Below are 59,702 nucleotides of genomic sequence, written 5' to 3'. Positions count from 1 at the left end.
TCCATATTAATGCTGATCGTTTGGACAGGTCATCTGTTTGTGGTGGTCAGGTGTCCACATCCTGATAGTTTATGCTAGGATTTTCCTGCTTGGTGTATACCTGAACACACTAGCCCAGCTAGACACTTTTTTTGTGTGTGTGTAGTTTTCTTGTCAGTTCACTTCTCCTGCATAACATACTCTCCAACTGGTGTTGATGGGAACCAGCATTACAGAACAAGCCATACTAGGATAGTTTTAGCCACTCATATATAATGCCCTCGAACGCCCGACAGTCAGTTTGGTGTATCAGGGTCCTCACCCGAAACAGTCACGTCTGGTTGCACAGAAGCCCGAGAAGGCCACATGTTTGCCCAAGACTAACCCCACACCAATTTAAAGCACATGTAACTGTCTGAGGTTGAGCCATTTAGAACTTCACTGTGGAATACTGGCTAAACACACAACCCCCACTACAAACAAGCAAACACTACCCTCTAACCCTGATACTGAGTGTTAGTGTGTGGCAGGTAACAGGTCGCCATGGACAGGCTTAAGCAGTTACACGCTGCAGAATCCCCGCGGCTTTAAACAGATTCCAGACGGGATCACCTTCTCAACAGACAGCGAGGAACCAAATGTGAAAACGGTGTAAGAAATGTATCTTAAAGTGAATGTGTGTGTGTGTGTGTGTGTGTGTGTGTGTGTCTTGGAGATGATTGTACAAAATAGTGGATGCAATTCATAACATGCCCCAATTTGTAATGGTAATGAACTGTTTGTGTTTTATTCGAGACCGGACTGTGTTGCGGTGAAGACTTTTTTTTTAGAGAAAAAAAATGAATGTAGTCCGAACCCCGTGAGCAATACAGAACAAAGGGGCTTTTGTTTTTTTCTTCTTCTTCTTCTTCTGCCCAGGGCTGTGTATGTTGTTTTTTTTCCCCTCCTTTCAAATTGTTCATAATCTTTAAATCACCAATATGTGGGTCTAATTTTTCCTTTGAACATGCACTGTTTACCACTGTTGTTTTCTCTCTATAAGAATGTACAAATGTCTTGATGGTTGACTTTTTATTCTGTAAAAAAAAAAAAGAAAAGGAAAAAAAAAAAGAAATGGTTTGATCTTCTGTGATCTGTGATTTTGAGGGACATGTGTCATTTCTAACAATTAAAGTGCTTGTTTTCCAGCAGACAGTTAGTCATGAGTGTGTTTTAAAGTCTAGACGGATTCATAATCTTTTTTTTTTACTCATCTGGTTGCCATACATCATGCGCTCTCAGGGCTTAAAACTTTTCCTCCTGCACTCCCCCCCATCACCCCCCCAAACACACACACAGACACACACATACTCTCAGACTTAATGCTGAGTTTAAGATCACGCCCCCGTCCATCTACCACCCCCACATCTCTCATAACTCACCGAGACAAGCCAAACGTGAGTCACCATCAGTCTCATTCTTGCTGGGGGTCCTGACCCAACCCCCTCGTCCTCCCTCCTGCAATCTCGTACACACACTTGGTCATTTACACAAGGACAGACCACACACACATCTAACCAATTTACACAAACCCCCTATCTAACCTATTCAGCTGTGACCACACACCTACTTTTTCTTTGTCTATCAGACAAACACATGTATATACACCCTGTCTTTGTCCAAACCCGACCTCACATGCACACACTGACCCCACACACTTGTCTCGCCTGTTCATTCCACCACCCTGCGCACACGTGTGTGTCATCTTAAACCGTCACTGTCCTTCTCCGAGACTGCCAGACATTCCAACAGATGAATGCATCCTTGTCCCCTTCCTGTGCTGCCATTTCACCGGAATGCCATCAGATACCCCGCTCAGGGACCAGCACTGTCCAAAAAACCCATCTACCGACGAACGAGCGCCGACCTCGTCTTCCCCTGACACAGAGTAAACACAATTAAACAGATGAGACCAGCTGCCAGTGCGAGAGCAGCTCCAGAACATCTAGTTCACTCGTGCAGTCGTCCTGTGATGGACTTTATTGAGTGTATAATGTATGGAATTGATGAAAAGTAAAAATTATTATAGTAGAACCTGTATCCATTAAGTAGGAAACTGTCCCAAGTAGAAGCAAGTTATCAAGATTTATAACACATAAAATAGATGTAGAAGTATTCATTGAAGGAGATGTTCCAAATAACTCTCAAATGCATGACTAGGCATGTTATTTTATTTATGACTTCTATATATACCACACTGCTGTTAGATTCTCGATCCTGATTGGTCAGAGAGTGTTTGATGAATCTTCTAACAGCAGATCTGATACCTGTAGGGCAAATAACAGGTTTGTACTGTATGAGTACTCTACTTTGAGTTACTGCTTCGATGGTGGATATGTCACACAAACTGAGTGTGTAACTGGTTTTATCATGATGTTTTATCCTTCTGTGAGGAGAGTCTCCAGTGACAACGCTGTGGAACAGACAGCTGAAAATCTTCAATGCAAAGCTTTCCGGCACGGCAGAATCGTCAGAACTGAGGACTTTTTTTTAGTTTCTCTGAAATATGAAAAGTTTTCTTTTGACTAGATGTACGGCTTAACACAATAGCCAATGCTTCAGCTTCCTTCTACCCATGCTTAAGAGAATACATACTAAACATTGAATCTTTTGATTTATAGGAAGGCTTAAATGTTTGTTAAAAAATACTCTTTGGTTAGAAATTGCATCATGTGATTTACACACAATGTACGCTTTATAGCCAAAGGTTTGTGGACACCTGCCCAATTACACCTGAGGATCCCATTTCAGATTGAATTCCCCGTTGTTGTTATAATAACCTCCACTGTTCCGGGAAGGCTTTATGCTGGATTTGGGGGGCATGGCTGTGGGGATTTGTGATCATTCAGCCACAAGAGTATGTGGTATTGAGGTCAGACTCGACGTCGGGTGATGAGACCTGGCACGCAGTCAGCATTCGAATTTATCCCAAAGGTGTTGAGGTCAGGGTTCAGTGCAGGACACTAGAGTTCTTTCACACTAACTTTGGCAAATCATGTCTTTATAATCCTCACTTTGTGACCTCCGGCGTTGTCATGCTGGAACATGTTTGCGCCTCTTGGTTCCAGTGAAGGGAAATCTTTAATGCTACAGCATACAAGACATTCTGTAAATGAGTGTTAAGGTCTGGTGTCCACATATGATGTACATCATGCCAAAAAATTTGAGAGAAAAAACAGGCCTGATGCTCCATTCTACTTCTTAATTACCACCCTAGAAATTCCCATCTCTTTCTTTTTCTCTCTAGTGAGTTTCCACACCCACCACTTCCCCATGTCCTCCCTATTTAACAACTCCTACTCAACAGTCTTTAAGCCCACAGAACTCCAGCTCGAGTTTTCATAAGTTCTTCCACGTTTTTACAGTTTCACAGTGACTCCTCATGTCGTTTAGTTGAGGGTGTGGTGGTCTGAAGTTAAATAAAATCGACAAAACTAACTCGAGCGCCTCCATTACATCATGATGCTGTTGTGAACTAAAGGGATTTCATGAATCATCAGCGTCGAACCTGTTCTTTTATGAAAGTCAGCAAAGATAAAGTGAGTCAGTGAGCTGTGAGGAATTTGAGTCATAAACATCACCTCTGGACATGATTCTAAAGAGTGGATACTAAGAGATCTGTTAAATACAGATCCAAGCCACGTTGAGGTGAAACAGTGGAATGGTGAGAATCAGACAGGGTGAGGGATATAGCCTTTAGGCCTGTAGGTCTCACAGTGCTGCTAAAGCCACATGAAGAGAAGAGCTGCACCTGAACACAGAGAGAATGTGGGTTGACAAAAGGCTCGATTTATGGGTTAAAATTGCCTGTGTGTGTGCGGAGTTTATGACGTTTGTGAATTTCCCTCTGGGAATCATAACTCAACTGTTTCAAAGAGGACACCTCCATCACATGATGACAAAAGCACTGTGCTACTTTATGAACAAGTGAAAATAATAGATCGATATCTCATAGAGGGGAGGGGGGGGGATCTGGATTGAAGCCATAGCTGTAATCCTTTATAGGATGTGCTCTGCAGTTTCCTTTAAATAATGCCTATTTTACAGACCAGCATATGGGGCCAATTTGCGATCAGGCAGGAGTGCGCTGAAGATTTAGGGGATTTTTTTTTGGAGCAGGATCATGATTTAACACCAATATTAAGGTCTATTTTATTTCTTAAATGCGTTTTTGATTGACTGAAACAAAACACCTGGCATACCTTTATCCTCACATACTTGATCTCGCTCTCTCACACACGCACACACACACACGCACACACACACACAAAAGCCCAGAATTACAATGCTTCACATTTATTCAAACAAGTTTCCACAAAAACAGACCTTTTTTTTCCTAAGCACAAACACCACAGTGCACAGTCAGCATTTTACAAAATAAATAAAGTTACAATTCCATTTTGTGTAAAGGTCCTAAACAATGCATTATTATTGACCTTCAAGGCCTTTTCTGGTCTAGCTTTCCCAGAATAATATTACTGTGATTACTGTGAGGTCTCGCTGTTCTCACTCTGCTTTAAACTGAAACAGAATTAGTGCTGCGATGGGAAGCAGGCTGTGTTCAGCTGTGTGCATGGATTAAACAAACCTACTGATGGTCCAGTAACTCTGAGAGGTGTATCCATCTGCAGGGTGGAGTCACGCTGCTCGCTCCCGAGTCTGCATCTTCTGAGTTTTCGGGCACAACACACAAGACTTGGGCTTGTGACAAAATCTTGTGCTTGCTACAACAATTCATTTGCTATGCCTCGACTGGTGACTGCTTCTCACTAAGCAAAAACAGGCGTCTTTTTTTTCGAACAAACGCCTTACAAACAACGTTCAGCTGCATGCTTTTTTGTTTATCTTCCTGGGTTTGAATGGCACTTTTGTTATACCGCAGCTGGATAAAACACTAACTTGTACATTCTTCCACAGGGTGGTGTGTGGCTTTCTGCAGATAAGAGAGAAGGAGAGAGAGAGAGAGAGAGAGAGGGGTATGTGGCCTCGGTCTGTGGCATGTCCTGCTCTAGATGACATTTCATTCAGCCCTGGACCGAGCCCTTAAAGCCAATCAAGGGTTGGATTACAGCAGAGAGCTCAGTAACCCAGCAGCAACAAGCAAACCTCCTTCTAGCCAAATCTCTCTCTCTCTCTTTCTCTCTTACTCTCTCTCTCTCTCTCTCTCATAACCCTGATGCCACAAAAAGGGACCTTTGTGAATGTGACCCGGCCATGCTGTTTAATTAACCTCCTCTGCAGCCTCTCCCAGCAACACTCGCCTTGTTTTCTCAGGGGGTCATTAAAGAAAGGATTAATCCCTCGTTCCTGTGCACCTTGCATGCACATACACAAACATTTACTTTCAATCAGCGGAGGCAGAGATCGTTTCTTTCCTCGCCTCTATTATATTACAATAAAGCAGAATTGGCTGTTGTTGGACGGAAATTGGCTCTCTAAGAGTGGAAGAGGGCCGGGCAGCGGGGAAACGCCGTCGGGGAACATCCTGGCGACCACTAGCCCAGACGAGCATGAGCAGGAACAATAGCTCCTCCGACCTCCGCGCCCTCGCTCCTGCTCGCGGGAATATTAGGGAAAGAAAGCGAGTGCATGAGAAAGAGAGAGAGAGAGAGAGGCCTGAGTGTATCTGAAAGGACTAACATGCTTTTAACATTGTGTTAAGGTAGATAAACATGCGAGTACAATAGAAGTGGAGTGAGCGTGCCGAGGATGGGGAGTAGAGTAAATAAATGTCAGGGAGCTCTCCCGCATTCCGCCTCTGCTTCCTTTAGGAGGAACCTCCCCTTATGTCATTATTGGATTGTCACAACTGCTGAAACAAAAGGAGGGAACGGAAAGACATGATGCTCAGCCGAGGGTCATAATGAAAGCGAGCAAGAAAAACAGAGGATGGATGAAGGGTACACCCAAGACGAGTCCATCACGCCCAGAGAGCAGCACAGGAAAGAGTAGCGGCGCGACGAACTTCAACTCTCACAGACTGCAGTTCTCTGGAGTGAGACGGTGACATTAACTCCCTAATGCAAGGACACGTGAACAGTCATGAGAGGAGGAGGAGAGCTGGCCAAAAAGGATCAGAATAATCACAGGGCTGCCGTGCGAGTTGGTGAGAGAGACAGTGACCTCTACTGGCCCGGGCTGGGAAGGACAGCACACAGAAACCGCAAAGTGGTGTCACTAAAAACTGAGAAATGCATTATGGGTATTCTGTCGCTGCTCATTTAGACTAACCCATGGCAATGCAATGAATGTTCTCTAGTATACTTTCCGAATTTCCAGCATATGCATGAGTGATCTGAAGGACGTACCTATTCATGGAGATCAAACTGACCAACTATGTAAATTTATCTGAGCCAAATGGCATAAAAACCCAAATGGATGTCAGATTCTAGAATTTCTCATCAAGAGATATTTAGCAATTATGTAAACATACAAGTTGACCACAGCGGCTTAAATAATTCCCTTCAACATTCATAAAAGCAGCTCATGTTCAAGTCATGTTCGCACGTTAACATTCAGGCGCTGACATTTTAAATTAACACTTCAATTCCACCGAGCGTTAACACAGCGCTGTCTTTTATCTTCGCGTCTGACAGGCCGGCTGAGGGTGAGCAAGACAGAGTGTGTGACTTTTTAACTTGATACGCTCTCGTCTCATCTCTCATCCACTTCCCACAGCGATTATCTGACCTGGGCAAGTTCAAGCATGTCAGCTAGAGTGAGTGAGGGAAGAGTGCAACCAAATGCCTGACATTCCCAAAATGCCCTTCACCTGCCAAGGTTTCCCTGAAAGAGAATCCAGGAGTGACACATGCAGGATTAAAAAAAAGCAAAGTTCAAACTCAGTGTTCAAGGGAATGTTTTGTGACAGTCTTTCGAAGATGTGGATCAGTGGTCCGTGTGTGTGTGTGTGTGTGTGTGTGTGTGTGTGTGTGTGTGTGTGTGTGTGTGTGGTGCTCAGCAGTGGAGTGTGTGACGGCTTCAGGGGAAGCTATATAGAGTCAGATCCTCCAGGAGACAGGACTTCCCGTCCAGGCATGTCGCCCAACTCCGCTTCTCCTACTATGCCAAAGCCTCAGGTCATTCACAAAAAATCCATCCCTCACACACACACACACACTTTCCGCCAGGTAATTGGGGTGATTCAATCTGCAGTGTGTGTCCATGTGATGGAATGCGGTGTAATGTCTGGATGGGATTCTCAGTTGAAAAGGATGGACTCAGGGTCTCTGTTTGTCATCTGGGCCATGTGCCTCAAAATGTCCTTCTTAGTGATAATCCCCAACAAACGCCTACAAAGACAGAAGAGGAAGAAAAGACAGAAAGCATGAATAAGATCAATTTGATGATAAACTCAACTGAAGCCAGTAATCTGACAGCTCTATACACAACAGAAAACAGGAATGAAAGCTCAGACAGAAGGCATGAATTTGCAAGTGTGTGTGAGTGCATGTACATGTGTGTGTGTGTGTGTGTGTGTGTGTGCGCGTGTGCGCGTGTGTGTGCGTGCGTGTGCGTGTGTGTGTGCGTGGCATTAAGCAGTTAGTCAACCCTCAATCGCTCACAGATGTCATTTCCATTTGCTGGCAAGAAGTTTGGCTCCAGGGAGGGATAGAAAGATAAACAGACTGCTCATCTTTCATTTTTGCGTGTACACACATGCACACACACACACACACACACACACACGAACACACACTTGCACACACACAATTACGTGATAGCCTATAGCACAGATTGTATACCAGCAAAACCACTAAAGCCACTTAATTTCAGTCTTAAACAGAATTGCACAACAATTCATTAGATTTTACCTGAACATTAGTGAACACTTCCATGTTGCTGAGATTGGATAACGTTACCTAATCTTCTAACATTAGATATGGTTTTTAAGTTGACTTAATCTCGGGACTATGCTGCAGCCAGAGAGAATCCAGTGTACTGCATACTATCTAGAGTTGCTCCACTCTAATCTTCCAGCAGGCTTTTTGGGGCCAGACCACTGGCTGAATGTTAGGGCTTCCCCCCAGGATACATGTATGACCCAGGCCAATGCTAGTTAGAACTAGCTGAAATACAGTGTACAGAAAATGATCCCATCTGGATGATGAAACACTATACACACACACTGATTGCAGTATAATAGCGTTAGAAGGACAAAATACACAAAAGCACGTGAAACTCATTAATCACTTGCCAGCTATCGTTTCCTCTTAAGCTAAAACAATTTTACAAGTAGTTTATAATACAAATTTCATGACAAGGATAGATCAGAGGTCATACACTACCAACCTACCAAACTAATGTCTTTTCAGTCCTTTTCAGTTATTAAGACAAACTCCCATCAATTCTGAATCCTTTATCCACTTAATAATAATAATAATAATAATAATAATAATAATAATAATAATAATAATAATAATAATAATAATCTCTCTCTCTCTCTCTCACACAGACGTCCACTATTTGCTACTGTGATTGATAGGAGGATTGATGGTAGGCCATCCCTCCCAGCCAGAGAGCACGGCCATTTTTCTGTCTTGGTCTCCCAACCACGGATGTCTGTGGCATCTTTGGGATTCTAAATCCTCTATATTTATATTGAGGGCATATGGCAGATAATTTAGAGTGACTTATAGAAGTCTCTATCAGTGAATACATCGATACATCAACTCTACTGGGAAGGTAATATGGCAAAAAGTCAAAGAACTCCAGACAATAGGTTGAACGATTTTCTGTTATGCCAATCGAGAGCATTCTGACTCCTTTCATGGCTAAAGTTGTGCGTTGTAATGATGCCAGTCATATGTGTGGGAATACTGTGCTATAGAGCTAACACACACACACACACTCACCCGTTCTGTGTGACGAGGCACTGGCGTAGGCCGAGCTTGCGGAAGATGTCCACTGTGATGTCCATGGGTGTGTGGTCAGTGATGGCTAGTGGACTAAGGTCCATGATGCTGCGCAGACTGAGGGGAGGAGGGCCATCATGAGGCTGAGCAGGAGTGTGTTCCGTGAAGAGAACCTGTGATGCTCCCACGACGCCCTCCTGAATACGCCGTGCGTTATCTGGTAAAGAGGAGACAGAAACATGTGAGAGGAATGAAGAAGCAGATAAGTCTGAAGAAAACCCTAGAACAGTCCTGATGATAAAGCTTCTATAAAAATATACAATACATAAATAGAAAACTACATATTTGTATAGCACTATATCCACCAAGGAGAAAAAATAAGTATTAATTGTAATTCAACTACAACAACAATAAGCAAATATATGCATCACACCTATAGATATAATCAGGTCTCTCCGCAGCACAAAGCCCACCAGCCTCTGAGTCTCCTGGGACACGACTACAGGGAAACCACTGAACGATGTATCCGCTATCACGGCCTCCACCTGATCTACGCTCATGCCACTCTGCGTGAGGACAGAAAGTGGAAGATCAGAGCGCCGTGGACGCATAACATCCATGGCTAGGGTCTTGTGCTTGAACTCCTCCTTGGGCTCGAGGAAAGGGTAGCCGTTCAGCCGGATGTGTGCCTCGTAGATGCCCTCTCTGCCCAGCGCATCCGCCACCCACTTACTGGTCATAGTGGCTGCCATTAGGGGTACAATGTACTCCAGTCCTCCAGTCAGCTCAAACATGATGACCACTAGAGACACCGTCATCCGAGTTACACCACCTGTACAGGAGCATGGAGAGAGAGACAGAGACAAAGAGAAAGAAAGTGAAGATGAGCAGAGAAAGGGGGTGGTACAAAGGGAATATGATTAGTCACGGGGTAGAGGAGCTACGCATAAAATAATTCACATACAGGTCTAGAGTTCACGTCGAACAGAATGGGGGAAAAAAATGATCTCAGTCACTTTAACTGTGACATGGTTGTTGGTGCCAGATGGGCTGATTTGAGCACTTCAGAAACTGACCAACTCAAATATTCTCACAACAAATGAAACCTTGAACATGATGAGCTCCAACACAAGACGCCCATATCAGGTTCCACTCCTCTCAATCAAGAACAGAAATCTGAGGCTACTTGATCCATTTCATAGACTCCATTTGGATTATTTTTTAGGTTACTAATTCAAATTGAATTACTCAGTTGACTGTAGCACTGAAACTATACTGGGCTATATATAATTATATTATTAGAATTTGTGGCGCCTTAAAAAGATGGTAGCTTCTTAAAAAATCCTTCAGCCAGGGCCTGAAAGGGACAGAGAAAAGGACTGAAAATGAAAAGAAACAAAACGAGTAATGAACTAGTGCAAAAACCACTGAAAGCCCATGTGAAACAATTTAGCATGCAAGCTTTTTTTAACAAGCACGTCAGACTGGATGTAAAGTCCCACGTTGAAGTGTGTAATGCTTGTTCCTGCGCTGTCACGGAAGACCGGCACTCAATATGTAGTTCGGGCTGCGAATCAAAGAGATTACAGCTATACCATAACTACAACAGACCATTTTATAAATCCAAACAGCCAAGCAGGCATTTTCCTCATCAGATGGGCTTTCATACTTCAGTGACCTCCATTTAACGTCTGTCACGCAGGCAGGCCTCCAGCGCCGTGTTCGAGTTAAATGCGCCTGCCAGGTTGAAGGTTTTATGAGCTGTGAAATTTGTGCTGTGGACTTACTGGGTTACAACTGGGCAGCAACGAGCAAGAATAAGGATGAAACAAGCACTTGTAATTAAATGTATGAGCAGGCACATTCCCGTCAGTAGGAAGATGAAATGGGGTGATTCTGTGATGTGCTTTAAAGATGTGGGTTACCCAGACATGCTGCTGCCCCGAGCATGGCGTAGAGGCCTGGTGTTATGCATTTGGCACTGGATGGACAGCCTCTCAAAATGGACCAGTCGTGGTTGTAGAATACCAGCTGCTCCATTCCGATGCCTAGCAGTCTGCCTGCTATCGCTCCCACTGCCATGCTGGGAATAAACAGACCAGAGGGCACCTATGATAGAGAAGCACAAACCAGACTTTAGAGCTGGTAGAGATGAGGATATAATATCAGTATTGTGTTGAATTACATCACTTTTCAGAGTACCTTCAATGGTTTTAATGATATTAAAACTGTTTTGTATGATATTTTGGTCTGAAAATATTTTAGACAGTTATTTAAATAAATTCTTTCCTATTTGTGATAGTATTTATTTTAAGTCGTTTTTAAGTTTTGGATTTTCCTAATCCTCGATGTTGCTCTTGTGTTGTGAGACCACATTACCCCTTAGGGATTAATAAACTACACTACTCTCTGCTCTAATCTACTAGAAGTTTCTGCCTATTTTGTGATGAATAATTCATTGTTTGTAGACATGAAATAGGAGTAATACTGACCCCATCATTTCTCACATTTTTTATACAGTTGCTATTGTTTTGACATACAGTATCATGTGTGCAGTAATAAACACTCAGTAATATGTGTGTGGTGGTCTGTGGGGAAAAAAAGAAAAAAAAACCCACTGGATGTCATTCATTCTGATTTCTGGCGAAAACGGCAAAGGATTTTCCGACTTCAACATAATTTGATATTTCTATTAAAAGTGGAAAAAATTATTTCCACCAACTGATGTAGAAATGCTCTCTAGCCTTGCCAATGCTTTCTGCAGAGATTCTGTTCAGTAAAAACGGAGGCAGTTTATTAAACACGGCTGTGCAAACAGTCCGTCTGAAAAACATTGCTAGTTGCAGCAATACCTTCATGCCAAACGTAACCACAGTGATCAGTGTCTTAAAGACAAGTGCTAGCGCCAGCTGCCAGATGGCTGTGTAGACTCCAGGCCCGGCAGCTCTTTCAGCCAGGCCGCTGGTGAAGTTAGCACCGTGACTTAAGGTAGCGTTCAGTGCTCCATCCTTCACTTGCGAGGTGTAGTCGCACAGCTGGGATGAATCGAGCAGGCTGCAGTCGTTGAACAGCTCGGAGATGAGATGGCTGCCGCTCATGCGCGTGAAGTCATTTGGAAAAGCCAGCAGTGCTGTAGCCAGAGCCACCAGCACCACCTCTAACACGGGGTAGTGGCCCAGGCGTGTGTTCTTCCTCCATCTACACCAGGCCATGTTGGCACGGATGAAAAATGCCCCCCATAGACCACCGAAAATACCAAGCAACACAAAAGGAAAGAGCTCCAGAAGGTGCCATGGGGTGTGGAACTCTACGTGGAAGAGGACGAGTTGGCTGTTGCCAAAGGGATTGATGGAGCGTAGTGTGAAGGCGGCTACCAGAGCAGCGAAGAACGAACGCCACATCGTCTTTAAGGGGAAGTAGTAGCTGACCTGAAAGGGGGAAAGGAATACAGAAAACACTCAACTTTATATTCTAGCAGGAAACAGTCTGAACTTAAGAATGACACTCGATAAGTTCATTACACAGTCATGGTGTGAGGTATTCAACTCCAAAATTATTCACACCCTTCAAGAGAATGAGCTGGAATTATAATGTATAAAACAGAAAAGTCAGGTTCATCCTGAAGTCAACCCACATAATCTAGCACCTGTACTTCCTTAAGACTTGCTGGAAGAGGAATTGGGTGTAATTTCCACCAGCAAATGCATACATGGAAAAGAACCTAATAGCTATGAGCTGGTGGATCACTGAGACCCAGGCGCTGTTTCTGTGCCTGGTGGCCTAGCAGATTTTTTTGCATACTGATGAGATTTCTGAAATAATTCTCCCAGGTACCAGGTTACAGCGGTATAAATCTGTTCATCTCTGCCAGATGGTTATGAGTTGGCTGCAGATGAACCTTGCAACAAAATAATGACCCCCAAACAGGCGTAAAAAAAATGCTTCAGCACAAAAACGGCCGTCGAAACACAAAAGTTACTGTTGTGTAATGGTCAGCTCAGTCTCTGGATTCAAACCCTATTAAAGGTTGGAATGGAATCAGGAGTCAGGATAAAAGAAACGATCCACATCCGTAAACTTTAAGATGTTGTACATGGAGAAGTGCAAGTCCTTTGACAGGCTTGTTAAATATTACAGGAAGACACTAAGGGCATTTACTCTCTAAGGGAAAAACCTGTTTGGGAAAGAAGCAAAAAATATCTTCAAATTATTATAAATCAATATAAATGTTATTCAGCCTGTTTTCAGATGTTTCTACTCATTTCCACAAAATCACCCATTTTCTGTAGCGCTTATCCTGCACAGAATTGTGGAGAACTTGGACTCAGGGCACAAGGAGGGGAAACACCCTGCATAGGTTGCCAAATAATTACAGGGCATAATCACACACACACACACACACCCATTCACACACTACGGACAATTTAGAGATGCCAATCAACCTACAGAGCAGGTCACTGGAAAGGAAGAGGAAACCAGAGTACCTAGAGGAAACCCTCTAAGCACGGGATGAATACATAAACTCCACACATAGGGCGGAGGAAAGAATCGAACCCCAACCTCAGAGGTGTGAGGCAAAAGTGTGAGCCACTAAGCCACTGATTTCAGGCTTTAAATATTCGTTTTCTTTTGGCAGAAATTTTTGCTCCTTCTTAGGAATAAATGCTTAAAATTAGAAAAAAATATCTGACTAACATATTTAAGCTTTAGTAAAAAAAAAAAATAATAATCGTATGTAATCAAAATTCTTATATGTTTAAGCTCAAAATACACAAGGGGTGCCATTAATTATGGAGTTGACTCCACACATTATGGCTGTGATTGTGCGTGCATGCTGTGAAACAACATTTTACACATGCATTTATACATTGGGAAATATTCAATGCTTTAATTCAGACCTCTTCCAGACTGAAGAGCACTCCTCCTATAGGAGCTCCGAATGCCACAGACACGCCCACAGCGGAGGCTGCTGACAAAACCTGAGAGAATGCAGCAGAAACATTACAAACACACACGCAGACACAATGTACACATTTATTAGCACTCATATACACGTGAAAAAACAACAAATTACCCCTAATTTACGAGTCCATCTACGGGCTAATTAACACATACACATAGACATCCTGTTTCATTAAGAAACGTCCATTAAACACAATTATTATTATTACTTTCATTTCACATTCCAGTGTAAATGGAGCTAATTGAAGCAGTAGAGCATGGCTATCTGCCCGCTCGATAATCTGTCCAGCTCGGTTAACTTTTGCCGTGTTCTCTTACCACCGTGTCTGGAGCAAATCTCTTTATATTATATTACTGTTTCTTGGCATAAGACACAAAGGGTCCTGTCTTCCTCTTCATCCGTTCCTGAATCACTCCCCATCCACTTTCTCCTTATCTTGTTGTGCTTTACTTCAATCTCCCACCCTTTCTTCCTTATCTTTCCTATCACTCCTCTCCATTTCCCACTCCCTCCCGCCACCACCCCATGTCTCCTACCTCCCTCCTCTTGGCCTCGTTCTTGCGGTACTTGGTGAAAAGATGGCAGAAGATGTTTCCGCAGCAGCAGGCAACATGCACCAGCGGACCCTCTTTCCCCAGACTGAGGCCTGAAGACACGGCCAGCACTAGCGTGATCGTTTTTATCAAGAGAGTCCATTTTCCTAAGTAGCCCCGGATTATAAACCCACTTAGGATAGTCTTTATCTGAAAGAAAGAGAGAGGGAAGGGCTTAACACAGACACATTTCTATACTCTGATATAGAACGACTCGACACAGAACAGAGTAATGAATAAGTGTCTTGGGAAACACATGATCATCAGCAACCTCTAAATCATTAATCCACTCGGGATGATCCGTGGAAGGGAGGAACTTAACATTTTTGCATTCCCTGGATCATCATTTGTGTGACAGTGTCTTGCTCTTGGCAGGAACCGTGGGCTGAAAAGGCTTTTTGAGGTAATGGATCACTTTGGGCTTAACAATCTCAGCTAAAATGGAGGAGAGAAATCTAAAAGACGTACATTTATTTATTTTTTTTAACAAGACGCACCGTTATATTTTTTGACCTCCTGAAGGGATATGACAATCTTGGCTTTTAGAGAACAAATAGATTTTTTTTTTCTGTCTGTTTTTTCTGTTTTCTGTGTGTGTCTATAGTATGCAAATAATGAGAGTTTAACATCTGCAAACGGTTTGCTTGATTTCTGAAACAAAAGTGGCAGAGAATTGAAAGAAAGAAAAAAAAAACATGCACACATACGCAAACACCCATGAGAATTTTCTTTTCATGCTGCTGAAACAAGTCACTGCTGCTTTACAGCAACACACACACACACACACACTTACAGTGTATTTTAAGCATAATGACTGTAATTTAAAAAGCGCTAATGAACCACTAATTACAATGACAGATACTGAGAGAGAAAAGTACCTCAGTATCTCAGAGAGAAAAGTGGACACTTTTGCATGTCCAAGTGTCTGACATCAGTGGGTGAGACAGTCAGACACACAGGCGTCTCACCTCAGGGATTCCTGAGCCGCAGGCGTACGGGGCGAAGGCTCTGACGAGGACCACAGCCAGGTAGGCGAAAAGCAGAGCCCAGGTCACATACAGCAGATAGTTCACCACATAGGCACTCGCCCCCTAGTGCACACACACAGAACAGCACCATCTTTTACTTCTTTGTGTGTGTGTGTGTGTGTGTGTGTGTATGTGTGTGTGTGTGGACACACATTTTAAATCTTTGAGATAATGTAACTCAGAAAACGCATACAGTATCAAGAATAAATATACAAAGGGAAAAGAGAAAAAAAAAATCTGGTCCTGGCTGTTTTTAATAATACTGAAAAGATGATGTATTATATCCAGTGATTGGAAGCTTTACTGCAAAATCAGAAAAGATGTATAATAACCAGAACTGAAACCAGTGGCTGTTTTAGATTATATTCACGGTGTACTGCAGGCTCAGGGGCTGACATTTCAGACAAGCAAGTTAAAAATGAAGCATTACTTTCACATCTCCAGTTCAGTCGTTTCCTGTTCTGCGGTTTTGAACTTTACACCACTAGAGGGAGCAATGACCACCATACCACACGAACTAGATCTGAACACTGACTCAGTAACACAGCAAACTCTCTCTCTCTCTCTCTCTCTCTCTCTCTCTGTGTGTGTGTGTTTTCTAACTACATTCTAACTAAGTTTTTTCCCCTCTGCATTAAATGTGGGGGTTGCACCTGTGTGTAATACTATAGTTTATTGGTCTATCTGTATTTGTATATGTATAAGCTCACACCTCACTGACTCCCAGTGTGAGCTCGGCCCAGCTCTTCCAGTACGGACATTTGTCTCTTTCCTGGAAAGTTGTCTCTTTGGAGTTCCAGCAGCAGTGCTCGTGGTTGAACCAGAAGCCGTTCAGACACACTCCCTCTTTCAGGTCTGTTAGCCAGTGAGCTGTGATGTCTATGCCTCCAGCTAATGCTCCTGCAGTGATAGAGAGAGAGAGAGAGAGAGAGAGAGAGAATGAGCAAGGGAAGCATTAATTCCCAATCAGAGATCAGAGAGGTATTATAATAATCAGATAGGAGCAGGCCATATAGCAGGAATTTAAAAAAATTCAGAATATCAGAAGGTAATATTATACATCATGTGACACAAAAATTTTTTTTAATAATTTCCAACAATGACCTCCCAAAATACTACATAAACATAAATCTAAATCAAATACTAAGAGCCTCTACACTAAACCTAATACATTAACATATATAGCGATATATAACAAACTTCATTACAAACCAGATGTTTATACAAAAATCTCAACAGATTCACTGCAAAGTTTATTTTAACCCATTCTGGTTTTGCTAGCTCTAATGTGAATGTTGTTAGACCCTCTGTGTTTTTCTGCATGGTAGCTGAACATGGTCTTTATTCAGTGCGTGACAGACTCACAGTAAGTGGGTATTTACAGGGACTGCTATCATGAGCAATGAAAGCCACAAACCAGATTTTAGTTTAGACTAGATTTTAATCACAAGCACGTCTCATAATTCTGTGTTGTCTTGTCAATCCTTTTTCATCTAAAACTCAACGTCAAACAGTATCTGAAAATCTCTCCTGTCTGAGAAATGAGAAGTCTTCAACAGATGTCTCTACCAATCAACAGCACTTAGATTATTTTCTAGTCTTCTGTATTTGATTGGCATCTGATCTACATCTTTTCTGTACGTCTGTAGGACTGAGTGGACTGAAGCAGCTGTATTTCAGAATTCAATCAATTTCAATGCACCATAAATACAGAAATAACCAATTAACCACAAGAAAGTCATGACTTAACCAATGCAGAAAGAAATAGGAACCAGTAACAAGGAAGAACAGAGATACATAGGTTGGGGAGTGCGTGTGCGTGTGTGTGTGTATGCATGTGCGTGTGTGTGCGTGTGTTGTAAGGCATCACTAACCAGACGCGAGACCGATGAGGAGCATGAGGAGCCAGCCAGAGAAAGCGTCACTCAAACTCAAGAGGAGATCCAGTACAGACTGCCTCTTCTTCTTGTTGATCTGAGAGAGAGAGAGAGAGAGAGAGAGAGAGATGCAGAATGCTTGTTTAATCACCATTTGAAAACTGTGTAACTCTGGCCCAGGTTGTGTCCCGAACCCTCACCTCTCTGTGATGATCTCGATCCTTGGATTTCTCCCTCATCCAGTCGATGGTGTTGAAATCATCGTATGTTCCCACCGCATGCAACCCATCATCTAACAGATCCAGCAGCTTAACATTGCCATTCTGTCCACGTGTACTGTAGCCTGAACAGGACAAAAAAAATGAAGCAACAATGGCTTTTCAGTTGCACAATGCCATATTAGCGCATATGTAGAAAAATACATTTATATACTAAAAGAGGAACAACAGGTCAATTTATAACTGACTCAATAAAGGAACTGTCCATGACCAGATCGCCACAAATATGCGAGACAGACCAAAGCAATCTAATGCCAACAGGAACAGTGTGTGTAAGGGGAAATTCCAACACTCAGTAAAATTAGATGACTAACAAAGAGCCAGCAAAAAAATAACAAAAATTATATGAAATTTCCTCATCACTGGACGGGACTGGTGACAGCATCAACAGATGTGCTGTTGTCTAAAGCCCGGGTTTGAAAACTGACCAGGCTGCCAAGGTTACAATCTTATTTGTCACCATGTTAATCAAATAAAGAACATGTGGCCTTGCAGAATTAAACAAACATATACACACACACACAAGCTTATTGACTAAAGACTTAAGACGTGTTCAAATGCTTCAATCGAACAAGTAGAGCAGGCTCTGTGATGGACAGGATGAGTGGCTTTAAGGGTGTGAAAGCATTATGATGAATCATCTGCACCTCGTTATTTACATAATCTCCAGTACACATTCATTAAGACTGCTTTTCTGTGGAGTGTTTTAATACAGGTGCAACTATTAAAAAGCTGTTTCACGAAACATTAGCGTGTTTGTTTCTCCGATACACTGCTAGCTTCGTTAAAAATGCCACACCACACAGAACAGATGGAGAAACCTACATGCCTACATGACTCTCCTTATCAGGAAGGCCATATTTTGAAGGTAATGCAAATTGTAAACACTCTCTCCACTTCCTGCTGAAAAAAAAATGCTTTAGTAACAGAATCAATCTGCATATGGATACCTGATTGGCTCTTATATTTTGTGATGTAATAACAATGGCCTGAGTTCAGCATCAAATCAGCCTTTTCCAAAATTTTCAGCTCCACTGTTCATAAAGGAAACGGCAATACAATTTTTTAGGGTTCTTTGATTAGCCTGCAGAGACGAATTACCTTTAGTCAAAGAGTTATGAGGGTTTTTTTTAGAGAGAGAACATTTCTATGTTTAACACAGGAAACATTTCTCTAGCACTTTTCAAGAAATAAATATCTACAAAAATGGGTAGTGTAAGTGTTGAGCATAAAATTGTACACTATCTAACAGTAGAAGTTTAAAACCCAGTGTTTGCTTTGTGAACTGAAGCACTAAATCGTTGCGATGGATCCGTGTCCAACATGGATGTGGCTTTTCTTTTCTTTTTTCTTATTAATGTCATATGAACGCATCAGTAGGTCCTGACACAACATCTCATCACTCTGTAATTAGACACGATTGTAATTCTAGTAGTTCCAGCTCTGCACATATGCCCTCGGAGGAATGTGAAGCATTATACCACATCTATTCAGAACAGCTTCCTTGACAAGACTGTGCAGATATTCATAATGAGGATTGATTCTGGCCTCTGTAATCAAATTAATTGTGAAGTTCGTTCACAGCAAGCACATCTGTGGTGCAGTTTAGCGTAGTGCTGCATCAACTGAAAGCCTTTTACTGAAACATAACAGGGCTGTAAGTCAGTAGGATTTTCGTATAATGATATATTGACCTCGTCATACATTTTATTGATTTTATAAACGCTAAATCTTCGTCCTAAATGTTCGTACTAGAAAGCAGCAGGGCTGCACGAGAAAATCGTTCAGATCTTGATTCATAATTCGATTGAAGGACAGAATTTGCATTCAGGCAAACTTTTGCCTACAACAGAGCAGCATTGTTCCTCTTCATTCACTGAAACCAATGACTAAAGATGTTGTATCACATGACCCCATGCACATAACTGGAGCACAGTAAGTCTAGACAAGCCAGAGAGGAGAAACAAGGTCAGAAAAGTCATTTTGGAGACCATTCTTAACAAAATATCTCAAATGTCTGTCTGTAGTGAGAAGGAATTCATTTGAATAAAACTTCATCTACAAAATCATGTAAATTGCCAGTGTATTATCAGGTACTGAATCATGGCTGCATGACTCAAAGACGAGGAGTGGTTTAAGAGTGTCAGTGTCACGACATCAACCATTAACTTTCTACTTAACCTTGAGAGGAAACACTGCACAAGATTCCAGGTTCAGAAATCATTCACAAGCATTTGCTAGGAAAATGTGAAAGCCGTGTTATGCAACAGTATGCACATGTTGCAGCTTTCAAAACTGGTTTAAAAAATGTCTGAATTGCGATCTCAGTGCTGAGCCAATAAACAAAGCAGCTCTCTTTTACTGAACGTCTTCAACTCTACCAGGTGACCTCTCATATTAGATAAGCAAGCAAAAACACAGACTTCAGAGACAAGACTGAATTTTGAATTAATTCTATGCTATACAGTAAAGTCCAGTAAACTTCTCTGACTAGTCTCCCAGAACGTCTAATCTAAAATCTTCAGTTCCTGGGAGTAATGTTGTATATCACCTTACAGAGAATCTTGTAAATGTCAGATTGTACATTTTAGTGCAATATTAAAATCCAACTCTTTTCCTCCTTCACTTCACTAAATACTACTAGTTTTATAAATCTTTAATTAAGAAACAAAACTCTTAAGACTCTGATAAAGTTATTCTGATATACTGTAGCTTCACTGCTTTTGTGAATCTCAGCTAAACACTAAATAATACAAAGTTCAAGGGCTCTACTGCAAGGACACATATTTGGGGCATTTTGTTACACATTATAAGCCAAAAAAAATCTGTAACATGATTTCTTTCTTTCTTTCTTTCTGTCTGTCTGTCTGTCTGTCTGTCCTCCCTCCCTCCCTTAGGAATGACATAGTATTATCCAAGCCTTTATTTTGCCTTACACTTAAGAAGTGTTGAGTTACAACACAAGCAAAGACATTTATACAGGTCAGAAGTGAACTACGTCGTCCACAAAACATACTGTAGCAGACAGCTAGGTTGTGTAGACAAAAGGGTCACTAATCAGTTTAGTTACAATATGAGTGTGTGTGTGTTGCTGTCAATACACCAATAGAGCTCTGAGGACAAGGACAGAAATATTAAATGTAGGACGTCCCAAATATTTCCATACACTGACGACATTAACACTTTTTTGTTTTTTTGCCAGACGGCTTTAAAGAATGTGTTTGACAAAGGAAGCCGTCTTCAGCAGGAAACATCATACACACACTGTAACCAAAATTGAAAAAGCCCGGAAATGCTGTGGATCAAATGAGAAGTGGACAGCTACAGACGTCCACTGACGCTGACACAACCCAAGTAACGCTGGCATACACAGTCCCCCGTGTACAGAGATTTTTTTGAGCTTGGAAAAGAGCACTTACTATAAATGTGCTGACTCGCAGTCATTTGCTTCCTCTAAGGCTTGTGCAACACTTATTCCTCATTCCTGGAAGTACCCAAAAGCCACACAACCCGGGGAGCATGGGAAACGGCTCGCTTTGGTTAATAGTTTTCCTTATAAGACTACTACATCAAAAAAAAAAATCACACCAGTGACCTTTGACCTTGTCCAACTTATGATGCTGATGGGATCAGTTCACAGGGGAACAGGATTTGTGGGAGAGAGGAGTGTGTATGTGACTCCCTGCATGACCCATTGTTACTGCTGTGTTGCAACAAGAGTAAAATTCTGACTAGCTGTTTTTCCTGGAACTCTGAAGGAATAAAAACGAATTCCTGATCTCCGGAGTGGAAAAAAAACAAAAACTGGTGTTTAACCTCCTCAGTATTGTACTTCTCATTATCACATTAGATGTAACTTTCGTATTAGGCAACATATGAATGTCAGATTTCATTAAAGAAGGTGTGCATATAAAAAAAAATTGTTTTAAACCTGATTATTAAGTTCGGGGGCAAAAGAAAGATTTTTTAACAATCCTGTTCTAGTAATTCAATGTCAGTGCTGTCTCAGGGGTAAATGGTCAGAACTGGTGGGTCACAGACACCAGTTCATATCTTACAAAAATCATCAAACGGAAAATTTATGACTTTCCGGAAGGTAAAGATAACAGAGAGAGAGAGAGAGAGCGAGAGAGACAGAGAGAAGGGGGTGTGTGAGAGGGACAGAGAGAGGGGGGAGTGTGAGAGAAAGAGAGAGAGAGAGAGACAGACAGACAGACAGACAGACAGACAGAGAGAGAGAGACAGAGAGAGAGAGAGAGAGAGAGAGAAGGGGGGAGTGTGAGAGAGACAAAGAGAGAGAGAGAGAGAGAGAGAGAGAGAGAGGCAGAGACAGAGAAAGACAGACAGAGAAAGAGACAGACAGACAGAGAAAATGCCCTGTCCTGGAATTGGCATCATTTCTCCATTGTGAAATCGTTTAGCTAGAGAACTCATGATGTCTGGTAATGACTAACACAAACTGTTGTTAGGGTTTTAGGGGCAGGCGGCCGGGCTGCAGGGGGGATATATACACAAGTCTTCCAGGATGTCTGCTTTCCCTCTGTGTGTAACTTACATTTGTTGCTCTGGGTTTTTAACTCTCTGGCTCATGACAGATTAGATATAAATCACTTAGAAACCACAGATGAGGAAATAAAAATACACACTTATAAAGTGAATAGAGGACAAGGCTATTTTCCTGTGCTGTATTTAATTAGTGAACACAGTCAAATACACCAGCACCCTGAGAGATTATGGCGAGAGTCACACTGATGTGTACAATAAAGTTCTTTTATTATAGAAAACTACAATACTGAGGAAACAGCTACAGATAATTATACATTTTGGACTGTTTCTCGATAGTATTCGATGTCACACATGTTGCAGCTTTCAAAACTGGTTTAAAAAATGTCTGAATTGCGATCTCAGTGCTGAGCCAATAAACAAAGCAGCTCTCTTTTACTGAACGTCTTCAACTCTACCAGGTGACCTCTCATATTAGATAAGCAAGCAAAAACACAGACTTCAGAGACAAGACTGAATTTTGAATTAATTCTATGCTATACAGTAAAGTCCAGTAAACTTCTCTGACTAGTCTCCCAGAACGTCTAATCTAAAATCTTCAGTTCCTGGGAGTAATGTTGTATATCACCTTACAGAGAATCTTGTAAATGTCAGATTGTACATTTTAGTGCAATATTAAAATCCAACTCTTTTCCTCCTTCACTTCACTAAATACTACTAGTTTTATAAATCTTTAATTAAGAAACAAAACTCTTAAGACTCTGATAAAGTTATTCTGATATACTGTAGCTTCACTGCTTTTGTGAATCTCAGCTAAACACTAAATAATACAAAGTTCAAGGGCTCTACTGCAAGGACACATATTTGGGGCATTTTGTTACACATTATAAGCCAAAAAAAATCTGTAACATGATTTCTTTCTTTCTTTCTTTCTGTCTGTCTGTCTGTCTGTCTGTCCTCCCTCCCTCCCTTAGGAATGACATAGTATTATCCAAGCCTTTATTTTGCCTTACACTTAAGAAGTGTTGAGTTACAACACAAGCAAAGACATTTATACAGGTCAGAAGTGAACTACGTCGTCCACAAAACATACTGTAGCAGACAGCTAGGTTGTGTAGACAAAAGGGTCACTAATCAGTTTAGTTACAATATGAGTGTGTGTGTGTTGCTGTCAATACACCAATAGAGCTCTGAGGACAAGGACAGAAATATTAAATGTAGGACGTCCCAAATATTTCCATACACTGACGACATTAACACTTTTTTGTTTTTTTGCCAGACGGCTTTAAAGAATGTGTTTGACAAAGGAAGCCGTCTTCAGCAGGAAACATCATACACACACTGTAACCAAAATTGAAAAAGCCCGGAAATGCTGTGGATCAAACGAGAAGTGGACAGCTACAGACGTCCACTGACGCTGACACAACCCAAGTAACGCTGGCATACACAGTCCCCCGTGTACAGAGATTTTTTTGAGCTTGGAAAAGAGCACTTACTATAAATGTGCTGACTCGCAGTCATTTGCTTCCTCTAAGGCTTGTGCAACACTTATTCCTCATTCCTGGAAGTACCCAAAAGCCACACAACCCGGGGAGCATGGGAAACGGCTCGCTTTGGTTAGTAGTTTTCCTTATAAGACTACTACATCAAAAAAAAAAATCACACCAGTGACCTTTGACCTTGTCCAACTTATGATGCTGATGGGATCAGTTCACAGGGGAACAGGATTTGTGGGAGAGAGGAGTGTGTATGTGACTCCCTGCATGACCCGTTGTTACTGCTGTGTTGCAACAAGAGTAAAATTCTGACTAGCTGTTTTTCCTGGAACTCTGAAGGAATAAAAACGAATACCTGATCTCCGGAGTGGAAAAAAAAACAAAAACTGGTGTTTAACCTCCTCAGTATTGTACTTCTCATTATCACATTAGATGTAACTTTCGTATTAGGCAACATATGAATGTCAGATTTCATTAAAGAAGGTGTGCATATAAAAAAAAATTGTTTTAAACCTGATTATTAAGTTCGGGGGCAAAAGAAAGATTTTTTAACAATCCTGTTCTAGTAATTCAATGTCAGTGCTGTCTCAGGGGTAAATGGTCAGAACTGGTGGGTCACAGACACCAGTTCATATCTTACAAAAATCATCAAACGGAAAATTTATGACTTTCCGGAAGGTAAAGATAACAGAGAGAGAGAGAGAGAGCGAGAGAGACAGAGAGAAGGGGGTGTGTGAGAGGGACAGAGAGAGGGGGGAGTGTGAGAGAAAGAGAGAGAGAGAGAGAGAGAGAGAGAGAGACAGACAGACAGACAGACAGACAGAGAGAGAGAGACAGAGAGAGAGAGAGAGAGAGAGAAGGGGGGAGTGTGAGAGAGACAAAGAGAGAGAGAGAGAGAGAGAGAGAGAGAGGCAGAGACAGAGAAAGACAGACAGAGAAAGAGACAGACAGACAGAGAAAATGCCCTGTCCTGGAATTGGCATCATTTCTCCATTGTGAAATCGTTTAGCTAGAGAACTCATGATGTCTGGTAATGACTAACACAAACTGTTGTTAGGGTTTTAGGGGCAGGCGGCCGGGCTGCAGGGGGGATATATACACAAGTCTTCCAGGATGTCTGCTTTCCCTCTGTGTGTAACTTACATTTGTTGCTCTGGGTTTTTAACTCTCTGGCTCATGACAGATTAGATATAAATCACTTAGAAACCACAGATGAGGAAATAAAAATACACACTTATAAAGTGAATAGAGGACAAGGCTATTTTCCTGTGCTGTATTTAATTAGTGAACACAGTCAAATACACCAGCACCCTGAGAGATTATGGCGAGAGTCACACTGATGTGTACAATAAAGTTCTTTTATTATAGAAAACTACAATACTGAGGAAACAGCTACAGATAATTATACATTTTGGACTGTTTCTCGATAGTATTCGATGTCACACTTGCTCAGCTTATCCTACACCCAGATTCCTTACAAAAACAGACCAGGAGCATGGAGTAAAATAAGTCACATCAACTCAAGTTTGCACATTACGGTGCAAGGTTTTCATTCAGTTATCTGTTAATAATAAAAAAGCTCTTGGCTGCTAGCCTGAAAGCAAAGGCCACATAATTAGCATATTTTGCCAAACAGATCTCTGTTTCAATCAAATAAAAAATCATTTCTGTGAATGCTTTCCAGCTGCACTATCAGTTGTAATTTCAATAATTATTAATGCAATGTTTCTGTACCATATACTCATACAAAACTGTATTGTGGGACAGCGGTAGGTCAAGTGGTTAAGGGTCTGGGTTGTTGAATGGAAGATCTGGGTTCAAGCCCCAACACCACCAAGCTGCCACCGTTGGGCCATAGCAAGGCCCTGAATCCCCCTGCCCCCACCCCCTCCAGGAGCACTGCATCATGGCTGACCCTGTGCTCTGACCCCAACCCCCACGGATGGGATATATATGTGACAAATAAAGGTTAATTAATTTAATGAAAAACACCAGTGCACCTGCTCATACATGTCATTATCCAATCAGCCAATCATGTGGCAGCAGCACAGTGTATAAATATCATACAGATACAAATCAACAACCTCACATCAAACATAACAATGGATCTCAGTGAGTTTGAGAATAGTACAGTTGCTGGTTTTCTTAGCAGCCTGTAACACATTTTACCCTTAACAACATTAAAAGTGAGATCAAATCTAAATGAAGAGCTGGGTTTTGTGGTAATTGTTTTGTTTTTATGCCCTTCAACGCTCCCAGTGATCATCAGTGGTACAGTATGATAGCAAAAAAAAAACCCTCTACACAAACACTGATATCGTCTCTACTCTTCTGCTTCTGCTCCTGTAGCCCTCTGATCTCTGCACTAAACACTGCGATCTAATCTCACTGCAGGATGTACAGACACGTTACAAACTCCTCACCTTTACACTACAATGAAACTGCAGAACCACAAACCATCACAAACTTCCCCAATCCTCTTACTCACTTTCTTCTTCTTTATCAAGACACTGAAATAAAAAACATAATAGCTCAGATCATTTCTCCTGACTGGGCAAGGACGAGGTCACATTGCTGGAAGCACAGACAAGACATCTGCCTTAATGGCTCTTAATGCCTTTGAGACACATACACACACACACACTAATACATATCAACATGCACACACATCTCCACATCAACACACACCAACATCCACACCAGAACATTGCTCTAACCAAAACACACTCCTACACACACACACACTCCTTCACACTCACTCCTAGTCATTCACTCCTACACACACACACACACTCCTACGTACTCACACTCACTCCCACACACACAGTCCTACCCCCACTCATACACACACTTCTAGACACACACACCTCTAGACATTCACTCCTACACACACACACACTCCTTGACACACAGTCCTACACACACACACACACACACACACTTCTAGACACTCACTCCTACACACACACAAAAACAGGTTCTCATTTGAAATACTGTGAGTAGCAGAGGAGCAGGTTCAGAGTGTCAAAAGGAAGAGAAATGAGGAAGAAGAATTGTGTCTGTCCTCAGGCAGACAGACTAAACACCACTTCAGTGCAGAGGGTGAACTTCCTTGTCCTCTAATGCAATGTGTTTGACATCACTGAAACGTCAGCAGTATCTAAGAAGCAGCAGTGTGGAGAGAGAGAGAGCATGTTGTCTGTACTGGTGACGTGGACAAATGTCATGTTATAGATTTAACAGTGCATTTAGATAAAAACAGGCACCATCATTAAAATAGCATGGTATGTCCAGTCTTTTATTAGAACATGATGACAAAGAACACCAATCTGAGAGAATAATAATCTACAGGTCCATAGATGCTCATTTTACCATTACCATGTGTAAATACTGCTCATGAGCCTGACTGTAACTGCACAGGGGTTCACTGCTAGTCTGCTAGGCATTTTCCCACTGCAAATATACATAATGCACCAGTTACACGTGTGTTTAAAGTTTTTAAAGCCTAAAAACCATACCATAGATATGCAGTGACTGTGTCATAAAAGCAGATTAAAAAATAAAATAAAAAGAGTTCAATTTATCTGTACAGGAAACAAAGGGAAAAATATCTACAGAAAATAATATTCATTAAAATAATCTTTTAGGCTGGGATCTGATATGTACAATAATTCTGTGTAAAAGGGTCCAAAATGACTTTATTTCAAATATCAGAAATTCCCAAAAATGTTTTTTATATTTATGCAAGAAATCTGAATTGTTGGCATCACTATATTAATGTTAATTAACATAATTAATGTTAATATAATTAATATTAATGCATTATATTAATTACTGTAAAGTACAACTTTACAAGCAAAGTGAGTTAAAGCCATTTATTTACTTCATCTGCCTTTCTTTAACATGTGCCCATTTTGTCACCTCATGCTTTCATATCCTGATATATATGAGATTTTATCTGTCTTGCTGGGGGGAAAAATCACTGTATGTGCAGGATAAAGCAGAGGAATGACTAAAAGGAACTCAAAAATCTTCCCAATTTCCAGTATTCCACTGAATCATCATATACTGTTCCTGTCAATGCTCCAACAGCAACAATTAAGACAATATTCCTCTCCATTTATAGTCTGAATACAGCCAAGACCGTGTGAATCTTCAATACAGGTTCTGGGTTAAGAAGAACAGAGGATCTGTGCTGCATGCCTACCTGTGCTGTGGTCCCACTCGTCGTATGGCAGATCTTCGAGGAGATCCTGAGCAGTGGCACTGAGATCCACCAGATCGTCATCACTGCTTCCACTGTTGTAGTTGTCATTATAAAAGCCACTGTTCTCCATCTTCTGTCCTTATACAGCACAAACAAGCAAACAGGATCGTGATAAGTAATCACAGATACAGCGTGTAAACTCGAGGAGCCCGAGAAGCTGGAACCCTGGTAGATATACACATATGCCTGTACAATAATGAGTGGCAGATCTGAGGCAGAGGTTTATTTTATGCATTAAGGTAGAGAAACATGTATTTGAATAAAAAATATGTCAGAACAAACATTTTCCAACCACATGGACAGTCTTAAACCAAATGACTCACAAACCACAAGCCGACTCAGTGGGGGAAAAAAACGTTACGTTAAAGGAAAACTCCACTCTAAATGTCTTTATATTGCAAGGTGTGTGATGCGTTCAGTGATTTAATGTCAGTTGATGCTATATTTTCATTTTCCTACAAGAAATCCTGTAACAATGGTGTACATGATAATAACCAGGTTTCACTGTTAGCTACTAAAAAACAATCACTCGTTATTTTTCGGACAATAGCATTAATGAGAAATCCAACATAATTGTGGGAGAGGCAGGAATCAATGGACTGGAAGTACAGCACACAAAGCAGCTTTATAGCAGGGACCCGGCTCAGCTGGTTAGCGACCTACAAGATGACTAGCCAGATGGTGTTGATGGTGGTACTAGTATGAAGTATAAGAGTGTACAGATGAGGAGCTGGACAGTCTAAAGCAGGGGTCCCCAACCACCGGGTCAGGGACCAGTACCGGGCCGTGGATCATTTGGTACAGGGCCGCAGAGAAACAATAAACTTTAATAATTTTTTATATATTTAACTTAAACTTATATGTATTTTATTTCGAAATATTCCCACTTCCAACCCCGCCACACTCCGGCATCTGACTCAGTCGCAGGTTTGCAAGTCTGCAAGCTAACCCTCACTAAAATGACCCAAAAACAAATGTCACCCCCCTGCCCTTGGTAAAATGGTCCGGTGTCAAACCGGTCCATGGTACAAAAAAAGGTTGGGGACCCCTGGTCTAAATGACTAAAGCGCTGCTGCATCATTCTGGGAACCAAAATACAACTGTCCCGACTATGAACAGACTGTCAAACACCACTGTGGGTAATGTAGGGATCTGAGCAGACCAACATGCCAATTAAAAAAGCCGGTAAGTAAACAAGTCTGAATACTCAAGTCATTAAGGGAGGATTTAAACAAATTAAGGTTTTGGGAAAACTTCCAAACTAAGTTAGAACTTCAGGGATAGATTATTACACAGTTTGAATGAACTTTCCTTCCTCATACAATACCATCAGCGTTTAAAGACACAAATAAAAGTTTTCAAATGGCAGAAATAAGTTGTAGCTTTTATGTACTTACCTTCTGTTGTGTTTAGATCTCTAGTGCTTCAGCTGCCATTGAGACCCAACCTGTCTTGTGATGCGGATTTGTGATACAGTGCGTGTGTGTGTGTGTGTGTGTTGACGAGCCACTAAGCCTCTTCCCCTTAGACAGTTCCGCCTCTAACGTACTGAAGAGGTGTCACATCTTCATCTTCATCTTCATTCACTTTTAGGAGCAAGGTAAAGTGAGGCAGCACGTGCGCAGGTTGATCCTCAGGCTGAAGACTGACTAATTTCCAGAGCACAAAAACTTCCTTCCTGACAGCAGCCTGGCCGCGTCCAAACCGCCTACTCTCACAAAGTAGTGCACAACGGAGAGGATTGATGAATCATCTTTAAAACCCTACATAGTGCACTTCATTTAGAGAGAAAAGGGAGGCATTTGGGTTTCAGCTGCTCTTTCCGTCCAAAAACCTGCAGACTGACGTGCTTAAAAATTAAAAGGAGACGCACTAGATTACCGGAATCGAGCGCACTATTATATGAAGTTTGGGACACGTCCTGAGTTAAAGGACCGATTTGTTTTGTTGGATGCTGCTGCCACCCTGCTGTATTAGTGTCGTTTAATTCATTTCATTCCAGCTGTACGACTACTATAAAGGCATTTCTTGTTTCCTTTTACATTTAGTTTAGGTAAAAAAAAAAAAATTAATTGCGAAAATACACGTCAGAAATGGAAGTTTCATTCAAAGTGAAAATACATGTTAGGGCCAGAGTCGAGAGGCATGACTGTACAGAAGAGTGAAGAAAAGGAAGTCAAATACGATTTATTTACACCTCCTATTGTCACAGAAACATCATTCTTAAAAAAGTGTAATATTTGTTTCTCTGAGGATGATGTAAACATCACTGAAAGCAGTCCTGTCCATATTATAAGTTAATAAGTTAATATTATTTACTTCTTTTTCTGTTGCAGAAATCTTTCCCAGCTCTTCTCTTCTTCTTCTTCTTCTTCTTTTTTTTCTTGAAGTAAAAGTCTCTTTGACATGTGACCACGTAAACCACAAACACCAGTATGTTTACAGGAAAACAAGACATTTAACTTCTACATTAGGGCTGCTGAATTCTCGATTCTGATTGGTCAGTAGATGCTGCACACTTCAGGGTGTGCTCTTATAGAATAGTAAACATTTTATTCCTTACTTATAGCTTGTTGTTTGCGGAATGTGAGAAATTTGCCTTTGTTGATGATGATCATGAAGATGAAGGTCATGTTCTCTAAGCTTTGTGCACCGGTCAGGCATAGCATTATGAGCGGTGAGAGATGAAGTGACTAATACAGTACTGATGATCTCCTCATCATGGCACCTGTTAGTGGGTGGGATATATCAGGCAGCAAGTGAACATTTTGTCCTCAAAGTTGATATGTTAGAAGCAGGAAAAATGGGCAAGTGTAAGGATTTGAGTGAGTTTGATGAAGGGCCAAATTGTGATGGTTAGACGACTGGATCAGAGCATCTCCAAAACTGCAGCTCTTGTGGAGTGTTCTTCGTCTGCAGTGGTCAGTATCTATCAAAAATGCTCCAAGGAAGGAACAGTGGTGACCCGGTGACAGGGTCATGGGTGGCCAAGGCTCACTGATGTACGTGGGGAGTGAAGGCTGGCCCGTGTGATCCGATTCAACAGACGAGATACTGTTGCTCAAATTACTGAAGAAGTTAATGCTGGTTCTGATAGAAAGGTGTCAGAATACACAGTGCAGGACGGGTCAGGGCTGTTATGACAGCAAAAGGGGGACAAGTACAATATTAGGCAGGTGATCATAATGTTATGCCTGGTCGGTGTAATTGTGTGTTCAGTGAAAGACAGACTACAAACATGTTTTGTGTGGTATACTTTATTTAATTATTATTTTGAGGTGGATTTCTTTGACTAATGTTGGCCCATGCTGTATGATCTGTCAGCTATGACAACCAACAGAGGAATAACATTCAGAGTACGTTACAGAGGCACGGATCCAAACTGCCATAGCTTATAGTCATGTACTATACATACAGCCATCTCTTTACTGACTATTAATAATAATATAGTCAAACAGTTTAGTATTTTCCACACTCCAGTGAGAAAACAACTCTTAAATTGTCTATGTATTTAGTTAAGCATAAATTAAAAATCTTTTCATTAAAGTGGCTTGCTCACCAGTCTCTAGGCTGAAGACTAGTACAGACAGGAGAAAGTTGCATCATCTATAGGCTCTCATACACACTAACGTACACACAGACACGCTATCTAAGGCAGCTCTTCTTAGCGTGCTGTTAAACAGAGAAAGTGCCGGAACAATGACAATACAATACATGTGAGGTGGCACACTACATTTCAATGCTTTTTCATGAGGTTTATATGGATATTATGAACAGCACATGAGCTATAATGAGTGAATGCCAGTTTCTATGATGTGGCATGATGACAGAACAGCCTCTAATAAAATTAAAAACATAGTTAAAAGACTTCAGAAACACTACACACCAAATCATGCAGGAATATCTCAATGAGTCCAAGCAAGTAACAGTCATCCATGTGGCTGAATATGAGACGCTGACAGACAAACTCTATGCCACAGTGGGTCCAAATGAATTCTCCATAACTGGGTTGTTCTTTGGTTAATGAGAAGAAGACAAACTAGACGGACCCCAAAGATCCATTCAAACCTATTAAAACTATTAAATGCTTAGCTTTCTGTTCCCAGACTGATGCGCTACACAGAGTTTAGTCCTAAAAACTGGTACCAGTTACCATGAATAAAATGTTCCCTTCTCATGTTATTACACACCACACAGAAAAGCAGGATGTTAATTTCTGAAACTGAGGCCGGGGAATCAGATCTCACAGGATTTGTTACACAATCAGCAATGACAGGATCACATAGACACATCTCCACAACCACAATGCAGAAATTAACTAAATGTGTGAACAACTCCAGCCAAAAGAGCTTATGAAAGCTGAGTAGCTGCCTAGCGTGGGTCGTCTGGAGCGGCGATCTTCTCCAAACTCGGCTCCACACCCCAGATCTCACGGGCGTACTGAGAGATGGTCCTGTCACTGGAGAACTTGCCACAACCGGCAATGTTGCGAATCACCATCTTGGTCCATTCCTTAGTGTTCTGTTTGAAGAGTATTAATAATTAGTTAGGCTTTAAACTTATATTTAGATTTGTCCAGCCATACTCAAGTATAGACAGTGTGACAAACTCCCTTGACAGAAAATGTGCCACTAATTGAATATAAAATGTCAGTAGGTACTGGACATAAAAGAAAGTAAGTTCAGGTCAGGCTATGTCAGGCAAGTCAAAGACAGCAATCAGCAGTGTGAATATAAAGAACTGATAAGAGTCAGAGAAGGCACTGCTAAGCATTTACTTTGCAAAGCCAGTGTGTGTGTGTGTGTGTGTGTGTAATTAGCAGCAGATGTGCGTGATTAGAACTTCAGAGACTGTGAACGTGAAAGTAGCGTGTTGAGGCAGTCATGTTTGCAGGCCATGGTGTGCTCTGGGAATTTGAGTTGACCTGAGGTCATGTCCAAGCAGAACACAGCACTGACACTCTTATGTTTCTAGGATGACGACTATAGGGTCAAACCTGTGTGTGATTTGTTCAGTAAGCACAAAGTGACACTTTGACTGGCCTGTAAAGCTGTAAAGAAAACATTTGGGGGCAATTATTTGAATTGTGTGCAAGTGAACAACAATTGGCAGGAACTACTTCAAGACACCGGAGATGTTATTAAGGCAAAGGGAGCCATAATCAAGAAATGGGAAAGTCGTAAATAGTTTTTTTTGTTGTACAAGGAGCTTAGCTGGATAAAGAACAGAGAGAGCTATTATTTATCACAAAAGTACAATAAGTTCTAGTGCTCAAGTGTGTTACAAAAACATTAAAAAAAGACTCCATGTTTAGACCAAGTGCTATTGTTTAAAGTTGGAACGGAAAATGATGAAAACAGATTTGTTGGTCTCCTTGGAATAAGACAAACTTGTACGACTGTATGCTTGATTAAAATTTATATTAAATGAAACAAATAAAACTTTACATAGATTACATTCTCAATAAAGCTGATATTGTACTGGGATTTTAAGTGTACCCTTACGAGTACATCTTTTATATCTTTGGTTAGAGAAATTGAATCATCGTTCCTTACGGACCCCTGTTCTAACTTTTTATACATTGGGAAACAAAATACCTTCATGCACTACTTTTTTATGACAGTATAGAAACTCCAGAGTACTTCATTGCCATGTCCTTGTATTTAGAGAAATGACAATAGTTGTTCCACCTCTACTGAAACATGCACTGTGCACTGACCTTGTACAGAGCGCTAACTCTCTCCTGGCATTTCATGTAGTCCTCATAGTCAGCAAATACTTTAAATCTGCAAAGGAGAAACACAGAGAAACACAGACTACAGTGTTATGGATATTTAATTAAAAATGTTCAATGTGCCAAGAATAAGCAGAGGAAGACGGAAAACCGGAATGATAACAGAATAATGAACACAGCAGGTCATATGTATAAAAGACAGTATAATGTTACTGATCCCCAATCATAAACATGCGACGTTCTTATTCTAAGCCTCTACACATGCAAAAGAGTAAGAGTCTAGTTTCCTGCCAAGGAGGAATTAGTTCTGACCTGTCGTGATTCATTAGCATGTTGACGATGTCCTTGAAGAGGTCTGGCTGACTGGGACTGAAGAATCCTCCAGAAATTTGATCAATGGCTTGCTTGAGCTCTGGGATGCGGCTGTAATACTCAGCAGCATTGTACCTGGAAAGCACAAATATTTGGAGAGAAAACATTTTCTAAAACTGTGACTTTGAAATGGCCATTCATCTGCATTCAAACAAATCATTGGAATTCTGGTCTATTTACAAATATGACTTTAATCTATTTTAATATTAGTTTTTTCTATGAGTAAGTTTTGTTAAAACATATTTTTGATGTTTGGGACAAGACCAGGATGGGAACATCGCCATACAAGACACTACAGCATGAGCAGCAAACCGATCAATTTACATTTGAAATAATTGATGGTTTAAATACAGAAAAAATAATCACCTCTTAGCTCATTCTTGTAAAAACTGCTCCATTTTACCTAAGAAAAATGCATACATCCTTCAGTAAAGAGGCCACACCTCCTTCACTGAGATGGACAAGTACAGAGGCCACACCTCCTTCACTGAGATTGATAAGTACAGAGGCCACACCTCCTTCACTGAGATGGACAAGTACAGAGGCCACACCTCCTTCACTGAGATTGATAAGTACAGAGGCCACACCTCCTTCACTGAGATTGATAAATACAGAGGCCACACCTCCTTCACTGAGACTGATAAGTACAGAGGCCTCACCTCCTTCACTGAGATTGATAAGTACAGAGGCCACACCTCCTTCACTGAGACTGATAAGTACAGAGGCCACACCTCCTTCACTGAGATTGATAAGTAGAGCCCATGCCTCCTACACTGAGATTAATAAGTGGACACCACGCCTCCTTCACTGAGGTTAATAAGTGGACGCCACGCCTCCTTCACTGAGATTAATAAATACAGATGCCACGCCTCCTTACTGAGATTGATAAGTAGAGGCCACGCCTCCATCACTGAGATTGATAAGTAAAAGGGCCACACCTCCTTCACTAAGACTGATACATACAGAGGCCATGCCTCCTTCATTGATATTGATAAGTACAAAGGCCACGCCTCCTACACTGAGATTTATAAGTACAGAGACCACACCTCATTCACTGAGACTTTACTAATGCAGAAACTTTTGCATTAAACTTTTGTATTATAACTTAAATGGGTCTGACTTATTCATAGTGGGTTAGCATTTGCACCCAGATTCATAAAGCACAATTTTTTTTACCCTTTCTTATCCATGGCCTCGACATCCTCCACCCTCATGCCAAAGATGAAGAGATTTTCCTCTTTGGCTTCCTCTGCCATCTCCACATTAGCTCCATCCATAGTGCCGATGGTCAGAGCGCCGTTCAACATGAACTTCATATTTCCTGTTCCAGAAGCTTCTGTCCCTGCAGTGGAGATCTGCTCAGACAGGTCAGCTGCTGGGATTGCTACACAGAGCAAAGCAGAAAAAGAAAAATAACAGTCACAACAACAATATGCCTTACCAAAAAGCCAAACAAATCTACATATGATGACCACTGATCCCACAAAAACAGGAACAATCAGATAGGAAGCAAAGAATTATCTAGAATAGTACATTCATTTATGTGAGATATGCAATCATAAATATTCAGAGTTTATAGTAAAACACAGCACCTTTCTCAGCCAGTGTCACACGGTAGTTCTCCAGGAAGATGACTTTAAGGCGGTCTCCCACCACTGGGTCGTTATTTATTATCTCTCCAATCGATGTGATGAGCTTAATGATCATCTTAGCCATGTGGTAGCCTGGAGCAGCCTGGTATAAAAAATCCAATGACACAAACTCTCACTGATCAATTCGGAAAGAAAAAACTAATTTATCTACATCACAGCTGAGGACAATAACCGAAATAAGACATGATCACTCTCACCTTTCCGCCAATCATAATCGTCCTGGGAGTCCAGGCCTTGTTAGGTTCCTTCCTGATTCCTGAGTGGAGACACATTAGTCTTAATTAAGCTCTGAGACAACGATCAATTGAAATGTGTGTTGACTGAAGTGAAATGCAGCACTGAGCTAAAACAAATTAGTCTAAATTATAAAACCATTCCTGCTTCCCGCCTTGTTTAATGAACCCGACAACCCAGACTGCAGTGCTGTTTCAGAGGTGTCAGGTCAAACTAGGTGGAAAATATGTATGCATATGTCATACACAAACTCAGATATATCAACTTTAGGCATGAAAGAAGTCTCAATACATGACAGCAGATAAGGGAGAGAGATTAAGCTTTTTTGCTGAACAGATAAGGCATTTATTTTGTCTCTAGTACATTTCTGGCAATTAGCAGACACCAGAGTGACTTACATCTTTATCTAATTTTATACAAGTGAGCAATTGAAGGTTAAGGGCCTTGCTCAGGGGCCCAGAAGTGACAGCTTGGTGGACCTTAACCACTAAGCTAGCACATCCCCCCACACACAGCACATCCATCCATTCTCTATACCCGCTTTAATCCTACTTAGGGTCATGGGGATCTGCTGGAGCCTATCCCAGTGCACGTTGGGCGAAAGACAGGGGTACACCCTGGACAGGTCGCTAGTCCATCATAGACACAGTACAGCGGGAAGCTAATACATAATAGTCAGCATATTCAGATTCACATTTTGTGTTCAGATTCACATTTTGTGAATTCAAATGTGAATTCACAATTCACATTTATTCAGATTCAGATTTAGGTTGTGGGATTTGTATTCTTACCCAGGTGTTGTGATATAATAGACTAATGGGAGGTAGCTGGAGAAACTGATGTATTTTATACTGATATATGATATCTCTCAGATATCCTGGATGATTAGATTTAAACAATCCTAAATCCATCATGGTTGAATTTTACTCTGCATTTTTTATGTAGCTGACATTAACACTGACCTCAAGATTCCTAAAACAAACAGGCATAAATGTCACACATACAAAATCATTTGTATCATTCAAATCAGATGTTCATATTTGGGAAAGTTAATACACCGATCAGGCTTAACATTATGGCCCATGGAGGCCCCACCTCGCATGGCGGGCCCCATCTCGTTCCCACCTCACGACTTACAGGACTTAAAGGATCTGCTGCAAAATTGGTGCCAGACACCACAGCACACCTTCAGGGATCTAGTGGAGTCCATGCCTCGACAGGTCAGGGCTGTTTTGGCAGCAAAAGGGGGACCAACACAATATTAAGCAGGTGGTCATAATGTTGTGCCTGATCAGTGTATAAATATAAGTAAAAATATTTCAGATAAATAAATACTCAAATTTTAACTGGAAAATTCATGATGGACTGGAAACATCATAGTGATTTGTGTCTAAGTGTAAAGTGAACTGGGTTTTATTCTCATTTTTTCCCCCTATCAGACACTGGTGATGAGGAGAGTTGTATGAACTAGTGTAATTACGGTTGTAGAGTGTGATGATGTGCAGGCAGTTCAGCAGCTGCCTCTTGTACTCATGGATCCTCTTCACTTGAACATCAAACATGGAGTCCGGGTTGATTTTCACCTTATAATGCTCCTCTAGATGCACAGCAAATTTCATCTTATTCTCCTGCAAACATAGAAAACATGTAAAAGGATTAAAACAGTAGTATGTGAAGTAACCGTTCCTCTTAAAAGACGAACCAAAGAACGCTTTATAGTGCTAGATTTAACCGATCTTTCTAGTACAGTGCTCCGGTGTTCTTACCGTAGTGTTCCAATAACTCTGTTCCAATAAAACTACAGTGTGAGATGATTTTTTCTTACGCTAGGATAACCTTACACAGAATTCTAATGGTTGAAGATAACGACTTCAAATTTTAGATGCTTGCACTTGGGGAGTCTCATAGAGCAGAAATGGGTATGATATCACCATTTACTTCGAAAATATAAACATTTTACTGAAAGCTAATCGTTTAGAGCTTTTCTATGAATATATTGCTATTAGTTGGCTAAATAACAACAGGAAGACTTATGAGCTATTAAGCGCCACTGTGGAGTTTGACATGACAAAGAAATTCAATGCTGAACCTGAGCACAACAAAACAGTCGCAAATTCCATTTTCTGGCCTCCATGTAAAACCAGGACAGAGTTTTTTTGTAGTCAGCTTGGGTTTTTAATAACAATTTCTAATACAAAGATATGCATAATGATCTGAAAACAACAAAAATAATCAGGACTGAGAAACACTGATAAATCATTCAAGGTTATTTGTTGTGTAGTAGCACTGCAGAGACTATACTATAGGATCTACATCAGAATCAGCTCGGGTCATCTCTTCTTACCTGCTTGATCTTGGCAACATCTCGGATGAAGGATTCATCATCCACAAACTCCAGGAGTTTCTTCAGCTGATCCAGATCACGAATGTAGTCCTCACCGATCCGCTAATGTTTCATATACAAGATATTATAATATCTTATAATAAACAACACATAAACAAAAGCCATGCAGTATTATTACTCATTTCCTGTTTATGAATCCTACAAAGGTTTCACATATATGTGTTCAGCCTGGGAAATTCTTCATGCTTTCTGAAAACTGATGGTTTTCCTAAACTGAAATATGTTTCAGATGTTCTTCCTCCAAAACTGAGAGGGTAAGCAAACTGCCATTAAAGATTCTATCTTGAGTGTGACACAGGAGCGCTGAAGACATTTTGACAGCTGGTATCTGATTACAAACTGAATTGAAGCGATTAGGCTCAAGGTCTGTTTCTCTGCAGCACACAGCTAGCCAACAACTGTGTGGAGAAATCAGCTAGCTAGGTTTTGACATCTTTTAAGAAGATTAAATGTTCATTTTTCTGTTAGTCAACATGATGATGAGCAGGAAGATCTAGGTCAAGATTAAAAAGGAAAAGTGAAGTCTTTGAGTGATAAACTTTTGTTCTTAAAGTAGAGGTCTCTTTTTATAAAATACATTTTTTCATGGGAAGAATTTTGCCACAGTTATGTGTTTTGTTTTTTTTACCAGTTTGCCTTATGATCTATTAATAAAGCACCACACTGAAAGTAGGGCAGAGCTTTTCCACTTGTCATTATCTACAGTATCATCTATCACACATTCATTACATAGATCATTCATGTGCTTATTTTTGTCACATCTCACCTCAGCAATGACTTCCGCCAGGCCGGGATTGCACATGACCAGCCAGCGGCGAGGGGTGATGCCATTGGTCTTGTTCTGGAATTTCTGGGGGTCTATATCATAAAAGTCCTTAAACCTGGAGATAAAAGACTGTTTTCAGGAAGAGATGTGGTAACATCATAAATTCATTTAATGTCACTTTATATAACAAAATCCGACGGCCAAATGAAGGTATTTTATTCATTTCAGCTTCATGCTCTTTTGTACATTTCTGCATGCTCCCTAGTTAGTCATTTCCCCCAGCATGTAGCTTATTGCTGCTAAATCTGATCCGGGCTAAATCTGTAATGCTGGACTCTTACACTGTGTTTTTGATGATTTCGGAGTGGATTCGTGCCACGCCGTTTACAGCATGAGAGCCAACGATGCACAGATGAGCCATGTTGATCTTCTTCAGTCCTCCTTCTTCGATCAGAGACATGCGCCTCAAGCGGTCGTTATCGCCGGGGTACAGAGAGGAGATTCGCTAAGATGAGGACGAGAGGAAAAGAGGAATACCGATCAGGTAAACAGCATGACATGAATAAATTGATGGACAAGCTTGAGCATCATCCACAAGCAAATCCTAAACACCCATTTACATTTTGGATTAGAAAGATATTATTAGGAAAATGAACATCTGTCAGCCTCAACAGAAAGAAAGCATAGATACTTCCATCCATTTTCTATACCCCCTTTATTCCTAATTAGGGTCACGGGGTTCTGCTGGAGCCTATCCCAGCACACATTGGGTAAAAGACAGGGGTACACCCTGGAGAGGTTGCCAGTCCATCACAGGGCCACACATATATACAGACAACCATATACACTCACAAACACTCCTATGGGCAATTTAGAACTTACCAATCAACTTAATGTACATGTTTTTGGTCTGTGGGAGGAAACCAGAGTACCCTGAGCAAACCACACAGGCACGGGGAGAACATGCAAACTCCACACTTGAACCCAGGACCTTCTTGCTATGAGGCAACAGTGCTGACCACTAAGCCACCATGCTGCCCGCATAGATACTTTACATGATATTTCCTCCCTCTAGTTTCTTTTTTGTCAGTCAGGCCTCTTATCTCTTTAGCATTCTTTAAGAATTAACAACAATTTACCAAAAACTGTACTTCTAACATTCTAATAATGGCTTATAATTAATAACAAAACAACATTTTATACATTTATTGTCAGTAAATTGTTCTAACAGCTTCTAAAGTCTATGGAGGAAAGTTGTTTGCAAAAAGAAGGGAAATTTAATAAGACCCCTCACGGCATATGTTTCATATTTGATGCCATTTTCTCCATGCTTTCCTAATAAGGTTCACTGGCAAACAAACATATGCTATAAATTAACATGTTATCAACAAACACATGTTATACGGTGGATCTCACCCCACACTTCTGATATTGACAAGCGTGACTTGTTTTTATTTGGTCTTATGAATGCCATATGAATTGCAAACCAGGGCACAAAATCCACTTTTTCATACCTTTCATATATCAGGACTCTACCCAGCGAGGGATATAAAATGTAAAAGGAAATGCAATGCAGACCAAAATGCACCATGTGATGTGGTCAGGCACTAACTGTAGCCAGATTTTTCAAGTATAAATACACCCTTCACTGTGAACCACATGAGACCATCAGAAAGACTCCCAACACATTGTCATACTGCACATTGTCCACGCTGATCGCTCTTTATCTTCAGAAATTTAAGACAGCTGTACAAATGATTTGATGTAGCAACAATATTGTGCATAACACAACAGGAAACAATGAGCATCAAAGGCAGTTTTTCTAAAATATTTTGTGATAAATACTTTTGCAGAACTTTGTGGTTGATTGTTTTTTGGGTTTTCATGATGGTGTATGTTTAGGTGTGTTCTCTTAGGGGGCAGTGGTTAAGGCTCTGTTGATTGGAAGGTCAGGGTTCAAGCTCCAGCATTAATAACGCCGAGTTCACACTGCATGATTTTCAAAGTCGACAGATCACGGTTGTTTTCACACTGCACGATTATCTGGGGTATCATTCAGTCTCTGCTGTGTTCACCCTGCACGATGGATCAGCGACAGGAGCTTTCACACTGAAGACTTTCATGACTTCACAATAGGAAGAATCGCTGACATCTCTATCTGGTCCGCAAACTGATTTTGGGCATTTGTCAGCGACTCAAAATCAGGGCTAAACTGTGCAGTGTGAACTCAGCATGAGCTCCAATGTTGGGCAATTGAGCAAGGCCCTTAACCCTCCCTGCTCCAGGGGGGGGCTGTATCATAGCTGCCCCTGTGCTCTGACCCCCAACTTCCTCAGCTGGGATACGTGAAGAAAAGAAATCCACTGTGCTGTAATGGAGATAATAAAGCCTTCAGTTCTTCTTCTTCTAACAAACTATGGAGTTCAGGAACAAGTGTCCTTATACAGAGAACTCATGACACTTTAATTGCACACAGGTAAACTCCATACAGCTAATTTGACTATATAGATTTCAATATTAGGGGTATAGTTATGGCACACAGTTTGCTGCTTCACTAAAAATCTAATATTTGTGGGGTTTTTTAATAAAAAATGAAGTAAATCTTTAATGTCGTGAAAATTTAAAATGTAAGATTTTGAGCTATTTCTAGGTTCCTATTTAAATGTGAGCAAATGTATGATATTGACCATTTTAACTGCTTTGTGCAAAAGGTCACATTTTGAATAATCTCTTCTGCTGAAGCATGTGTTCAGATGACGGTTATGATGACAATAAAATGGATCAAGGTTTTTGGAGTTCATGAAAGCTTGAGTGTCAAGGGGACGAAATAAATGCTAAGAAACCATTCCAGACTGAAACAATACCAAATGCTGAAAAGTTCAAGGGGGGTAAATACTTTTGCATTAAGTATTAATAGGTTCTCTAACAAATAATTGCACATTCTAAAATTAATACACTATCTGCTTGTGAAACTCCCCTCAAAGTTTCTAGGGATTGGTCCATTTCTGTAGGCGCTGGTTCGCATCCTGAGCACAGCATACAAGAAGGTCTGTGTCTCAATTTACCTATAATACATCCAGATAATATCCCACAGATCACAGCGAGTGTGTCCCAATTAGAATTAGCCTAGTATGTTGATATCAATATCCCAAAGGTACTTGGATGGCCTACTATTTCTGGTAGAAAATGTAAATCCGTGCACACATTTTTCAGTGTCCTTGCGTGAAGGATGAAATTTTGTGATGATTTGCTTAACTGCATTCTAGACACATTTCAGACAGGTGTAAATAAAATGTGGGGACAAGGAAATGGTAAATTAAATGATGATATAGTATAAATAATGTAAACAGTAATAAATAAGGAAAAGCTGTAATGCAACCAGGAGTGTGTTAACTAGGCAACAACATTCTCTTCTGTTACATGACGTGTTAGTGTGTACTCTTTTGTCCCACACTCTCTTCATAAAAAAGAGTACTTTTAGTGCATAGTATAAGTAAGTGAATTGGGACACAGCACAGATTTCAACCAGACACTGGTGTAAATGCATGTGGAATAAAATCCAAATACAAGAATCATAAAACCACCAGGTGACAACAGGGACCAAACTTTCTAGCCATTCTGTTCATGTTTATATAGTGTAGTATAGAAACTATTTAATAAATTATGAGATCATTTCTCAGCTGACCTCCAGGTGGCGCCTGTTGATCTCATAGATGATGTCCAGGTGGCGAGGCAGGAGGTTCTGGAAGAGGTCTACAGGCCAGCGCTCCAGAGCCTCTGGCAGGACGGTGTGGTTAGTGTAGGCACAGGTACGCACGGTGATGTCCCATGCCTACAAGACGACAGAGAGGAAAGAAGAGGCATGAAAACATATGCAGGATAGGATCAAGAAAACATGACAAGAATCTGCTGTTATGGCAAAATAATCAACAGTCTAGTGGTGCATATTTCCTCTGATTTGTTAAGGCTGGCGTTTGAACAATACGTCATATTTTTTATCCATTTATAGTTACAATAAATGTTGTGGAATGTCCACGATACATGTTAATGATAATTTGATCATAAAGTTAAAATAAAATACACAAGACAGCTTGTTTAACACAGAAACCACAAAATCCTCTGCCTTGCTACTATCCTGACACTGGAGACTCCTTCCATACATGTTAAATAATCTTCTCTTTACAGACTCATCACGATTAATGTTGATGTTGATTTGTTATTTGTTGCTTTGTTAAATCTTTCTGTTATTAGGATGACATTATGTGGAACATCTGTCATACATGTCCATATGAATTAGTATAGAAATGATAATGTATTAGAAAAAAGCACATTTATGTAAACCTGTGATTATACAGGTTCTGAACAAACAGCTTCAATGGATAATGCCTGGAATAGTGACCTGGAAAAGAATGTTTACTATTATATGTGTACAACAAAATAGACTTTAGCCTACTATATCCCAGGACACTTTCTCCTCATCCAGAAGGATCCTCATTAGCTCGGGGATGGCGAGGGCTGGGTGTGTGTCGTTCAGCTGGATGGCCACCTGCATGCCGAAACACAGCAAGGACAATTCACAAAAATATACTGACTTTGAACTGGTTTGAATTAAGAGTGAATTAAATATATATATATATATATATATATATATATATTTTTTTTTTTTTTTCCATACCCTTATCAATATTAACAAATTTCCCTGATTTGTTATTAGATATTGATCTCTGGCTTGAATTATTAAAAAAAAAAGCTGCATGTCAATAGACCCTGTATGAACATGTTTGTTTACACTGGAAAATATTGGTTCAAGTTTAATACTCTGGAATTAGAAAATCTAAAGTAAAAATGTGAACTGAGAAATGTTTTATTGTGAAGGAAAAAAAATCTAATGTTATAGAAAAACAGTTATTATAACTTCATAGGTCACATGACAGTGCCAACAGGGTGGATGCAGTATGTCCAGATTGTACTGATACTACACACTTGTACTGATCAGTATGCACTGTATCAATGGGCGAGCGGTAGCTACTGAATCTAGTGCAGTGTGTAGTGTCACAGTACAACACACTTCATATGCATGATTACAGTACCTTATAGTCTTACAGTACCTTATAGTCTTACAGTATTTAATAATATGTTAGTCTATCAGTACCTTACAGCCTTACAGTATCTTATAGCCTTACAGTACCTTACAGCTTTTCAATACCTTATACTTTTACAGTACTTTACAGTCTTAGAATATTTTACAATATGTTACAGTCTTATAGTACCTCACAATCTTACAGTATGTTATAGTTTTTCAGTACCTTATACTCTTACAGTACTTTACAGTCTTACAGTGCCTTATAGTCTTACAGACTTACAGTCTCTTACATTCTTACAGTATCTTAGACTCTTACAATAAATTATAGCCTTAAAGTGTCTTATATTCTTACAGTACCTTACAGCCTTAATGTATTTTACAGTACCTTATATTCTTACAGTACCTTACAACCTTACAGTACCTTATATTCTTACACTACCTTACAGCCTTAATGTATTTTACAGTACCTTATATTCTTACAGTATCTTACAACCTTAATGTATTTTACAGTACCTTATATTCTTACAGTACCTTACAACCTTACAGTACCTTATATTCTTACACTACCTTACAGCCTTAATGTATTTTACAGTACCTTATATTCTTACAGTATCTTACAACCTTAATGTATTTTACAGTACCTTATATTCTTACAGTACCTTACAGCCTTAATGTATTTTACAGTACCTTATATTCTTACAGTACCTTACAACCTTACAGTACCTTATATTCTTACACTACCTTACAGCCTTAATGTATTTTACAGTACCTTATATTCTTACAGTATCTTACAACCTTAATGTATTTTACAGTACCTTATATTCTTACAGTACCTTACAGCCTTAATGTATTTTACAGTACCTTATATTCTTACAGTACCTTACAACCTTAATGTATTTTACAGTACCTTATATTCTTACACTACCTTACAACCTTAATGTATTTTACAGTACCTTATATTCTTACAGTACCTTACAGCCTTAATGTATTTTACAGTACCTTATATTCTTACAGTACCTTACAACCTTAATGTATTTTACAGTACCTTATATTCTTACAGTACCTTACAACCTTAATGTATTTTACAGTACCTTATATTCTTACAGTACCTTACAGCCTTAATGTATTTTACAGTACCTTATATTCTTACAGTACCTTACAACCTTACAGTACCTTAGAGCCTTAATGTATTTTTACAGTACCTTATATTCTTACAGTACCTTACAGCCTTACAGTACCTTACAGCACCTATCAGTACTTTATAGTCTTGCAGTACTTTGCAGCCTTATTATAACCTTCAGAAAAAAACAAACACTTGTCCCAGTAAATGTAATGAGACTTTTAAAACCCTCCATGTGCAGAATTCCAGTTCTCACCTTTTCAGGTAGCTTGGTCAGGTCGGTGCGCACCACCTCTGTCGAACCGAACTTAGAGGCCTTGAAGCGGCGGATGATGTCCTGAAGAGTAGCAGCCACCACAAAATACTCCTGCTTGAGACGGAGCTCCTTCCCTTCAAAGAACTGACATGCACACGCACACACACACACACACATACAGTTACACACACATACACAGATACAGCTCTGCCATTTTACTAGCAGTTTTCAGTTCAACTGCAATGAAAATAGAGTATTACAGCATAGTGTGGCTTTCTTCCTGTTAATCACCTGAATTGTTAACATAAAATTTGTACTCACATTGTCATTGGGGTAGAGCACACGGGAAATATTCTCAGCCAGATTCCTGTCCAGAACAGCCTGGATGTAGCCACCAACATTAACTGTTAAACACAGTGTGTGTTAGTGTGTTACAAACATGTTCAGATTGCATCGCCATTTTTCCCAACAGTAATTTAGGACTATTATATTTATATATATTATATAACTATTATACGTATGTTGTGTATAAAAAATAATCTAAGAGGCTCTACACATAAATAGAAATGTCTACTATTAATCTTGACATAGACAACAGTATATATGGTCAGTATACTGAATGAGGTATGATAAAGGACTCACAGTCCTTGAGGTTAAATTCGCAGGGGGCTTTGGCTGACCACAGTCTCATAGTGTTAACAACATTGTTTCTGTATCCAGGGACTGGAGTGTCATACGGCAGGGCCAGAACCACCTGTTCAAACAAACCGTCCATGCTTTAAAACCAACTTCTTTTAAGTCAAACACACAGCACATGTCATGAACACAAGACAATAAGTACATCACTTTAAAATACTTCATAATGAGTGAGTAAAGGTATCACAACCAAAGAATTTCTGGTAACACTTTCCACAAAGGTCATAACTATAATAAACTATGAACATATGAACACAAATAATGATATAATGCATTCATATTATATCATCAGGAAATTAAGCTTACAACTTGTGAAACAACTCATCTATAAATAAACATAATGCATTAATCAAACTAGAGCTCAATTTCTTCAGTATTGGTGATACGTAATGTGTCATAAATGCGGCTTATAATGCATCTGTTAACAACTCAGAAATCTGATATAAACATTGCTATAAATGTTTTTTTTTAGTATATGTATATATGTCTTGTGTGTATGATGCAATATTAATGCATGACAACATGCTCTGAATGTATTCATAGGTTGATATAGATAGTACATATGACCTTTATAGAGAGGTTCTTCATATAGGCAGACTGAGCGATCCTAACTGCTGCCATCATGTATATTCCTCAAATGCATCATTAACATCAATTAGTTCTTTGGAATTACTGACAACCATTTTGTATACCACTAAACCATCATCACTAAACATACAAGCTTAATGGAGACGTGACTATGTGACTGTATATAAAAGAGACGTGATTATGTAATAATAATATAGTAAGAAGAGGAAGAAGAATATTTTAAGTCTATGGGACAAGTTTCAACATCAAAATCTTGTTTTTACATTTTTCTGGCCCAGAAATAGGCCCCTCCCGCAAAAACTACTCCCAAGGCATCTATCTAGTTTTAATAGTGTGCAAAATGTAGGCTTGTAGATGTTTTCACTGCTTGTAGATGCTTGTAGGCTTGTTGATGTTTTTCATCCCAACAGTAGCAGGGATTTCTGAAAATTGCACACTGCTCCTTTAAATATTTGTGATGTTTCTAACAAGCTGGCTCAGTGTTAGCATGAGGCACTTTTTGCAAAGCATAAATATTTCATGATCAGGACACGACACCACAATGGTGTTGATGATGTCCATACCTGCGTGTCCACCCATTTGACCCCATCATCGTGGTGCTCCACTCGGCCGTAGAAGTGCACCGGGCGCATGTACTCTGGACGTGCTTTCTCCCAGGGGTTACCATAGCGCAGCCAATCATCTGCCTCCTCAACCTGTTAGACATCAGCCAATGGGTTATTGTTCACCCTCTCTTTATCTCTCTCTCTCTCTCTCTCACACACACACACACAGTGACTAACCTGCCAACCACTGACAATTTTCTGGTTGAAAATGCCAAACTCATAACGGATTCCATAACCATAAGCTGCCAAGCCCAGAGATGCCATCGAGTCGAGGAAGCAAGCTATGGAGAATATACAGAGGGAGAAGAATTTTAGCCTAGAATAATTGACAAAAATCTTACACACAGTTTGATGCCAAACTGAATAATATTGAATCCAACCTGCCAGACGGCCCAGGCCTCCGTTACCCAGGCCTGCGTCCTCCTCAATGTCCTGCAGCTCCTCCATATCCAGACCCAACTAGATAGAAGGGGACAGATTTAGAGAAGTTTCTAGGTGCTTTATTCCCTACTAGTTTTTATTGCATATCTCACCTGGTAGGTGGCCTCATCGCAGGCGCCCTCCAGGGCCAGATTCACCATGGTGTTCTGCAGGGTGCGGCCCATGTAGAACTCCAGAGAGAGGTAGTACACACGCTGCAGACAGCAGAGACAGACATTCAGTGAAAGTGATCAGGATACATGATCAGGCTACATTTGAGCTGCTGGTGTCAGCAAATGTGATACTTTAATGGTGTTCAAATTTTATTTTGGAATGAAATTCTGGGTTTTTATCAAAAGTTGGTCGGTTTTAACTTTAACAATGCCATTTGAGTAACTGCTGATAATGGTACCAGTGGGATTTAGGCCTTGTTTTATCAAGATTTTCTAGATATCATAAATCAATAAAATAATAATTACAATAAAATTAATTTGTGTTAGCCCAGCTTTTGCGTAGGTGCTAATCTGCGTTCATTAACACGTACACACAAGTCAGCTGGGTCTGTGTGCTTCACTACGATCGGTCAGTAAGGGTTCTCTTGGTCTGCGTCACCTCAGATTGCACTTACGGTCTGTCACCATCAGGAATGAAGTAGTGACAACAACTGTGTGTGTGTGTGTGTGTGTGACCTGGCATTTGTTCTTGTGTATAAATAACTACATTGGTGAGCCTATGAAAAGGTCTGACTGTCTTTGTGAAGAGGCCAGAAATTCATCCTGAAATGCTCTCTCTCTCTCTGTCTCTCTCTCTCTCTTTCAGGCATTCCCCAAAGACAACATAACAGCACAGAGACTTCAGGGTTTTTTTTTCCCTAAAGGTGAAACCTTTTCATTAAAATAATTTGATGTTTTAAGGAAATGTGAGACTGAAAGAGTCAATAAATCAGCTTGCTTCCTCTCCGCCTTTCAGTCCGCAGCCTAAATGCACAAACATCAATCCTAACATTCTACTTATGTAACAGGCTGCACACGGTTGCCAGATTGGGTTTATCACCTCCAACCCATTCATAAACAATTCCATATAAATAATATCATCAACCTCTTCCAAATGAATCCTGTGCTAACAAGGTTCTTTTTTTTTTTGCTTGTTTTTCTAAATAAAAAAATGCATCACAAAAGACTTAATATTTTTTAATCAAATTTAAAATTAATATGCTCTGTCGAGTAAGAAATAACAATCTGGTTCAAGCTAACAAGCTGATTCAAAGGAAATTAAGCCAGAAGGATAAAACCTGCATTAGATTATTTGGATTTTTTAGATATTATTAAACGACAATTATTAAATAAACCATCATAGAAACGCGCCTGCGCGCGCACACACACCACACACACACACACACACACAGGCAAGGACCTTCTACTGACACTATGACTAATGCAGATATTATTAATAAATGCTAGGTTTACATCTAAATAACCATAACTTTAACCTCAGTAAACATAAATGAATCTTTGACTCTTTAGGTTTTTATTTATTTTAGAAAGCTTTTTCATCTTAAAACAGACAAATGTCATGGCAAGGTCAAACCTGTTCCTATGTTTATTTGATCCTAAGATCCAAACACACGCACGCGCGCGCGCGCACATATATATATATATATATGCATATACATACACTGCGCAAAATGGCTACGTGCCGAATCGCACACTACCACACTACCACACTACACAGTAGCCATGTCGAACAGAATGTCACCAGTGGATTAGCATGCGCGTCGCCATGGCTACCTCTGCTCGCACTACCTAGTATGATAATATGCGGTTTGGGACAGAGCCCGTATGTGAGTGCAGGAAGCTGCAATTCGTGCTTACTTTCGGGTCCGTTTCGTAGTAGTGCTGCTGTGTCCTGATCCATCTGCCCACTAGGTGATCCCGCACGGTGTTGGCCAGCGCCAGGTAGTAATCCCGCTTCGTGGCCACATTGCGGTCCTTTACCAGGGTGAAATGCAGGTGCCGGTTGAAGTTGGTCTTCAGGTCGGCGACATTTTCCACCCCGGCGAGGCCGCGCACAGAGATCTGCTTCCTCCTGTCCTGGTCGGTCAGAGGCTTAGGCATGGTGACAGGATGACAGGCTTTAGTTGCGAGAAGACAGCAAGCTGCAGGGGGACGCGAAGCTTTAATCTCTCTCTCTCTCTCTCTCTCTCGCTCTCTCTCTCAGCTGCGGCAGAACCGCTGAATAGCTATGGGTCGTTCACGAACGAGTCGGTTCTTTGAACCGGCTCTCTGTTTGATGTAAAATAGAGAATCGACTCGCCTTAGAAGAAGCCGAATCTCAAACACAATGACATCAGTGCAGAGATTCTTACACGTTACACAAAAACTAATTGCAACCTTAATTGTGCAATGACAAAAACAATCACTTGCCAAAAATATCCCAAATGAGATACTAGAGGGGGGAAAAAACGGCAGTGAACCGTTTGGGAGATGAAAGAGTCGGTTCTTTTTGGTGACCTGAGCCAAAAGATCTGACTCACTGAAAAGAGCCGGAGTTTCCATCACTCGAATGCTCTACAGGCGCGCGCACACGCTCAGGTCCGTTAGGTTATTGCACTGGATGGGGTGGGCTGTTGCTGGGTAAGTTGCCAGATTGTGTGATTTCCTCGACCAGCTGACCATGTGCTAGTATTTGCGTTTAGTCGCAGTACATCTAGTAAACCAACCATACAGAACTATTTTGTAGGTGTATAATAATTAACCGAAGCCCATCTATGGTCAGCTTCATATACACTATATTGCGTAAACAATTTTGTGACACCCCTTCAAATCATTGAATTCAGGTGTTTGGCCCCTTAGTTCTAGTGAAAGGATCTCTTAATGCTTCAGCATACCAAGACATTTTGGACAATTTCATGCTCCCAGCTTTGTTAGAACAATTTGGGGATGACCCCTTCCTGTTCCAACATGACTGTGCACCAGTGCACAAAGCAAGGTCCATAAAGACATGGATGAGTGATGTTGTTGTAGAGGAACTTCACAGAGTCCTGACCTCAACCTGATAGAACACCTTTGGGATGAATTAGAGCGAAGACTGTGAGCCGGACCTTCTCGTCCAGCATCAGTGCCTGACCTCACAAATACACTTCTAGAGGAATGGTCAAAAATTCCCATAAACACACTCCTAAACCTTGTGGAAAACCTTCCCAGAAAAGTTGAAGCTGTTATAGCTGCCAAGGGCAGGCCAACTCCATATTACATTCATGTGCCTATAAAGACAAATGTCCCAAAACTTTTGCCTACATAGAGTATATAGTATCCATAGTGTCCAAGTATTTTCTAAGCATTTTGTCATATTTAAGGTATACACATAAGGTATATGAAATCAGCAACAACTTCATTGTATGTGTAGATTTGCAGCTTGAGAATGGTTCATGGTGAAATGGGGTTGTTTTTTTGTGTGCTAGTGATTATCCTGGAAACTGGATGAAAGCATCAATAAAAACAGACACCACAATAAATTATTAAGATACTGAAAATGAAACCGGGAAATGGTTTCAGATCACAGAGATGAATATTGGTTGTCACCTGTAGATGCCACTATTTAATCATCTCTTAAGTGAAAAACACTGTGGTACGAAAAGTCAAACAAAAAAAAGTGTCTGCCCCATTTCCATAGGAACTTGACATAAAAATGTTTTTGAATAAATTCTCTTTTAATCATTTTAAGTCAAAACACTTAATATTTAGGAAAATAAGAATAATTACCCCATAAGCAGATTTATTTTCCTGCAACCACATGCACTGGAGGTGTTTTATACCCCTGATACTACAATTTGCCAGCAAAAGAAATTTTTATTTTTATTTTTGACTTGCTCAATATTCATTAAAGCTTATCCACCACAGTGGAGCGATCATGTATGATATCTATAAAGTCACCATTTATTTCTCCTTTTTGAAATGTGTTGATTAGCTGAAAATCAGAGTACTGAATCTGCTGACCAGCTGCCACCTTTCAGAGACGTTAGATATTTTTGACACCTATCCACAAAGTTTCATCATATAAATGATCTTTTGCTAGCCAACATATTCTCTTAATCCAGTTATAATTAGACTGAAGTATTACTGGAGGATGTGGTTTGTCTACCTTATAAAGTAGCCATTGAGTAGATAGTGTTTTTATAGCAACAATAAAACATTTGAATAATCACATTAATCTAAACCAATGACCTGTGAAATGTAAACGCCGCCATTAGATTTAAGAAACTCAACAGCACGGAGATATAAACAGTTTAGTAATCATGTCTGACCACATGGGCTACAGGAGAGCTTTATATAGTAGCACTACCATAAGAGGCACATTCCTGGTGAGAGCCGTGACAAAAAGCAGGACGCTGAAGTTGAAATTGTTTCACTGATCTCATTACGTTGAAGATATTTGTACTGTATTTTAACCTTCCACCCCCTCCCAAAAAAGAGAGCGAGAGAGAGAGCTCAACATGGTGTTATTTTAATAGAAATGTATAATCCCCTTTATTTTAAGAGTACAGGAAATTAACATATATTCACTTTGTCCATTTTGTACTGTACATACAATAAAAAATAGTTGAGCACTTCAGGACTGGACAGTTGCACACAAAGCACAAAAAAAAAAAAAAAGCAAGCCTACGGGGTGGGAAAAACAAAAATAAAATTTAGACAATGGTATCAGACGACCCTTAAACAACCCCAAACGGACAAAGCTTCACATATCTGTTAGTCTGAATTAAACCCCTCAGTTTCAGTTCAATGGTTTTAGCATTTTCCTCCCAAAACAAAAACCCATATTAAATCATTCATTGCATCTTTTATCGAAATCCTGACAGAACTTTAAAGCTGGCTAGGACCGAGTGGAGCTACACAAAAAGACACTAGACTGAGAAAAGTGGGGCAACAAGAGTGGAATAGTTTTCTTGCAAGAAGCTGTCAGGAATACAAATGTAGTTCGACTTCTGTTTAACATCAACAGACCGAAGTAGCTTCAAGTTTTTGTACACACTCTTGAAACACAGACATTTAAAAAAAACAAAACCTTTTTGGAATTGCAAAAGCACAACATAAATGAAGAGTCTGCCCACCTGTATTTATTACTATGTAAATGTGAGGCCATTTCAACTTTTATTTAGCTGAAGTTAGCATTACAAAAATATTCAGACAACAAAATATTATTTTAAATGTGAATTAACAAAAAAACAAAAAAAAAACAAAGCCATTTGGATGCAAAACGTCCTCCGATTCATTCGAGATGAAACCATCTGATTTTGTAATGAGCAAAAAAACAATGAGGATTTACATTATACCTGTTCAATGACTGTGGTTTGGAATGTCATTTAGCACAACCAATGAAAGGAAGGCCCTACACACACACACACACACACACACACACACACAATTCCCTGCACATCAAAAAAAAAAAAAAAAAAATTATCTACCAACTGAACAAACACTACAATTTTAAAATCAGAAGCAAATTAAGTTAAGCAAATTTACACATTTCAACCACACTAGCCTTTTTTTTCTCTCCAGTATTACAACATACATCAAGTAGAACCAAGTCATGTTGTCCTCCAAGCTTTGTCATGTGGTCAATGTGAGGGCATTTAATTTTGGGGTGGTGGGGGAGGGGGGGCAGGTGGCATCCCAAACGGAGGCATTCCTGGGATTCCCATCATGGTAACAAAGTTGGGGTCCATAGGTGGAGGAGGAGGAGGGGGTGCATACATCATGCCTGCTGAGCCTGGGGGTGGTGGTGGGGGAGGAGGAGGGGCACCAGGGGGCAGTGGGGGCTGAACTCCAGGAGGAGGGGGCACCATGGAGGGGTTTCCCATAGGAGGAGGGGGTTGGGCAGCAGAGCTTGCTGCTGGCTGGGGTTGCTGCCATGGAGGCAGGTTACCTGTAGCTGGGGTGGATGTGGTAGTAGTATCTGTAATAAACAGAAAACCATGGAACAGACTTAAAAATTAAGCATCAGGAAATATGGGGTGAAATACATTTTAGTCTAAATAACACTGTCTATGGTATGCACTTACTCTGCTGCCATGGCAGTGGGGCACTGGTTGCCATGCTGCTGGTGGGAGGAGGGGGTGGGGCCTGCTGTTGCCAAGGAGGCAGAGGCCCGGACGGGGGTGGGGGTGGTTGGTTATTGGGTGGAGGTGGAGGAGGTGGCATCATGCCCATAGGAGGAGGTAACAAACCTGGAAAGTGAAATAATTTTAAAGTTTAAATCAACACTAATTAAAACATTTCATATATATATATATAATTGATTTGCAACTCACCCATAGGGTGTCCATGAGGAGATGGGCCCTGGCCCATGGGCGGAGGGGGTGGTTGCATCCACGGTGGGGGCATGCCATTAGGGTTGGGAGGCATGGGTGGACCACCCATGTTGGGCATGGGAGGTGGGAAGTTGTGGGGACCTCCATGACCACCTGGGCCGCCATGCATGCCATGGAAGTTCCTGTTATCTGAAGGGCCCGAGTTCATCCAGGGAGGACGGTTCTAGACAAGAGATGGGGAAAAGAGTAAGGTGGAATATGGGATGAGTGAGAATGAGGGTGAGTGAGTGCACAGTCCTGCTCAAGATATGATGTGGTACTTCATCAGAGGTGTTGGATAAGTGTGAATCTGATCTCTAAAGGCAGATAGAGAGCAGAACTGCTCTGGCATACTCACTGGAGGTGGCTGGTTGGTGTTGGGCCCAGTTCCACGGGGTCCACTTGGAGGGTTGTTGTTGTTGCCGTGTCCACCACTGGATGCAGGAATTGGAGCCTCTCCCAGTTCAGCCATTAGAGACAGATACTCTTTATCCATACGGGCCTTATCCTGAGCTGACTGGGGTGGATCACCTTGCCTCTGGGTATAAGTACTACAACAGGATGAGATTCATAGTTGAACACACAATGTTCCCGAACTGGACACAGTACTATATTGGTGTTATATCTACTATATACACATACACACAACATAGCAGACAAACTCTTCAGTAAAGAGTCAATCACAGGTTTTTCCTATTACCTTGTAAACTTGCAGTCAGACGCAATATGTCCAGCTCCTCCACACTTTGTGCACAGAGTAGTGTTGGTAATGCTACGAGGCTCAGAACTTTGCCAAGGGCGCAGGATCCTTAAGAAGGAAACATAAGGTTATGATAAATGTGCTAGTAGTCATATATGTGAGAGAGAGAGACAAAGATTGTGCACAACAGTAACAGATACTTCTTGTCTGTAGATGGCACAATGTAATCTGTAAAAAAGTAAAAAAAATATCAAATGTTCTGGCTTCCAAGAAATCTCATTTTCAATGAACTTAAAGGAACACTTTCAGAAATTCACACATTCTAGCAGATGTCAAAATATCTACAGATAAGCCTTTCATTTTTTAAAAACAGGAAAGGAACTAGCTGACTGGTTGTTGAATAACCCCAAACATCCGACCAGTAAGGCCATCATTTTCTTTGGTTAAAGTCTGACAAGTCAACTTTAAATAAAAACACTCAAGGTAGCGGCCACATGTATCTGACATCTGAGTTTATAGACTCATTGTAATGCAGGCTAATAAACAGGTTTGCAATTGCATCTGTGACACTAAATATATATAAATAAAAGATGTCTTTCAAGAGAATTGTATTGTGCTTGTAGACCTAGGGTTGGTATTAATTAAGCTGTTACCTGTTATCATCCTCTCTCAGAGTGCCGTTGAGTCGTGCCAGCTCCCTCAGCTGCATCTTCCTCAGATCATTCTGATCCTCTGGGGTCTCAATACCCTGCTTCAGGATATTACGGATCTAGGGAGAACCCAAAATCAAATTCAGCCATAAGCTTTACAAACAAGTGCAAGGCCTGTGCAAGGCTTTGTCACAGTCATAACCGACCTGTTCTACTGCCTTCTTGACGTTATCCATGGTGTTGGCAGTGACCAAGGCATGTAGAGGCTCGTCCTCTCCTGGGAGCATCTGTCCGTCCTTACGGCCCACTTTGCCCTCCTTAACAGAACCCTTCCCACGAATCATGATCTTAGCACAGCACTCTTTCTCAATGTTCTTCAGCGTGTTGCCGCTGTACCACAGAACAGGAACACAAAGGCAGTCAGTTAAATCTGCATGTAGGCCAAAACCTTTGATTAAATCCATTTGGTTTTAGTTCACGTGTTCATCCAGAACAAGGCTCAACTGTAAATTCTAGTCTTGGATACCATCACAGCATTAGCACTGCACAGTAATCTATGTATGACACATACCGTGGCCCAATGAGAAGTCCAACAAAGTTGATTTCTGGATACTCGTCCTGTGGGATCATCACTTTATCACTGACTCTCGTGGCTGGAGGCCTAGAACAAAGATAAACAACTTTTAGAAATTAACCCTTAACATCCTCAAAAGCTAAATCAGTCAAACTTGATTCTCACCACCAACCAAGAGGTTTGAAACACTTACTTATAGTCAGCAGGGGGCTTAAACTCTGGGTTCAGCCCAACCATCTCAGTGATGAGTGAATGTCTCTCCTCTTCCATTTTTTTGCGGGTGCGGTACTCACGTGTGTTCAACCGCTTCCCCTCGCTGTTATAGATCGGCTCAGGAGAAGGTGACCTGCTGAGGAAGAATTAAGAATACAGAGAAAAAAATGTACACACAATTTTAAAAAATAATTTAAAGGAATTGCAAACACTGACTTTCCTGAACCTAACAAGACCCTAATTTATCTTTTTTAAAGGTCACTTTAAAAGTGCACAGGATGCCCCAGTGTCATACCACAGCAGATCATATTGATTGGGGGGGGGGACCCCATCCCTTGGCAGAGAGAAGGGGGAAACTGATTGGTTTTTTTCACTGGGGAAGATCAGGAATATAATGATGCCCTAAATTTTAGGGATGGCAGCATATGAAGTTTGTCAGGGACACCCAAACATCAAAACAGATCTTAGTTTTATCTACTGTATCTACAACAGGGGCAAAAAAAAAGAAATCAATGTCCACTTTGGACCAATGGGGTAACCAACACAATTCGGGATCAGTGTCTCTCTGTGGAAACTGAACTACCCCTTCACACTGAAGCAGGTGGCGCTCTGGCGCAGGAAGTCTTTGGATGCATGTAGCAGACTTCACACCCCTGAGGAGAGCATTCTAGCTTCGGCTCCAATTGTTACCTTACCCTTGGATGCTGCTGAAAACCTGTTATGCTGCGTTACGAAGCTCTGTGCTTGAAAAAGGTTACGAGAGGGGAATTTGGGTTAGAGAAAATAAATTGTGATTAGACAATAAACCTTTGTGAGAGGTCTCAAAAAAAAGAGAGACGACGTTAACAGGTTCATGAGACAGCGCAAAAAAAGTGAATCAATAAAAAAAAAAAAAAAAAAACCAAGTCTCACGCTTTTGGCTCGCAAACTCCAGCGCTGGCAACCTGAAAGACCCTTTTTAGCGTAGCGGAAGTGGGGGTGTGATCCTAAATCCTGGAGTGAGCAGATCTTCTCAAACAAACCTTGTTTTTGGCCGTGCTGTGGAAACTTTGGATTAGGATCATGCTGGAGAGACTACGGCAGGAAGAGATAGCTGGCTAGCAAAGAGAGACTCTCGCTTGAGCAACATTAAAATTCCAGCTTTAAAATTAGAGGCTTATGCAAACTATGCGCAAGCCATCATCGTCATTAGGGTTATGGTTACACCAGGAAGGACAGTGTTCTCCAAGAGCGGTCTTCCAGGGAAGAAATCTGGCATACTGTGAAAATTCCTGGACAACATGGTGTAATTCCCTTTATGGAAAATCATTAGTGACCTTCACAAAATTCAGCAATTCAAAACTGAAGAGGAGAGCGTTTTAAAATCTGTAAAACTAAACTATGGGTTTTAGTAGGGGCTGCCTTAAAAGAGCTTTACCTTAAATACACAAAATGAAGATGTATGTATTTTAAAATGTCCAGCTACATGTACTACGACTAAAAAGGGAAAACATACAACTGATTCTTTTTCTTATTCACATATTCAGATACTAAGTTCTAAGTCTAAGTAATTCATTCACTTACACAACAATTTCATGCATACAACTGAACTATGTGTATATAGCAAATATACAACAAAAATAACGAATTATATACACCATTCTTCTGGTCAGCCAAAACATTAGTGGATTTTTTTTTAAAAACATTTGATGAGGCACAATATATTAGATACCCACCACCAGCATTAAGTGCTTCATCATGACATATTTTAAGCTCAAATTTGCTGCATAAAAAGCAAAACCGTATACTGTCACATCATGTAAAAAAAAATAGCATGCCTATAATTACACACTGGAATTAAGTAGAAAAACACTACTACCCTACATGTAAAAATCTACTTTACTACAGAAAAGGAAATAAATTCTTATTACTGATAGTTTATTAGATATCGGTCAGATCTGGAATAAAGTTATTCTCCCTGGATTGTTTAATTAAAGTAAAGGAAGCATGCAAAATGTGCAGATATCTAAAACTAATAAAAAACCATAAATCGTTATTTAAGCTAAATTGCTAAAGGGGGTGACAGGATTAAAATAGAATTTAGGGAGGGGGGAAAAAAACTAGAAAGAAAAAAAAAAAAACCTAGCCATTTGATGGAATTTAAGACATCTAAATGAAAAGCTAGCCAAGTTTCTTGCTCTAACTCGAAAGGTTAATTGACTGTACAAATGATGAAGTCAAGAACTGAGATGATTTGCAGTGTCAAAGTGTGAAATGCTTCCTTTTCTTTAATACCAACTGCTTAGCTTTAAAGGTGAATTCCACCCAAAAAAAAATTCTCCGGCATTTTCATATTTGCCTAGCCGACATTTCAATGATACTGCTTTCCAGTATAGAGAAATGTTACACATTTGTTTTCTTATTAAACCATTATACACATCTGAGGGTTAAAAAAACATATATTTTAATATTCTATATACTGGAAGGTATACATCTGGTTAAACTAAAATTTCTCAGCATGTCACCGACGGGCAAGTACGAAAATGATTTTTGGGAGGAATTACCCAAGAGCCAAGCATTCATCATGCCTTTGCCTATCCATATAAAATGGTTAACTGAAAGGTGGGGGGGAAAAAATAACTCCAACTACTGTGACCACATATACATTCATAAAGAAAGGGTCAAGAGTGGTAATGGTTTTTAAAATGTTATATGTTAACTTAAAAAAAAAAAAAAAAAAAAAAAAAAAAAAAGAGAGAGAGAGAAAGAGAGAGAGAACAAAAACAAAAACAGGAGAAGCAAAGACATGATATCCCCTAACATAATCCCTGGACAATTACCAAACTTAAACCTCGCTTAACCACTACCATGGCTACATTTCTAAAGACATGACTGAATTACTTTCCTTATGTGTATCCTCTATAAACATCGAGCCATTTTCTTTAAGATTTGGCTTCATAACTGACAACAGATAAAAAGAGGTAAAGAAGGTGTTACTGTTGTTGGGTTTAAATGGTTATTCCGACCTGTCCTCAGGATTAACAGGGATTCCCAGGTCTCCTGTACGCAGTTTACGAGTCAGGTCTTCGATCTGCAGTTGGACTGGAAGAAATCAGGTTAGGAAAGAAAACAAAAAACAAGGATGGAGAAAAATGTGGTTAGCAGAAAAAAACACCCCAAGACAAAGAGAGCATTTAAATTCTCAGTGGCAGTCTCATTACAAGTCATAAGAAGAAACAATATGATTAACAAGATACATGATCAAGACTTTCAGTGCTATAACACAGTCTGAAACCCTTCCTAATATCTGGAAAAGAGCAGACAAACAGATTTGGACTAGGAATAATAACTCCTATGCTCCTAGGGAGCCTGGAATGAAAGCAACTCTTTTTCCTTAGACACACAGCAGTAGCAGTATATACAGAATAC

The 59,702-nt window shown here is 40.5% G+C and overlaps 3 protein-coding genes across 5 annotated transcripts in view; all 3 read right to left on the bottom strand.

The window, feature by feature from the left end:
- Positions 1-4,298: 4,298 nt before the first annotated feature.
- clcn5b (chloride channel, voltage-sensitive 5b) lies at positions 4,299-29,683 on the bottom strand. 2 transcript variants are annotated; one of them, XM_058395064.1, is made up of 13 exons: positions 29,276-29,683; positions 27,819-27,951; positions 17,535-17,677; positions 17,332-17,431; positions 16,170-16,357; positions 15,398-15,520; positions 14,373-14,579; positions 13,772-13,852; positions 11,726-12,301; positions 10,799-10,982; positions 9,307-9,705; positions 8,874-9,090; positions 4,299-7,310 (listed from the first exon to the last, which is right to left on the bottom strand). In XM_058395064.1, exons 2-13 carry the CDS (start codon positions 27,946-27,948, stop codon positions 7,220-7,222), a joined length of 2,439 nt encoding a protein of 812 aa, XP_058251047.1. In that variant the 5' UTR covers positions 27,949-27,951; positions 29,276-29,683; the 3' UTR covers positions 4,299-7,219. The 2 variants fall into 2 exon arrangements, with proteins under 2 accessions (XP_058251047.1, XP_058251046.1); XM_058395063.1 differs by having other exon boundaries at positions 27,819-27,956; positions 29,276-29,681.
- A 1,434-nt stretch (positions 29,684-31,117) lies between these two features.
- pygmb (phosphorylase, glycogen, muscle b) lies at positions 31,118-50,066 on the bottom strand. The gene is made up of 20 exons (XM_058395062.1): positions 49,680-50,066; positions 47,922-48,023; positions 47,769-47,847; positions 47,566-47,669; positions 47,347-47,478; positions 46,142-46,253; positions 45,821-45,903; positions 45,500-45,643; positions 43,494-43,586; positions 42,726-42,872; positions 39,382-39,545; positions 39,041-39,155; positions 38,215-38,316; positions 37,351-37,498; positions 35,834-35,892; positions 35,577-35,718; positions 35,161-35,368; positions 33,925-34,059; positions 33,598-33,664; positions 31,118-32,399 (listed from the first exon to the last, which is right to left on the bottom strand). The coding sequence occupies exons 1-20, from the start codon at positions 49,920-49,922 to the stop codon at positions 32,250-32,252; spliced, it is 2,529 nt and encodes an 842-aa protein (XP_058251045.1). The 5' UTR covers positions 49,923-50,066; the 3' UTR covers positions 31,118-32,249.
- A 2,229-nt stretch (positions 50,067-52,295) lies between these two features.
- The window catches only part of sf1 (splicing factor 1), an 11,528-nt gene continuing 4,121 nt past the window's right edge, over positions 52,296-59,702 (bottom strand). Inside the window, exons 3-12 of one of the 2 annotated variants that reach the window (XM_058394673.1) lie at positions 59,300-59,375; positions 56,275-56,427; positions 56,079-56,168; positions 55,714-55,897; positions 55,511-55,626; positions 54,858-54,965; positions 54,516-54,708; positions 54,119-54,341; positions 53,870-54,034; positions 52,296-53,763 (exon numbers count right to left, since the gene is read on the bottom strand). In XM_058394673.1, coding sequence (XP_058250656.1) covers positions 53,441-53,763; positions 53,870-54,034; positions 54,119-54,341; positions 54,516-54,708; positions 54,858-54,965; positions 55,511-55,626; positions 55,714-55,897; positions 56,079-56,168; positions 56,275-56,427; positions 59,300-59,375 — 1,631 coding nt within the window. In that variant the 3' untranslated portion in view covers positions 52,296-53,440. Of the gene's footprint in view, positions 53,764-53,869; positions 54,035-54,118; positions 54,342-54,515; positions 54,709-54,857; positions 54,966-55,510; positions 55,627-55,713; positions 55,898-56,078; positions 56,169-56,274; positions 56,431-59,299; positions 59,376-59,702 lie in introns of both variants that reach the window. The other variant, XM_058394672.1, reaches the window with a different exon arrangement.

The sequence above is a fragment of the Hemibagrus wyckioides genome, linkage group LG07 (assembly GCF_019097595.1).
Source record: "Hemibagrus wyckioides isolate EC202008001 linkage group LG07, SWU_Hwy_1.0, whole genome shotgun sequence".
Taxonomy (NCBI): domain Eukaryota; kingdom Metazoa; phylum Chordata; class Actinopteri; order Siluriformes; family Bagridae; genus Hemibagrus; species Hemibagrus wyckioides.
The sequence above is the reverse complement of the archived record's forward strand: the minus strand, read 5'-3'. Positions and strand labels throughout refer to the sequence as shown.

Coding starts and splice junctions, on each gene's coding strand:
- clcn5b (XM_058395064.1), bottom strand. CDS start 27,948: ATGGAGAACAGTGGCTTTTATAATGACAACTACAACAGTGGAAGCAGT. Junction 15,521..16,169: donor TCACACTGGGAGTCAGTGAG/GTGTGAGCTTAT, acceptor TGTGTGCACTAG/GGGGCGAGTGCCTATGTGGT. Junction 9,091..9,306: donor AGACCTGATTATATCTATAG/GTGTGATGCATA, acceptor CCTCTTTACCAG/ATAACGCACGGCGTATTCAG.
- pygmb (XM_058395062.1), bottom strand. CDS start 49,922: ATGCCTAAGCCTCTGACCGACCAGGACAGGAGGAAGCAGATCTCTGTG. Junction 37,499..38,214: donor ATGTTGCCAAGATCAAGCAG/GTAAGAAGAGAT, acceptor CTATGTTTGCAG/GAGAATAAGATGAAATTTGC. Junction 33,665..33,924: donor ATGCTAATGAATCACGACAG/GTCAGAACTAAT, acceptor TCTCCTTTGCAG/ATTTAAAGTATTTGCTGACT.